At 42.3% G+C, this 71,849-nt stretch overlaps 1 protein-coding gene and 1 pseudogene across 1 annotated transcript in view; one reads left to right on the top strand and one right to left on the bottom strand.

Annotated features, from left to right (window-relative positions):
* The window catches only part of PHLPP1 (PH domain and leucine rich repeat protein phosphatase 1), a 136,770-nt gene extending 114,316 nt beyond the window's left edge, over positions 1-22,454 (top strand). Inside the window, exons 11-17 of the mRNA XM_054638764.2 lie at positions 5,346-5,546; positions 6,561-6,723; positions 11,025-11,155; positions 14,791-14,895; positions 16,181-16,375; positions 18,251-18,479; positions 20,387-22,454. Of these exons, the coding sequence (XP_054494739.1) occupies positions 5,346-5,546; positions 6,561-6,723; positions 11,025-11,155; positions 14,791-14,895; positions 16,181-16,375; positions 18,251-18,479; positions 20,387-21,508 (2,146 nt within the window). The 3' untranslated portion in view covers positions 21,509-22,454. The remainder of the gene's footprint in view (positions 1-5,345; positions 5,547-6,560; positions 6,724-11,024; positions 11,156-14,790; positions 14,896-16,180; positions 16,376-18,250; positions 18,480-20,386) is intronic.
* Positions 22,455-34,373: 11,919 nt separating this feature from the next.
* Positions 34,374-71,161, bottom strand: LOC129122789 (MARVEL domain-containing protein 3-like; annotated as a pseudogene).
* Between the last annotated feature and the right edge of the window lie 688 nt (positions 71,162-71,849).

The raw sequence follows: 71,849 nt of genomic DNA, 5'->3' as shown, positions 1-71,849 counted from the left end.
AGCTGGGCACAGTAGAAAAACAGTGGTCAGGGCAGGGTTAAAAATGGGGAAGCACAGTGGTAAGATGGGCAAGGGTTTGTCTCTTGCCTAAGCTCTTTTCCAGTTAGAATGAATGCTTTCAGTGGCAACCCTTAAAACAGCCATCAGACTTCTTAAAGCATTTGTGTGGTGAAGATTTGTAGCTGTGATGTGCACAGCTTAAACCTTGGGCTTTGTTTTGCAGTGTCTGGTAGTGGCCAGCTGTGGTGGCTAAGCCAATGTCAGCTATTCAGAGCTTGTCTAGACTCTGTCTGCAGGATTTTTGTTTTCAGCTTTGTTCAGCTGTTCCTACCTCATTAGATTTGCTATTTGTTTTGAATTTATGTTATTTGTTTTGGTGGGTTTGGCTTTTGCTGGAGTTCTGGAAGGTGACCCAGTTAAATTTTCTCTCATTTGATATTTGCCATTTCCACCACTGTGGCTGCTTCTTTGTGATGCAGGGATTCAGTCCTATCCTGAATGCAGGGGAAGTGTGAAGGAGGAAACCAAGTCAAATGAATGCCAAGTGCTGTTTGAGTGTTTGATGCACATGCTTGTGTTGCAGAAATGCTTGGCCATGTTTGTCTCTTTGATGCTGGGTTAAGGATTGCAAGCAGGTACTTTAGAAACTGGGGAAATCCCGGTTTATAAAATAGCTAAAGATAGGTTAGAAAGTAAGAGCTGATGAGGGAGAAGCAGTGAAGTGGTTTTTCTGGCAGTCCGTCAACAGGAAGGGGATTCACTTGAGTGTTTCCATCTTTTAATTTATTTTATTTATTTTTTAAAGAAGAAATACTCTCCTCTGTACAGGCTGGCAGAGCAGCTTTGATTTTTTCCCCCCTCTCTTTTCCCCCTAGACATGCTTAGCTTACAGGATTCTTCCTCACACACCTGCTACCACATTCATAAATTATTTTAGTCTTAGGCAATCAGAAATTGAGGGCATGTCTCTGCAGATGTCACTGAAGAAGAAATTTTGTATTTTGATTGCTCTGTACTGATGGAGATCTAGGGGCATAGGCCAAACTGGAGATCTTGATTTCTCTGCAAATTCTCTTTGCAACTGCAGTGTTCTTTCCAACTCTTATCAGTACTTTCAAGCTAAACACTGTGGTTTTGATTTGTTGCTGCTTCACCAAAGAATGCAGTTGTCTGTGTTCCTCTTTTTAGTGTCAAACATTCCTAGGCTTTTTGGAGAATTTACATTTTTTCAGTGATGGCTGTGTCTTGCCCAGCAAGGCAAGTTTGTCAAACTGCCTCAGAAAATGGTGGGGAATTCAGAGGTGCTGTGTTCTCCCAATTGTCTCTATTCAGCTTTTGTGTGTGCTAGAGGTAGGCATTGGTAGGCAAAGTTCAAACCTTTTGCAGCTTTATATAGAATATATTCTTCCTCTGCTTTTAGAAGTTCAAATTTAGATAGAATCTTCTGGGTATGAATAGGGAATGGATATGACTGCATATTAGGTGTTTTTAGTTGAATTAAATCCATGCCCTTGTTTCTAGCCTATTCTTTTGGGACAGTCCTTTTTCTTATTTTTGTCTTTTGGAGAAGTCCAGCAAGGGACTTAATACCCCAAAAAACCAAAGGTGACTTATTCCAGCCAGAGATCACTGTTTAAGTTATTATTCCAGATGAGAATATTCACCTTGTCAAAGCTGAAGAATTCAGACATTTCCCTGCCAGCACCTTCATTTCTTTCTTCATTTGCTGTGCTCTTTTAGTACTTGTTAATTCATGCTTTCCTGGCTGTATTGTGCTCTGGTATGTGCACAGGCTGCTGAATCCAGGTCTTCGTTGTGATGCTGTAGTTTTTTCATGAGCTTGTGGTATAGTGTGTGGGTGGAATTGGAAAGGGGAAACAATTAATTTTGGACTGAGCTTTAATACTTGACATTCTGCTTCCATCTGATAAGCAGAATGAGTGGGAAATCTTCAAGGAACATGAATCAGTTCAAGTCCATGCACAAGAGGGATGGGAACAGTTGTGCCCAAGTAAATCTCCACTCCTCTGGAGGGCATTTATAAGATGGGCCTTCTAAGGTAGCAGCTGGCACATTGCACAAGGATGAAGAAATAGGGAAGTGGAAATAACCTGGAGGAGGACTTCTGTGTTAAACCAGTGTGAGGGAAAACCTGAGGGGCAACTACAGTTTTAGGTTTTGCTGGGGTTTTTTGGTTGTTGGGTTTTTGTTCTAGGGTTTCTTTGGGTTGGTTTTTTTGGTTTTCTTTTTTGTTTGTTTTTGGGTTTTTGTTGTTTGGGGGGGGTGTTTGCTTGGGGGTTTTTTTGTTGTTGTTTTTAACATAAGATTATAGTACAGAATTGATAAATATTTGGTACTAGTAATCTGATGGTTCATTCTGTTCTCTACTCAAAGAATAGTGTCCCTATTTTATTTTATTTCATTTTTATTTTTAAATCTAGACAATATCTTGAAAGAATTATTATGTCAGAATGTTTTTTGCCATTTTAATGTAACAACTGGTCTAAAAACATGTAAGCAAGCAACACACTCATTTCCAAAAGCTGATTTAATTCTAATTATGTCATCTGGAGACAGAGATGAGTGTGTGACTATTCTGACCCTGGCTGTCTGTTGTTTATGGTCAGACACTCTGCTACCACAGGGTTCCTGTTCTAAGCTGTTGGCAAAACTCTTAGTAGTTACCTAACCTTTGTTCACAACAAGGCAGTAGGCTGTAGGTTAGGATGATGGGGATTTATTTCCAGTGTCATTGTATCACTCCCTGGAAGATTTAGCAAAAGATCAGGGTGAGGGGAATGTTATGTGTGTGCAGAGCATCAACTCTCCTCTCTCCCTTCCCCATTAGGAAATACATGCATCAAAACTTATTTCTGACAGGAACACACAGATTCCACTCACTTTTATTACCAGTGAGGGAGCAAATTGGAACATCTTGTTACATTTCACCAATGTTGAAAGTTTTTTGAAAACAGAAGAATGGTTATTTTTTTTCTTTTGAATCTAAAATGGCTGCAGTATAGTATACTGTATTTCAGCTGTATCAGAGTAATGTACCTTTTCTTAATTGAAGCTTTTAGTTGTCCTTTGGGCTAGCAGTTCTTGATCAGACTTCACAGCCATGGGCTATGATGTGGGCTATGATGCTCTCTAAATCACCTCTTGGCTGCTGGTACCTGTGAAACACTGCAGGTTATTCTCATGCAGCTCGCAAGAACAAAACTACGATACAGGTCATGCTCTTCTGAAGAAGAACCATTCTCAGGGTGTGTTTTGCTGTCACCTCTTATCCCCATCTTTCTGTGACAACTCACTTTTTCCAGCACCCTTAAACCTAATTGTTTCTTAAGCCTTTCCAGCTTGAGCTGAAGATGACCATTTTGTACTATGAATGGTACAAAAAATACTGTGACTTTAATGTTAATCAAAGTGCCTTTATCTTGTGGAGAGGGAAGACTACCATGCACATTTGATTGAAGTTGCCAAAGTAGTAACTGTCTGTACTTTAGTAATAGCTGTACTTGCTGCTGTTTAATTAAGCACAGGATCTGTTGATGCGGTAGGCTTCGGTTTAATGATCCAGCCTTGAATGAGCTTAGAATATTTTTAGTTTGTAGCTAAAGGGTGAAATTGAGCATCTTTTTAGAATAAATAAATAAATTAAAAATCCCTTTCAGCTTCTTACTTTCTTCTCTGTACTAATCCTTCCTCTCCTCCCTTCCTCCTCTGGATTTTTAGCACTCTTGTGAATAATGAATGAGCTTGAGGATTAAACTGTTTCTCTGAAGTGGGCTCCTCTGTCTGTGTAAAACAGCTAACCTGGTTTCAGTTCTGTGCAGTGCTGAGAGGCTTTTGCTTCTGATTGAAATTGTGGGGTTTTTTTAATCCTTTGGCATTCCATGTGACTCCTGTAGCATGCCTGACCCTTATTTATTGCTGAGCAAGTCTGAACCAGCTGCTACTCCTGCAAATCCACTTCATTCATTAATAGACCTTAAAGGTCAGTGTGGCCTCCTGCATGCATGGGAGCAGCCATCAATATTTTATCACTTTCTCTTAAGATTGAGGACAGCAGCGCACCTACCTTTTGTGTCCTGATCAGTGGGCTTTACAGGCTTGGGACAGCACATTTATGTGTCTTTTTTCTTGAATGCAGCCTTGCTCTCTGCAGCTGCCTGTTCCCATTTCTTTGGTAGGAGCAGGACAGCCTGGTCTGAACGCAGTCACTGCAGACTGGCAAGCCCACACTTCCTTCTGCATTGCTCCAAGGCAGTCCTTTCTGAAAACAGAAGGAAGGAAGAGAGGTCCTATATCTGTTGAAAAGGCACACTCATGCCAGAATTGGTTACTAAAGGATAAATAGTCTTATTTTTCCATTTGTTTGGAATTGCTGGTGAGAGTTGTAGCCATCAAGATACCTACGGTGCTGCTGTGATGGTCACCACACTCCCCTAACAAATCCTCTGCCCACAGAACTTTGCTGGCAGGAATGAGCAGTGCCTATGCCTCAGCAGGTCTTATTCCCATCCTGGAAAAGGCCTTTGGGGGAGAAAGAATAGCTCCATTTCTGTGCTCCTTTAGTTGTTGTCCCTTGTGGTGGGACTACAAAAACATGGGCTTCTGCTGTGTTGGGGCACAGGGGAAGGGCACTCAGAAAAGCTATGCAGAGATAAAGCTCTCTTGCTGCTCACATCAGCAAGCAAGGATGTAACTTTTAAAGTTTAATTTGCTACTAGCACAGTTTCTCTTTAAAATTAAAAGCATAAATTACTGTTTGGTCTCAGGTTTTGGTTTTTGTTGTGATTGTTGCATCTTTATTCATTCAAATATTCAAAGAGTACTTTTCATATTTTGCAATTGTTTTCAGACCTGAATGTTTGAACAAAATACTGCCTGCACCTTAGACCAATACTGAAAAATTGGCTGGCTTTTTTACCATTGACTTGTTTAGTCACTTGAAAGGCAATTCTCATGGTTCGTTGATGATGAATACAGAACTCATTTTTACATATAATGAGTATGGAAATGATGTGGTTTGTTATTGCTCTTACCTGTAGCTACAGCTGTAGTAACATTGGAGATACAGAGCTCTTGATAACATGAGAGAGGCACTTTGATGTACTCCATTTGCTGATGTTTTGTTCTTACAAATGTGGTCATTAAAAACATGATCAGAAGTTTTGCTCATGTAATGCTAGACTTTTGGTCCGTTGTGAACTTGTTGCTTTTGACCTTTACCTTATGACTATCTTAAGCTAACTCTTAAAAAGAGATTTTTATTTATATTTCTAGACAAAACCTGCAGGATGTTTGACTGAACTCCCTTATGTAACTTCTCTTTGCAGCCTGAGATTTCTTAATGCCTCTGCCAACAAACTGGAAATGCTTCCTCCAGCCACCCTTTCTGAAGAAACCCATAGCATCTTGCAGGAGTTGTATTTGACCAATAACAACCTCACAGATAAATGTGTACCCTTGTTAACAGGCCACCCACACCTGAAAATCTTGCACATGGCTTACAATCGCCTACAGAGCTTCCCTGCAAGGTAAGGAACTTGTTTCACTGTCTCTGGCCCACGGGTGGGTGGGCATCATGAAGTGTTTTCACAGTGAGAACCGAATTGCGCAGGAATGTGGTGGCAGAGGCTGCATTTTGGGTGCAGTGGTACCACAGTGGGTGGATTCCCCCCCTTATGCCCTCCTGCACACTGGTACCCTCTCTTGCAGTACAGACAAGTGAGTGATGCTTGTTACTTGGTGAGTTTTTGTGGCGCTTGAAACTCTTCTCAGCTGGACTAATTCAGCGTGGTCACTCTATGCTTTTGGAAGCCAAGCAAGGAGGTCCTCTGTTCTCCCTGGCTTGGTAACTTTGCTTACACCTGGTGAGCTTCTCCTCACAAGAGATTTGTGAGCACAGCCATCTGGAAATGTCCTCTGGAAGTGGACTAAACTCCACTAGGGAAAAATCCTCTCAACTCCAGAAGGAGATTCTGCCTTGGCAGCAATTTCTGTGCTTTCAGTTCACTCTGTTTTAATCAGAAATCTTTCAAGTGTAAGATGTACTGTAAAACTGATGGGGTACAACCTTGAAGAAGAGATGCCAATAAATAATGGAAGAGACATCTCTGTCCTTGTGTGATATTCTGAGCAGCTGGGCTTCAGCAGCAAGGAGAAAGAGATGCATTTAGGGGGAAGGGCTGAGTGGGGTGCTAGAAGCAGGAGGGGAAAATGTGAGGTAGAGAGATGTAGTGAGAAACTGGAGTTGATAGAAAGGGGGAGAAAGGAGGAAAGAGTGAAAGTGAACTGGTGAGTAGGGGGGATGTAAGCAAAATAAGTAATTTGAAAGGTAGCGTTAACAAACACTGACAGAAGAAGTACGCATTTTGTTCCACAACTGTGTTAGCATCTGACATGAGGAGAGATGACAGGCACTGCTGTGAACAAGAATCAAAGTCTGTGATTTTGTTCTCTTAAAGTAACAAAACCATTGGTCTTATCAGCACTTCAAAATAAAATATGCATCTATTAGAAGGAAAATTCTCAAATTCTTGTTTTTATAGCAAAATGGCCAAGCTGGAAGAGTTGGAGGAAATCGATATTAGTGGGAACAAACTGAAAGCCATTCCAACAACCATCATGAACTGCAGACGTATGCATACTGTAATTGCTCACTCCAACTGCATTGAAGTCTTCCCAGAAGTCATGCAGCTTTCTGAAATAAAGGTATGGAATGAATGTGTTTTGGAAGAAGCAAACGTAATGCAATTTTACCAGTTCTTTTCTGCCCTCGGGTCTCTCATTGCTATGGGATAGTATATTCTCAGAGAGTATGGGGATCTGACAGCTGCTTTCTCCTCTAAAATCATATGCAAAATATGTGCCCCTGTGCAGCCTCAGAGTGGAATGAAGAGGAGCCTCAATATCTGATTTTACGCTTACCTTGTTTGCACTGTGTTTTTTCTGGCAGATAAGTGTTAATTGTCTTCCTGTGACAGTCTGTTTTCATACGACTTAAACATTTGGCAAGAGCTGTGTGTAATTAACTCTTGCTGCCTTGGCAATTGGTTGATTCTGTAGGAATGGACTTTGTTTAGAGCACGTCTGAAAAACTGCGGAAGCTACAGGATAGACCTCAGGGACAGAGATAAATTCAAGGAGCACAAGATTTGAGTATTTAGGCAATCAACTTTCATTTTCCTAATTGCAGTCATATTTTGCACAACAGGAAGATTAGCTAATCTGTCTCCTGTCTGTGTTTCCAGAAGTAATTCTGTACTTTTTCCGATGTTTCTTTTTGAGGGGGGCGTTCTTCACTTGACCACACTATGGACGCTATTCCCTACCTTCTGTGAACTGAGTTCCTGCTTCTTGCCTGGCTCTAGTGCAGAATAATTTGCACTGTGTGCCCTTTCTGCTGGACAGAGCTGGGAGACTGTTGTCTCACAGCATACAAATCTTGTGATACAGCAAAAAAATCTGTTCTTCTCTGAGGCTGAGAACTGATTACCTATTCAGGGACTCAAAACAACTTAAGTGTCCTTCTGGCACTTTGTGAAGTCAAAAGGCTAAGTTCCCAGCCTGCTGTGTGTGCCTCAGTGTCTGGGGTCATGGAAAGCAGCAGGAGCAATAATTCTGTTGGACAAGTGAGTATATGTAAAGATGAGCTTTGTGGTTTCAGCCAGGAAATCTCAAACAAACTCAGGGGTTTGAATACTCCTCCCTCTTTGGAACAATGGTCAGAGGAAGCAGAGGGCCATTTAGAATCAATCAGAAGTAAAGCCTTTTTTCTCAGAGGAAGAATTGGGGTGGGGGAGTGAGGCTCTGCATGGTAAACATTTCTTTAAAAATGTGAGGGTGGTGTTAACACAAAAAAAAAGATAACGTAAACATACTGATAGGAAGCAGTCACCTTTTTCCTTTTGTTTGTGCGTCTTGGGGAAAACAGAATGCTTTATAGAGGTGTCATATTTAAAGTGCTGCTTGGCCACATTGAGCAGCAGAATGCTCTTGGAAGAGCTGGCAGTTTCCTCCTGCTGGTTCCCTATGGTTTAGTTCTCTTCAGCAAAAGAAAGAGACATGGACGTCACTAAGTGGTTTGGGAATGCAGGGATAACGTGTGGCTTAATCTAAGAGGGCAAAGTGTTCTTTGACTCCACCTCTGTGGAAGGAAAATGCCTGGTCAGTAGTCAAGCCTAGTTTTGACTTACGTGAGATGAGTTCATAGCAGATGGGAATGTGCCTTGTTAGACATGGGATTCTGGCCTTCGGGTGATTTCTCTAGGTCAGGGTTGGTGTTTATCAGTCTGGAGATTAAGCATGTGCTGCCTGCCTGTATCCATTTCTTGCCTGTACTCGAGCTCCTTCTTAGATATGGGGTGGCATTCAAAATATGCTGAAGTGCAGAATTTATTTCTTTAACCGTGGATTTGGTCACTTGGTGAAATAAGCTTGTTTGTAGCAAAGCACCAAGTCATCTAGTCTAATGTCACCTCTGTGATTATATCATATTTGATGATTAATTTTAACTGAAGTGACATTCACTCTAAACTCCTGGGGAAACTCTGTTACCTGAGGTAATGGCTTTTTTGCTTCTGTATTTAATTAGCCTGAGAGGCTGACGTATTATGTTTTTGGTGTCAGTGTCACTGGAACAGTTAGTAACAGCAGTTACTATGCTGTCTGAAATGATTTTAGAAGGAAGACTAGGGTAAATGATGATGCTTTTACAATTGCAATAACTCCAGGACTTCCAGACACAAGGTCATTTTAAACATATTATTGTCTCTAAGCCTTTTTTCACACTCTGGTCAGGGCTACAGAAGTTGTGTGTTGTCCTCTCTTTTAAAGACCCTAGTGGAGACCTTGGACATTATATTTTTAGTATTTTTAGGGTTTTTATTGTCTTTTATGACAGGTATTTATACTGTCAGAGTTAGGTTTGCCCTGTGCACCATGAAATGTCTTCTGTGAACGGCTGAGCAGCTGGAAGCACTCACACCTGAGTCAGTGCCCCAGCAGACTCTTCCCTGCAGCTGTTGTGTGACTTCCTTGCTTTACAAACAAACAAACAAAAAAGAAAATAAAGGAAAAAAGCCAAATAGGATAACATTGGTATGACCACCTTCAGCAACAAGTGGAAATAACCTAAGTCCCTTCCAGCCTTGAACACAACAGTTACAAATCTGTGAAAGCAGCAGCCTAAGCAGAGGCTCCCTGTTAAACCCTGTCTTCCAGCTGGCCCATCCAGTGCAAAATCCTGTGTGCAGTTGCAGTTGTTCTTCTGGCCCTGCATGGGCGGGGCAAAACCAGCTCGCATTAAAATAACACAGGAGGAAATTGGAATAAGTTAGGAAATAAACTTTCCTGCTTGCCTATGGAGTAGAACAAAGACTAAATTTAACACAGCAAGTCCCTCTTAGCCTATTCTTCAACAAGTACAAGCAACTCCTAAGAAACTCCAACCTGATAAAGCATCTTCACTAGTGCCTAGGAGCCAAGGGATGTGCTGTAGAGTGTCGCTGTCTTGGGGCACACTGCGCATTTAAGAAGAACAATGAAATTACTGGTGCTTGTACTTTTCATTCCAGCATGCTCTTCCATCAAATATGTAAAGGCATGGAGGTGTTGAACACAGCAAGGCCTGCAGGCAGCTTCCTTAATCTGCAAAGTAATTACTGGCTCTCTGGAAGCAGCAAGCAGTTGTGCAGAGAGGAGAAACTGGCTGGAATAACTGCTGCTAAGCTGTCTGCTGTTTTGTTTGCGTGACTGATTCAAACTTTGATGTCCTTATCAGGCTTAGATAACGTCAGCAGTTTGTTCTTCATAGATAATAAAGCTTCCATAATAGACAATCTCAGGATTCAAGATTTGGGTCAAATTTTTTTATTTTCATTTCACTTTTTAAATAAAATGTTTGGAGACTGTTCTTTTCCAGGATTTAGTAGGTTATCTTGTGTCTGCTTCCAGATCAGGAGCCAATGTCTTTGAATATACCTACAAAAATGAAAGTGCCTCTCTTGCGTTGATGGAAATTACAGAATGGTCAAAATGTGCAGCTTGAAAAAGTCTCCCTCTGCCCCTTTCAGCTCTTCTATTAAAGTTTCTGAAGTCTCTCACTTTTGCAACTTGAAAGTAGAAAATGGCCTTTCAGAAAGATGTAGATAGTTCTTCTGTCCTCTGTTAAATACCAATCTGCTCTGTCCTCTCAGAATTACTTTTTTTCCGTAGTTTTTGGGGCATACTACACTAGTCATACTTCTAGTAGTTTGGAGATTTGATTTTGTTCTCGTATACCCTATTTTTTCCTGTGTATTAACTTTCATTTGAATATGCATCTTTAAGCAATGTTTGGAGACTTTATCATTATAGTGCACTTGTTCTAGTTGATTTGTGCTGAGCTGGTAGACAGCCTGCAAGTTTCTTTGCTGTTTTGTATTTTTGAAATATTTATTTTTTTCACTCTTTTTATTGATTTTTTATTTAAATACAAATCCATCTAAGATGACACTAATTAAAACCATGTTTAAAACTGCTCCAATACTTTCCCCCACTACTCCTCCCTTCTGCATACATTAATAACACTGCTTTTCTTAATATCCTTCAGTAAATACTGAATTCCTGGGAGCCTGATGCCAGTGGCTTAGAAGCCCCAGCTGTACTCACCTCCATTTCCTTTGTCTATTAAGAGACTGTTTTCATTAAAAACATTTTTTTTTAATCACTGAAAATCCACTGAGTATCTCTGTGAAGAGCAGACAAAACTTCCTGGTTTTGTAACAAGATGACACCTGACTAGAGATGGAAATGGAAGGAACGTGTTTCTAGGTGTCCCAGACATCTGGCAAGATGGCTAAATGCCATGTAAGAATTTCTTTTGTAAGAACCACTTACTTAAATGAATGGTCTTAGGTCTTGATTGCAGCCTTTATTGTTCATGAAACATGCATTATCACATTTAGTCAAAATTTCTGTGATCTTGATGACAGCTGAATTCTCTTGCTTTTTTGGCTGTTTTCCTTTTGCAGTGTGTGGACCTAAGCTGCAATGAACTGAGTGAAGTCACATTGCCTGAAAACCTGCCTCCAAAACTGCAGGAGCTGGACCTGACTGGAAATCCCAGATTAGCCCTGGATCACAAAACCCTAGAGCTTCTCAAGTAAGTTACCTTACAGAGTCGGGAAGGAGCAGGGCAATTCTAGATGTGAAAAACACAATACACAGAAGTGGAATCTCTTTTAAGGGATATGATTCCCTGTTGCCAGTGGATCAGAAAGTAACAGATAGTGTGAATAGGTCTGAAATTGATGCTTCATTGAAGAGGATGACTTTACCCAATTTGGTGCAATTGCTTTCAGTTGTAACTCCTCGAGGGGTCTGCTAGTCTGATGTAAGCACCATTGGGCCAGTTGGATTGCATTTTTTTCTGACACTAAATTCAGCCAAAAGATGTATTTTATACCACTGATGAGATGTCTGCTGCTACACCACTGATGAGATATAGCTGCTTTTGTTGCATTCATCCTGCTTGGGTCTGTCTTTGCCATTGTGCTGCTTTTTACCTCTTCACATACTGTTTCTTCATATCTGTCTGCTTCTGTGCTAGAAATTATATGTTTTTTTATATTTAAACTGCTAAAGACTCACTCTGTTTGCAGAGAAACTGGTTCTTTTGCTTTGGGACCCTCAGTTTCTTTCCTGTCTACCTGTTTGTTTCCTGTGGGATTTAAGTGTCATCCATAACTGAAATTCCCTAAGTGTTTTGTCCCTTCTTCTGCAGTGTGGTGTGGAGCTGTTCCAGTAAACTAGATAATTTGTGGACAGTGGTGCTGCCTTGAACTGCACCAGCTCCAAGTTTCCTTCTAAATCTCTTTTATTCTTAAACCTCAAATGGTTCCAAGAAGGATTGATTTACTTTTTAGGGGTTGAGTAGTTACTTCGTGTTGTTTGCTTTTAAATGGTTAAGATCAGACACTGGAGCAGCAACCCTCATCTGTTGTGCAAGCAAGGGAAATTTACACTGTGAGTTTACTTTTAGCTTGAATCTGCTGATTTTCAAAATATAGGTGGAAATTTGAGTAATGATGATTTCTCAGAGATGAAAACAAGAGTCCATATTCTGCAGCAGACAGTGAAAAAAGGGGCATGCCTCTATTTTAAGAGTTGTTCTTTGCATACAGGAAATCTTCCTGAAGAAGCAGTGTGTACTATTGCTCTGGTTCATAGGGGAAAAGCTATACATGTTTTATAGAGTTAATGAATGGTGTCAAAACTTAGAAAACACCAGCTTTTCTTATGTATAACCCAGAAGACAAGATGGTCACACATTCTCTTGCCACTTAAGCATTCAAGAATCGTGCATGGTAGCATTCTTGTACAAATTTAAATTCAAAGCAGTTGAAGAGTAGTGTGGCCCAGTTAAATGCTGTATTTTCACTGGCATATGTGTGGTCTTTAATTCACAGGAAACTTTTCCCTCTTGCACGTGCATTTTCCTTGCTATTTGTTTTGGCATTGGCAGTGCGGGTGGATTTTTTGTTTGTTTGTTGTTGGGGTTTTTGGGTTTTGTTTTGTTTTTTTATTTTTTGGGGGGGAGGTTTTTGTTGTTGTTGTAGGATTTGTTGGGTTTTTTTTTTTAGTTTTGGGGTTTTTTAAAAATTATTATTCTTAAAACTACAGGTCCATTATGTTCATTTGTGTTCATTAGACACAATCAGGTGTTTCAGGCCTCCTGAGGGGTTTCTCAGTGTCTGATATGCTACCCTTACTTTTATGGTATTCTGCTATAATTGACTGTGAGGGAGGAGGTGCTTCTTTCACTTGATTTTTGTGGCAGGCACAAAAATACTTGTGCACTTGGTACTTTTTATATCCTCCTTCTGCATGTGAAAGGCAGCTCTCCATCTGTGCCCTGGCAGAATTCAAGCAGGTAGTAGGTTAATATGTATTCTCAGTGCTGGTAAGAAGAGTCCTGTCATGCATGCTTGCTTTTTTAGTATGTATGGAGATCTTAAAGGAAGCTTGCATACTTGGGAGGATGTTGCCAAGTGATTTATTGGATGTAAGAATTTTCATTAGCAATTAAAATTAAAATGAAGAAAAAAAAAAAGATCTGTTACTCTGATTTTTAAGAGCCAGCATCTAGTTCAATTGTAACAGTCATTTTAAATTAAGGGGAAAAGAAGCCAGGCTGTCCAGAAGCCTTGTCCTGTATTGCCTGCATAGGATGTTCTGCTGGGTATCATTCCCTTCAGGACACATGGTCTGTTTGTACTGATGCCCCTAAGGAGGCTGGAACCAGTGTGTTGAGGTAGCTTTTTTTTTTTTTTTTTCACCACTGCTGGGAAGCCTTGAGACAAGTCTGGGTCCTTGACCTGCCCAGGAGCCAGAGGTCAGTCAACCCAGTTAAAAAAGAAACAAAAAGAAACTTTTGTGACCCAGGTTCCTCTGCCCTGGAGATAAATGCCTTGGATGAGAAGTCTGCAATGCAAGTGTGTTTGCTCATGAGTGTCCTGCTTTAGCAGTGCAACAGAATTAAAATCTCTGCTACTTTAGAAGAGATCCAGGTTTCCAGTTTGATTTGGGGTTAGTTAACCTTTTTAATAGTCATGGCAAGATGTTTGCCTCTTCTTTGTCACACAGAGGGCTGCAAAACCAAGAACTTAAAACACATGTGGTTCCAACATTATTTATGTAATTTGTTGGCTTTTAGTCTGCCCTCACTGATGTACATCCTGGTTATTAATGTAAAAAGAAATCAAACTGGATGTGACAGTACTTTAGGTTATTTGAGGAAGGCTTTGCAATGCAGAAGACTTTCCTGTGTGTTCAGGTCAGGTGGGGATTTAGAGGAAAAAAGAATGCTCAGAGTGAACAGTTAGACCTTTCTGCTTGTGTCCTTTTATGTCTCATTTGGTTCATGAAAGGTTTGGGTGCCTTTGAAGTGTCTGCAGCATGTGGGGAGCTCGCTTTTGCTGCCTTTGGAAGAGAGCAGTAGGGAGCAGGGGGTAGGTCATCTCACCCAGCAATACAGGGCTGTGAAGAGAAGAGTATAAACAGAGAGGGCTGGGCCCTTTTAAAGTCTTTACTATGCTCCAGGAGATACTTGAAATTCAGGCTAAAGGCTATGTTGGTAGTAAATTGGAGGGTAGAGGATCAAGGGCCTGTGTGGAAAAATTGGACTGCACAAATGGGCAATGCATAAGGGCTATGCCTGCTGGTTAGGACCACAGGCTGGCTCTTGCAGGTTTGTGCAGGATCAGGATGGAGCTGATTTCTGTTTTGTGGGTGTTTTCATAAAAGGCTGTTACTACATATTGTTGTTTCTAAACAACTATTTTAAAGGGGTTTTTTCCATTTAGGGGGTCCTGTGGGTCACACAGGAGATTTCATTTGAGTCCAATGAAAAGAGCAGAGAAACTTGTTAAAATGTGTGGAGATGCATAAGTTTAAAAAGTCACTTGGCTGTACTGGCTTTCATCAAACTAGTGGCAAATTAACTCTGTATTCCTGCAGGGCCTGGTTTGAAGCAAATAGCTTAGGGGGGAAGGCAGGGAAATACAGGCCAGCTAAACAGAGTAGTGCAGCTGACACCTCACTCACAGCAGCTCAGTTATTGTTGGTTGTATACAGGCACCTAAAGGTAACCACCTTGCATGTCCTGCTTTGTTTTCTACTATTAAATGTCTTAAAGAACTGAGAGAGTAAAAAGAGTGTCCTTTTCACATTTGAAGTTGGATCATCAAGTCAACAAGTCCATCCATTGCATCTCTCCCCTTTCCTTTCTCCTTGCAGCAATATCCGGTGCTTCAAGATCGACCAGCCATCGGCGGGTGACGCGTCGGGAGCGCCGGCGGTGTGGAGCCACGGCTACACGGAGGCATCCGGCGTCAAGAACAAGTACGGCCTGGCACGGTTCTGTTTGTGAGCGCCTCTGTGCCGAGACAGAGAGATCCTTTCCTCAGTGCAAGCTTTGGGGACGTTCTAGGGTTTGCAGAGGCCAAGCCACGTCCCTCCGTTTGTGTACCGAGCTCTCCTGCCTGGCTCTCCCTTTGGGTCTTTGTTAGGGAAGTTGCTAAGATACAAGGGCAGCTGACACATTTGGTCTATGCAAGACTCTGCTACTTGCAAAAGATCTGAGTGTTTAAAAGCATTTTCCTCTTTGCAAAGCTTCTTTATCTTCAACCAAAGGATGTTTACCAAGCAAATCAGAGATACTAAAGAAGAGACAGAATGGCCAAAACTCTGAATATTCATAGTGTGTGGCGCTCCTGTGACTAAAGGCAGCACTTGACAAATAATGTACCAAGAGTCTGCTAGTCTCTGTTGCTGGCAATGTCATGAATCTTTCTTTGTTCCTCAAATACCTTTTTAGAAATCTTCTGCTACCTAGGTTTCCATAGCAAGTGCCAGCAAGCCTTTCCTGACTCTTAACTGATTTGACACACAACTTGGTTATCAGCACGCTAGATCCCAAGGATGGCTTTTGGAGCAGCAAGTGCAGTTTAAATTGGTGATGCTTCAGAGATACTTTCCCTCCCATTTTTACAATAAAAAATTCATGTGCTGAAAAGGAGGAATGTGGTGGTGTTCACAGGGGTCCCAGGACCAGGGAAGAGATGAGAATGTTGACTCCATGTTTCAGAAGGCTTGATTTATTATTTTATGATATATATTATGTTAAAACTATACTAAAAGAATAGAAGAAAGGATTTCATCAGAAGGCTAGCTAAGAATAGAAAAGAATGATAAGAAAGGCTTGTGACTGACCAAGACAGTCTGAGACAGCTGGACTGTGATTGGCCATTAATTAGAAACAACACATGAGACCAATCACAGATCCACCTCTTGCATTCCACAGCAGCAGATAATCATTGTTTACATTTTGTTCCTGAGGCCTCTCAGCTTCTCAGGAGAAAAAATCCTAAGGAAAGGATTTTTCACAAAACATGTCTGTGACAGAGGAAGAATCCTTAGGGCTTAGCTGGAACCTTCAGTGTCTCTCCATGTTTTAGCACTGTTGATGGGCCTGACTCGTCCCCCACAGCTCAGAAAGCAGTCCTGAAATACCTGTGACCAGAGGTGGTTAAAGCTCAGAGCAGGCTGCGTCTCTCTGGTCAAAATAACTTGAGAAACTAGTAGTGGGATAGAACCCCTGATGTTTTCCTGCTTTGTTTTTCCCTAGGCTGTGTGTGGCAGCACTTTCAGCCAACAACTTCTGCGACAACCGGGAGGCGCTTTATGGTGTGTTTGATGGGGACCGCAATGTGGAAGTGCCCTACCTGCTGCAGTGCACAATGAGTGACATCCTGGCAGAAGAGCTGCAGAAAACAAAGAATGAGGAAGAATACATGATCAACACGTTCATCGTTATGCAGAGGTGAGTCTTGGATCTGAAGCTTGTTTTTACCTTGTCTGTGCTGACAGTGCAGTTTCTTTGCTTTCGGGTCAGGCACCTGCTCTTGCTTGGAAGAAATGTGAGAGGGGAGGAAAAAAGTATCTGGCTACAGTGTTTCCTTTTATTGCTTGTTTTGTGAATATTGCCTCAGTTCCTTTAAGGTGCAGGGAGAAAAATCCCAACACCTCTCCAATCAAACAAAAAAATCCCAACTCACCTGCAAAGTTACTAAAATGCTCATGACTAAGTGGTGGGTGGAGGTTTATTCCTTTTTGGTATCATCTCCTGAGTATTAAGGTTTACAATTGGCCATAACCAAGTCAGTGGTATCAATGTCTTGATCATCTTTTTAAACTTCCTTGCTACAACTGCCTGCAAAGCCTGAACTCATCCTTTCTGCATACCAATTCAGGTTATTTAAGGTTATGCAAATATTTAAAACACATAGTCTGACTTCTTAGAAATCCCTTTGGCCTTTGAATATTATTTGAGCAGGACCTATCACAAGCTCCAGAGAGTTGTGTGAGTCACTGTGAGTGTAATAGTAGTTCTGTGTAGTGGTTTGGAAACCGTGTGCTGTTCTGGTCAGAAGAAATTGTGCCTAGGGAGACACTGGGTGAAGGAGGAGTATGAAGGGAATTGAACAGAGGAGAGTGAAGAGGTCAGGGAAGCAAGAGGGGAAAGCAAATAAGCAGCTTAGAGACTGAGTAAATGGATCAAACTGAAAGTAGGATTGCTTCTCGTTGAATTTCTGCACCCTTGGAAAGGAACAATACTGAAGTTGTTGTATTGGAAAAGATAGGGAAACAGTAGGGTGGCATTGACTCTTACATACATAAGGGAGAAAACACTTCCTTCCCATAATTGCTTATAACAGTGCCTCAGACTGCTAACTGAGAAGGTGGTTGCCATATACTTAGAATATTCAAAAATAATAACAAATTTGAGTACTGGAAGTACTTATTAAGTATTTATATATATATATTTATATATATATTAATATATTTATATATATATTAAGTATTTATATATATATATTTATTTTTTGTTTGCTACTAATGCAATTTACGAGGAATGCAGCATTCCTACAAAAAGCTCTTTTTTTTTTTTTTTTTTTTTTTTTTTTTTTTTTTTTTTTTTTTTTTGTCTCCAATCAAAAGTGGCTAACCATTTCTTTATTTCTTTGGAGAACCAGAAATAGTATTCATTTCATTTGCATTTTTGCATTTAGCCACTCACTGATGCTTACAGATTATATGCAGCACTCCTAGAGTTTAGAGTTTTCTATTTGTAAAACATAATGTAGAAAGCACATTGAGGCTTGGTTGCAAATTTAGTTGTCCATTCTCTCCTCAGGATTCTGATTTTTTATTTTTTTGGTCATAATTTGATAACTTTGAAGAGCATTATCCTGAAGATATCACAAAACAGTGAATCTCTGCCTTTTGCTTTTGCTCAAAAGTAGAGGGTTATTACAGACAGAATTATTATTTTTATAATAAGTTCCATAGCTTCAGAATCCAAAGCTCTATCTGACCTTTAAACAAATATCTATTAGATGAAAAGGAAAAGACAACTGTGAAACTCTTAGAAGTGCAAAGATTTTTTTTCTAAAATTGAGCTTATTTGACTAGCATATGTGAAAATAACACCCTGCCTGAGAGTTGCATGTGGGATCCCTGCAGTGCTGCTGCTGTAGTGTCACAGTCTTCTGTGGAGACTTTTGTTTCTGTCCCAATGATCAATAGAGCCAGTGCCCCGAATGCCTCTGGTTGTGGAACAGCGGCTGTTTCTCCACAGTGTTCCTAATACTTGTTTTCCAATTAAAGAACAATCACTGTTTTGTTTAAATTCCAGGAAACTTGGAACAGCTGGACAGAAACTTGGAGGCTCTGCTGTCCTTTGCCATATAAAACACGATCCCATGGACCCTGGTGGATGCTTCACGCTAACCTCAGCAAACGTGGGGAAGTGCCAAACCGTTCTCTGCCGCAATGGGAAACCTCTGCCTTTGTCCAGGTGTTACGTGATGAGCTGTGAAGAAGAGCTGAAGAGGATTAAGCAGCATAAGGCCATTATCACAGAGGTTAGAGAACAGCTGGGGAATGTTGCAACTTGCAGCTTCGTTGGAGAGCATTTGCACAGCAGTGCATGAAATTACATGTTGATATCAGTAACCTCTAGGAGGTGATGTTCATGTGTGGGTTCTTCAGTTGCACCTCTGCTTTCAGAGTTATTCATACCATGCAATCAAGTTGCTTTTCCATTCCATTGCCATGCTGGACTTCCATTAGCTTTCAAGAGTGAGCAGCTGTTAGCATGTTGCATTGAAAGAGGAAAGCAAATACTCTCCTTCTAATGGGAGAGGAATTGCTGTGTTGGAACTGTCATGGAGAGCTTTTCCAATTAAAAAGGATGAGAGGGCAGAGCACTTGGAGCAATGCCGTCCTTCCCTTAGGAGACTTCTTGCTCCTGGCAGGCTGACTTTGCTGTCTGAGCTGTGTTCCCAGAACTGCCCTTTGACAGGCTGCTCTTGAAGAGAGCACTTGCCCAAGAGGAAAACTCACCCTGTACTCAGCTGAACCATGAGAGAGGAGAAAACTGTTTGTTCCTTTCTTAGAAGCTTGAAGCCACTGCTGTCAGTTTTGCTTTGCCTTTTGTGACACATGCAGAGGAATAGATAGGTATCGAATCCTCCTAATGGTGGGGGAAAGGGCAGAAACCTCCCTGCTGTGTGCCTGAGAGCAGGGTGGGCATGTGTGTGTGGAGTAAGTCACGTGCCTGTTGATCTTGCTTGGGAAAGGTGAGAATTGGGATCTCAAATGTGACAAGTTGAAAGGGAGTTACTCCAACATAGTGTGCATCAGGGAGGCATGCTCATTCTGTGGCTCCATAGAGGAAAAGGGAAATTTCTGGTCTGAATCTTCAGATGACTCACTGATTTCATGTACACTGATGGCTTATCACTGCTGTCAGCCTTCTAATGGGAAAGTTAACAAGCTGACATGAGGGCTTTTTTTTTCCCTGAGTGATTTTAAAGAGGAAGCTTTTTTAGTCCTGGTTCACTTTTCTATGGTTATCTGCTTTATAATAACCCCTACAGTTATTAGCTGGACCCAAAGAGTGTAAATCCTCACCTTTGCTGTTCTTCTTGAATATGCAATTAGCAGGGTGCAGCTATCCGCAGCTGGCTGACAGATAGCCAGACTTGCTGTTTCAGACACTTGCTCTGCTTATTCTGGCAGCTTGGATTCTAACCAGGACAAGATTCTGGGATTTGGACGTGCATGGGATTCTTTTCTCAAATGCGTCCGTTTTTACTGATGTTATCCCTTCAGATACTACTCCTCCTCCCTTTGGAAATGTCATATCTAAGTGGAGATGTAGTAAGTAATTGGGGCGTGTAAAACATTTCACTACAACTCAGCTGACTGAGAAATGCAGACTTGCTCTCTGCTACATTTGACTTGCATGCTTAATTTAAAGGGTTTTTTAAAATGAACCTTCTAAAGTGATGAGCCAAGATAAAACCTACAATTGTTACAGCTGCAAGAGAAGACTTGTGACTGAATGAGCTGCCCCTGTATCAAGTGTGTGATGCTTTGCTCTGTCTAAAGCCAGATACCATGGGTGGAGGAGGGATAAGTCTGACTCACTGGTAAAAGACTTGTCCAGTTGGCTCTTGCAGCTGCAGGAGCAGAATAGATGGCTCTTTGTTGCAGCCTTCTGCTTTGTTGGTCTGTGTGTAGGTGGTGCTGATGACAAATCAGTCGGGTGTAGGAAGCGCAGCGCAGCATTGCAAACCAGCCCTTGCTGTGCTCTCATCCCAGCTCTGTCACCTCCTTGCAAGTCACTTTGCTTGTCTGTCTCCTTGTCTGTGAATGGCATTGTTGGGGGTACTGCAAAAACAGCCATCAGTAGAATACAAGGAGAGGCAGGTACTGTATATCCTTGTCTACCTTGTTGCCAATTTCCTGTCCTTTTTAATTTCAGGATGGCAAAGTGAATGGTGTGACAGATTCAACAAGAATCTTGGGGTACACCTTCCTTCACCCAAGTGTTGTGCCGCGTCCTCATGTCCAGTCCATCACCTTAACTCCTCAAGATGAGTTCTTCATTCTGGGGAGCAAGGGGCTGTGGGACAGCCTCTCCATGGATGAAGCGGTTGAGGCCGTCAGAAACGTGCCTGACGCGCTGGCGGCCGCCAAGAAGCTTTGCACTTTGGCCCAGAGTTACGGCTGCAACGACAGCATCAGCGCCGTGGTGGTTCAGCTCAACGTGACGGAGGACAGCTTCTGCTGCTGTGAGCTCAACGGGGTCCCGCCCCCCAGCCCAGGCATCTTCCCCCAGTCTGTCAACGTGGTCATCAAGGACAGGCCCGCAGACGCGCTCGGGATGCCGTCTTCGAGCAGCGGCATGGCCTCTGAAATCAGCAGCGAGATCTCCACCTCGGAAATGAGCAGCGAGGTGGGCTCCACAGCCTCGGACGAGCCTCCCCAGGTGGCCATGAACGAGAACAGCCCCGCGTACCCCGGGGAGCAGCGCTGCATGCTGCACCCCGTCTGCCTGTCCAACTCCTTCCAGCGGCAGCTCTCCAGCGCCACCTTCTCCAGCGCCTTCTCCGACAACGGCCTCGACAGCGACGATGAGGAGCCCATCGAGGGGGTGTTCACCAACGGCAGCCGCGTGGAGGTGGAGGTGGACATCCACTGCAGCCGAGCCAAGGAGAAGCAGCTGCTCCAAGTGCCAGTGGAAGCCAGTGACGAAGGGATCGTCATCAGTGCCAATGAAGATGAGCCCGGCCTTCCCAGGAAGGCTGAGTATTCTGCCACAGGCACAATTGGGCGGCGGCGGGGCAACGGCTCTGTGGCACCGCACGAGAGGAGCCATAACTTAATTGAAGTTGCAACGGATGCGCCGCTCAGAAAAACCGGGGGCTACTTTGCTGCTCCAGCACAACCTGATCCTGATGACCAGTTCATCATCCCTCCAGAGTTGGAGGAAGAAGTCAAGGAGATTATGAAGCAGCACCAGGAACAACAACAACAGCAGCAGCAACAGCAGAAGCAGTATCCGATGGACCACCTGGCAGACTATTATGACACACCACTATGACCCACTCTATTTACTGCTCAGAAATAAACTAACAAATAAGGAGACTTGACTGTGAGACCCAGTGGGCTTGCATTACAGCAGGGGTTTTCCTTATCCTTTTCCTTTATATACTTCCTTTTCCTTATCCTGCCACTACAGATAACTGCAGCTTTTCAGTTTGTTAGGTTTAATATTCATTGACTTTCTTCTAGAGACGCTTGACTGGTAAAGTTTAAAATAGTTAACTCTCCCTTAACATATCAAGTGTAAAAACAGGAAAACAAAACAAAAAATAATAAAAAAATAAAAAGGTTTAATATATTGCTGAGAAACAGATGATGATGTAATATTTTTTAAAATGGCTTGTTTGTTTTGTTTGAAAAGCAGGGCAGTAGCCAGTGCTAAATGATTTAAGTAATATTGTAATACTGTATTTCTTTGAGAGAAAAGGCTTTTTTTGGTCTTGAAAATGATAGACATTTGTAGAATATGGAGACTAACTCCTAGGAGTTGCTTTACTCTTTCAGGTGACTTAAGTCACTGAGATTCACTAATTTTCTCTGAGAGAACAGTTGATTGGGAAATTCCTGTAAATAGCTCAGTGTTGTATAGTGATGCTTACATGTTTTGTAGCCTTGGCATTAAGGACACAACCTGAAAAACTGACCTTTTTTCTTAAGCAACTCTTTGGGCCATTAAGCGTAATGGACTGTGTGGCTGTGTACAAGTTAGCTAGAGCCCAGGTGGTGTAGACTGTTCAAAGAAACCCACTTTTTCCTCCGATCTCTTTCTTTCCTTACTTTTACAGACACGTTTTGTTTGTGTTCCTTACTGCTGCCACAACCAGCATGATTGTATAGAGCTCATTTGCTGTAGAACATTTACATACCAAGAGTTATATTAAAGCCGAATGCACAAATGAACATGTCATAATTTTTGTTATAATAAATATGAAATTTACACCTGATGTCTGCTTTTATGTCTGACTAGCTGAGCAGCAGCTCTCAAACAGCAGTTTGCTGTGGTTCCTCAGCGTGCTGCTCAGTTAAACCAAGAAGTGTTGAACTTTTTCAGCTCGATCACATTTTTACACTAACTGCAGAAGCTCACTTGTATTTTCAGAATTCAAAGGTTGTGCAAAGTGGCCTTTAAAAGATACAAACCAACTCTCCGAGGAATTGACCTCTTCCATTTTTTTCTTTCTTGGTACTAATGCAGCACTATTGATTTGCCCTTTGCCACAGTATTGACAGTGCCAGAAGACTGAAGAGGAGCGGTGTGCTCTGCTGGCTCTGTCCCACTGGGACTGAGTGACTGAAGATAGAAATGATGAAGGGATAACAAAAGGTAGAAGGAAAGCAATGGATACTGAGAGAAGAGAGAAAATATGAGGAGAAGGCAGAAAACTGAATTTAAAACTACCTATGTAAATTTGCTCCAATGTGCTGCATGAACATGAGTTCGATGGCAATCAGACTTTGGTAGCAAAGGGGCATCTTTTTGTGATTCCTGTGGGAAAGGAGAAATGTCCTTTCTCAGCATTGCCCTCAGCCAACTGCTCCATTTTACTACTTCTCACTCTTTAAAAGCTGAAGCAGTGTGCAGTCATGACAGTGTCTTGTTCCTTTCTGTCATTTGGTTTCTATTTGGGAAGAGGACTGTGGTGACAGGCTGTTGTCCTTATTCTGTTCTAGGCTGAAATAGCCAAGTTAGAACAGGATTGCTGTTAACAGGAGATTTTTAGTTACTTTTCCTTAATAACAATAACAACAGAGGAGCAAACACTAAAATACCTGGTTTGATAAATGTTTATAGCACTGTGTACTGTAGATCTAGAAGATTGTATTTCATTGTAATTTGAGCTTCAAAATATCTCTTTCTTAAAGAAAACTCATTAAATAATGTATTTAAACAAAAAGGGTTTATGGTTTATTGGTCAGTAACTCTTAGGTGTTCTTTGGTAAACAGTTTGTATATTTCAGATTTTGCTGAAAGTGATTCATTGTCCTTGGAAAAGGTTCTCTTTTTTCCCTTCTGTTGTGATGCTGTTTGAGGCTGAAGGTGCCTAGCAAGGACACTACCTTTATTTTCCTGTTGCTGGTGGAGGAGTAACCCTGCTGCCCCTGTCTCTGTGCTAAGGTGTCTGCTGTGCTGTACATGGGGTAATTTAGAGAGAGGAGCAGAGGGCAGAACAGGGGTGGAAGGGGAACATTTCATGTGAGCTCAACTTCGGCTCAGTGCTGATGACTGAAACTCCTCTTATTTGAATAGAAGGACATGCACATAGGCTCTGTAAAGACCTTCCCTTCATTTGAAGGAGAGACTCCCAAGAACTTGCCAGCCCCTGTGGTTTCCCTCCCTATGCCCTTGCTTTGAAGCATAGATGGTCAAAACTGATAGCCCACTGAAGGCTGCCCCTTTCACCTGCTGCCTTCTGTAAAGTTAGCAGCAGCATCCTGAAGTCTGGACTTCTGTGGCAGCAGAGTGACAGGATTTTGGTGGAGGAAATGTACCTTTGGATTATTTGTCCTGCCTTGAAAATATGGCTGTGATAGTAGCCTGTCTTAGCAAGTCATAATGTGAAGGATTGATGGATTCATAGGGGTGACTCCATCCCTCTGCTGGGCTTTGTATCATGTCTGGGGCTAGATTGCTGGATTGGATGGCTTGCTGCATGTTTGTAAATAGCATTTATTTTTCAACAGGGGCAAAAGGTATTTTGTCCTGGCTTTAAACTGATTTGAATAACAAGGTGCAGTGTTTGCAATTCATTATTTTTTCTGGACGTTACTGTTCTCTTTCACAAAAGTGGGTTGGTGTGTTCCTACCTCACGAGGTCACTGATTGCATCTACATGCACTAATAGTGCACATGATTTTTGGATTATGTTCACAGTGTATTTTGCACAGTTTTGACCTATTGGGAACTGTCTGACTCAAAGAGATGTGGATTTATTTGCAGAACTTGACAGCTGTAGCAGGGATGATGGTTGGGAGCTAAAAAGAAGGCTTTCAGCCATGGAAAATGTACAACCCCATTACCTTTATAATCAAACCTTGCATGTCCTTTGAAATTTGCTGATAGTTTTATCTGAGACAAGCAGAAATGCATGAATAAGAGGAGGTAGATGACTGATGGCAGAGAAATGAACATATTTACATTCTTTTGTGGAAGATAATTTTAAACAGAAAGTTGTGGTACTATTGAGAAGTAACTGAGTGGCTTCTGTGCTTGTGAATGGGAGCCTTTTGTTAAAAGCCATAAAAGCTTTTTTCTTGCTTTCTGCCCGTAGTGCTGTAATGTAACAATTTTGCTGTGCCAGAATGGCCTGTTGGTATCCTGCCTGTGGCACCACCATCTCCGTGATGGCAACCACTATGGTGGGATCACCTTCCTCTGGCTTACTGGCCTCAGAGCGTGCTGCTGCATCCATGTGGGTTGTCTCCCTCATGGCTACAGAATGTGCTGCTGCTGTAGTGCCCCATAAGTCCTGCTTCTAGTAATCTCTTTGTAGCAAGCTTGGCATCATCACCAGCCCTTGTGTTTACTGCTCGTACAGGTAATTTTCCAGCAAATTGTACATATTCTATTTTCTTTTTAAGCATAACTTTGCTACTTAGGAAACATATCTGTGTGGGGCTGGGTGCTAATGAAATGTCACACTTGGCTCTGAAGGTAATTTCTGCATCTCTGCACCAGTCATGGATGGTGTCTCTCGGGTGCAGCCTTGCAGGTCTGAGCTTGCAAATGTGCACTTGAGTGGGTTGGGTGGGATAACCCCGTGAAGGGTGTTGCTCGTCTGGGGGGCAGGAGGGCTTGAATCAATTCAAGCAGAGCAGTAGGATTCAAAGGAGTGAACAGAGCAGTACCTTCAGCCTGATCTGCCTGATTTCCCTGGACGCTGCCAGCCCCTTGGTGGAGAGGTGTGCTTTTTCTAAGAGGAGAAGGCACTCAAGCCAAACAGTTCTCAGCAGTGCTGCTGGGTCAGGTCCCTCAGAGCTTTGGCTGCAGGAGGGAGCTACACGGCCAGAAGGTGTAAAAATATCTTTTGGGCTCGGCTGGAACCAGGACAGTCTTGGCTCTGTAAAATGACTCTGTGTTTACTTTTCTCTGTTAACCTGCTTTACTGCCCTGCTTTGTTAGTTCAATTGACTTGTTTGGGGCTAACGTGTGCGATTGTTGCAGTAATTGCTTTGTCTTACAGATTTGTTACCTGCGTGCTTGCACTGAGGGTTTCACGGGGTGCTGGTGAACCAGTCTCTTTCCTCCTGATGGCTTGCATTTTGCTGTGCCTTAGACTGATGCTGTAAGTGTTCAAATGCCCTGCCTAACAAGACTGCTGCTTGTATGGAAAGCTGAAAGTTAAAATTTGTCTGCTGCCTGAGAGCAAGTGACTCTTTGTAGCCATTTCAATCAAAAGGTTGGTGGGGGCGGAAAACCCCCAAATACTAAATAGATTAACTGCAGCCCCAGGGCAGAATCAGTATACCCTTTACCTGGGACATCAGTGTGGAAAACGTTCCTTGTTTGCTCCCAAGTCCCTGGTTTAAATGCTTGGTCCCTGCTTTTATCCAGACCATTTTATTTGTATTTCCATTCCTGTTGAGGTCAACAGTTCATTCTTTAGATCATCCTTTCTCCGGCTGACAAGTTTGGATTCACCTGCGGTTGACTTGGATACCTCGTCCTACCTTTTATCTCATGCCATGAGCTAAGCTTGCCCTCTAGGTTGAGACTGAGGCAGGATCTGAACGAGGCAGACACTATCTCATCTTTTTCCATATTTTTTTAATATTGTAAGCTAAAGGGAGACACTTGAAACTGCAAGAGCTCATCAGAAGCATGACGGCATGAGGAAACTGTTGTATAATAAGTGCAGTGTGACAGAGACCTGGGACAGGCAGGACTGGTCTGCTCCCTCATAGGGAGACCCAGGAGCCAGTGATCCCCTGAGGCTTTCTGCTGTAGGAGATTCAGAGTGCCTGATTTACAATCAGAGTGTGGATTCCTGCACGTCAGACTTTGGGGGAGAGGATGAAGTATGCAGTCCCAAGGCTGGGAAGTAGTTCCTGCTGGTGGATGAAGTTCAGTTGGCTCTTCTTGCCCTGTTGCCCATTAGGGTCTCAGTGCCAATGTCCTGCTGCTCATCACAGCCTCTGGTGCGTGTTTGGTGGTTTTGTTTGAGCATGTTCTTCCGTGTCTCTCATTAAAATTAAGGAAACAGACAGAAAAGGGATCTTTACCAATGGTTCTGTAGAATTGTCTTTGGAGGTTTGTGTAGGAGCTCCCAGTGCCAGCAGCCCTGTGATGAGAGCCTGGGCACCAGACACAATGCTCTCAGCACAGTAGGCTCTTCTCCCCTCGTCAGATTCCGCACAGCTGCACCAAGAGAAATAAATGTGTTTTAACCATAAAGTTGTCAGTATTGACTCGTGGAACAGATGGGATTGTTTTGCTAATTAAATGTATGCTGTTGAATGCTTTAAAGGAAATTGGGATGCAGAACTATGAAGAGAGACTGGTATAGCAGAAGTCTGTGACTTGTAAGATGCTTTTTCATTTTAATTCCTCTTAAGGAGAGAGACACCAGCATTTTGTGGAAAAAAAATCTTGCAGTAGGTGCACTTGCAGTTAGTACTTAGCTTGGTCCTGAAATTACAGAATATATAGTGACATATAGTGCACAGAATAGTGCATAGAATACATAGTGAAGTGCTCTGCTCAGATGTATTTAAAACTGGGTGGCAAGGAAGAGCAAAAACTGCTGTATCTTCTTAAAGTGGCCAAAGCTGTCCTCCTGAAAGGAGCAAATCTTCCTGAAAGCAAGCTTTGCCAGGTCACCTATGATAGTTTCATTTAACAAGGGGTAAAGAGATTTTTCTGTTCTCTCATTTCTGTTGGGCAAAATTTGACCACAAATTTTCAGAATTTGTTGCTTTGCTGTTCAGAATCAACTCAAGTATCAGCAGAGTCATTCCCTGACATTTTTTGAATGCTTTGGAGATAAGAACATGGGAAAGGATGTCCCCAGGCCATCCTGCACCTTCAGAAATAGGAATGTCTAGGAAAGGGGATCCATAGCAAGAGACCTTCCCCATGCCCTGTAGTCTGTGGCTTGCACGTGTTTGAACCAGGACCAATGTCCTTGTGAAGATGATCAGAGATGGCTTTCAGGCCTCCTGGTTTTTTCTGACGAGGAACTGAGCGTGTATATTTGGGGTGGGGAAAGGCGTATTCCTGGTGTCCGTATTACTTGGGAGCTGCAAGGGCTCCCCCTCGTGTTACCGCGGCACAGGACCAGCCTTGCTGCATCTCCTCCTTGGCGGCTGCCATGGAACGGCTGCGTCCCGGCTCCCAGCCCATCCTGCGAGCCGTGCAGGAGCACCAGAGGCCCGGAAAAGCCTTTGTTCCGATAAGCGAGGAAGGCAGCAACACAGACATAGCAGGAGTCTGCTTTGCACCGACTGAGGGCTCTCAGAAGCCTCCGAGTGTTACTAACACATCTGCTGTGAGTCCAAACAAGGATGTGAGGGCTGAAGGAGCCAGGGAAGCCACACCTGCTACAGCTCAGGAGAACACCTGCAGTGTTGCCAGGTAGAACAGGATCTTAGCAAGATCTCCTGTAGTCTTAGCAAACTATGTGCAATGAGATCTTGATCCCAGCATGTCTTATTTATTTGGACCAATAAACTGCCAAATCTTCACCATCAGAGCTGATTCACAAGTTTAAAAATCTGAATCCCCTTTAAGTTGCACAAGTGCTGAATCATGTCCAGAGAAAGGCAGTGGAGCTGGCGAAGGTCTGGAGCACAAGCCTGATGAGGAGCAGATGAGGGAGCTTCTTTGTTTAGGTTGTTTAGGAGAAAAGGAGGCTCAGGAGCTGTTTCCACTCTCTACAACTGCATGAAAGGAGGGTGTAGCCAGGTGGAGGTCAGTCTCTCTTCCTAAGTAACAAAATGAGAGGTAATAGCCTCAGGTTGGACCAAGGGAGGTTTAGAAAAATTTCTTCACCGTAAGGGTGTTCAGGCATTGAAACAGGCTGCCCAGGGAAGTGGTGGCATCACCGTCCCTGGAAGTTTTCAAAAGATGTGGCTGTGGGCACTTGAGGGCGTGGTTTAGAGGTGAACACAGCAGTGCTGGGTTAACAGCTGGACTTGATGATCTTAGAAGTCTTTTCCAACCTTAATGCTTCTGTGATAAAGCCACCTTGTTGGGGAATTATTCTTGCACTCTGAAGCAAGGAAAACACTCTGTTTGCACCTGTGTGCATCTGTCTCGTGAGCCTTTCTACATCCTTCTGAAAAACTAATTACCTGTAAAACACATGCAGGCATTTTCCAGACTTGAGCCCTTCAGCAGGGCCTGAGAGTTTTGGGGAGCACTGTAGCAGGTGCAGGTCTGTGTGTGAAAGGCATGCCTGGAAATCAATAGACCATTTGTAGTAATGAAGGGCATCCTGTGACTTGCCTGTTTTGCACTGTCACACGCCTGAACCAATTACATCAAACCCCTTGACAACTGGTGGACCTTGCAGGGGTCTCATGTTTTATTTATGACGGGTGATGCTGAGCATCTGTGACAGTTTTTATGCTGTGCTGGCGTTAAGCTGCTGCAATACCCTGAGCGCCACCGTTTCTGGGAGATGGATGATTTGAAGGAGAAGAGTAACGACGAATGTCACAGCTGTCATAAACACTGCTCTTCAGTAGTGCCCTTCAGTAACTTACCTGAGTCTTGAAAAAGAACAGGAGGCGTTCAAGTTCGGCAAATGGAATTGAGGGATCTGAGTTACTGAAGGTCTGATGTGTATCTGTAGCTTTGCTCAACTCTATGGTGAATGTAAGTTGTGGTGGAAAACTACCAGAAGAGAGAGTAACTTTAATGAAGCTGAGTCTGCACTAGGAGTAAAATACATGGATTATGAAAGAAAAATTCCATTCAAACTGTTCTTTAGTGCTCTAATCCTTGTATGTATTCTCATCAATTTAAAGCAGTTTCCCATGTAAACTGAGATGCCAGCTTTTCCTAATGCTAAGCCTTGAATTCAGTTTCTGCTGTTGCACAACTGGTTTGTGTCCCTAGTTGCCTCTGGACATGGGATACACTCAAACTCTTCTCTGGAGTCTGGAGGACTCATGGAGAAAGCTTAAATTGGGATAAAATCTATTATAGTCTGGGAAAGTTTTCTTTTCATTTTCATTTGTCATTAAGAAAATAGGAGAGCTTCTTGTTTCTGGTTACCTGAAAATTTCCTTTCTGTGGATGGGTACAAAGGTCCTTCCCCCTTACAGCTGCTCTGCAGCAGGATGACAATGCCCTAATACATGCAGATCTTCCAGCTGCACCAGATTTCCAATTCCAGATACATTAATTATTTGGAAAATGTAAAGGTTCTATTAAGCTTATTTGGAAGAGTAAACATCCTCTCTCCTCTTTGTCCTCCACCCCCCTAGTTTTGCCTTTCACATTGAAACAAGAGACCCGTGTCCTTGGATGTTGATTTGCTCTCTTTTGGACAAGATTTACCCCGGACTAAACAGTTTTATCAATTTGTTTGAATAAAGGACACATCTAGGAAAATGGGTACTCAAAGGTGCACAGCCCAGCATGATGGAATTTTCATGGCAGTCTACTCAGTGTTGGGATGCAGGATCAGGGGAGAGGATTCCCTCCCCTCCTTCCTCCTCTCTACTTTATCTTTCTGTCCTTCTCAGCATAAATATCTTATGTCCTTTGTTTCCTCCTCAAGATTAGGGCACGGAGATGCATTTTTTTCAGACAGATTGTTTTTCTCTGAGAATCTTCTGTGGGGAGAGGTCCCTCTGTGGATAGCTAATGCTGGGGGGCTCAGCTGCAGGCTTTTCTCTCTGACTGACTAAAGCTGTTTGCTCACACATTGAAGCAGAGTGGTGCAAATTGATGGTTTAAATCCAAAGGGGCTGGCCAGGAGTCTCACAGGTAACTCTGAGATGAATGAGGTACTCAGCCCAGTTCCCTTCACTAGTGACCTATCATTTGCAGTGGGGCTTTTCTCCTGCCAGGCAGCTCCAGTTCACCCTGCACCCTGCATCCATTTCCTTGTGTCTTCCAGGGATGGTGGCCATTTTAATCCTCTCTGTGAAGGTTCAGAAAAGGCTTGGTGTGCCAGAAGGCTTCGTGCTGTACCCAAGGCTTTGAGGTTGAGACATGCTGTGCTGATGTCTCCCCAGGACAGCCTCTTGGAGAAGGGCAGGTTTGGCCTTTGCTATCCCTGTTTCCTTCACAGCAGGTGAGGAGCTGTGGTAGTCACAGAGGGCAGGCTGGATGCAGCCTGAGGATGCCCCTCTTTGGACTGAGGGTGTTGGCTGTGGGAATTTCTTTGGCTGCAGGTGGATTAGGCTGTCAGGGGCTGTGCCAGAGAAACAGCTGAGCTGTTTTCAGTGCTGCCCTTGAAAGCTGCACAAAGGCAATGAAGACAAATGTGTGCACAGGGCCAGCAGGGAAAGCTCAAAGGAATGGTAGGGCTGACAGGAGCCATTTGCCCTGCCTTTGTTTACTGGTCCAAATGTGGATTATTGTCCCATACTAACTGGCAGTTGCTGCTCAGAGGTAATGGTCAGGCACAGCCATCTCCAGCAGAAAGTGGGAAGGCTAATCTGCCCTGGAAGAAGGACCACCTGCAATGGCAGCTGGGGACAGCAGCCTGTTGTGGCCTTAGTCACATGTGTCTGCTAGAAAACTCTGCTCTTGTATTACACCTTCCCAGCTCACACAGTTGGGACTTTCATGACTTCTAGAGGATATCAAGCATGGTGTTCTAGTTGGAAAGCAAGGTGATTTGGATTGTTCTGATGGCATTTGGCTTCTCCTTCACCCCAACAGATAAGAAAGCTGCTTCTTTCCTGCCTTAGTCCTCTGAGAAGTATTTTTGGGATTTTCCCCTCTCCTCTCCACTTCCTTCAGTGAAGGTGAATGGAGGAAATGGCACTGTTTATCACCTCTTCACAATTATTTCCTAACAATCTTTCTTCATGGTGTCAAGGAAACAAATTCAAGGCACAAAACTTTCAGGAAACTCAATCACTGGGTTGTGGCTTTCTTTGGGGTCCCTTTGCTTGCAGTGTTTCAGGACCTCAGTGTGTTTGTTGATGACATTAGGCTGACAGCTGGAATGCTTGAGGGAAGAGATGCCATCCACAGCCACCTGTCAGGGTCTCCAGGCCTAAGGAATGGGCCAATGTGAACCTCACAAAGTTCAAACAAAGCCAAGTGCAAGGTGCTGCACCTGGTTTGGGACAATCACCAGGATCAGTACAGACTGGGTGCTGAAGGGATCAAGAGCAGCCCTGTGGAGAAGGACAGGGGGGCTAAAAAATGGTGCATAAAAAATTGGATTTGAACTGGCAGTGTGCTCTTGCAGCCTGGAAAACAAATCGTATCTTTTGGCTGCACCAAAAGCAGCATGGCCAGCAGGGTGAAGGTGGGGGGATTCTGTCCCTGGGCTCTGCTCTGGTGACACCCCATCCAGAGTGCTGCATCCAGCTTGGGGGTCACCAGCACAGAAAGGACATGAACCTTTGGGGAGAGTCCATAGGAGGGCCAGGACAATGATCACAGGGCAGGCTATGAAGACAGACAGAGAGAGTTGGGGTTGTTCAGCCTGAAGGAAAGAAGGCTCTGGGAAGACCCTTTTGTCTTTCAATACATAAAAGAGAGCTGAAAAATGTGGAGAGAGACTTTTTACTAGAGCCTGTACTGACAGGGCAAGAGGGAACCATTTTAGATTAAAAGAGAGTAGAATTAGTTCTGTTATAAGGAATAAACTTGAGGCTGTAGAAGTTAGAAACAAGAGGGGATGATGAGGGTCCCTTCACCCAGGGAAGCAACTGGGTGAGGAGCTGAGAGGATGTGATTGGGACTGACCTGTATTCAGCACCTACTTTTTGACTCTCCATGTAAAACACATTAAAGCTGCTCCTGCTAACAGGAAAGGGACCCAAAATGTTTGGACTGTGAGGGACTCAGGTGTCCAAGGGAGGAACACCACAGCAATAGTCCACAGTGGAGCTCTGTGCACCATTTTCCAAAGACTGAAATACCTTGCAGCAAGTGAGGCCTTTACCACAGACACTAGGAATAAAAAGACAAGCAAAAAAAAAAAAAAAAGAAACCGATGCTCCCAAGAAGATTATTGCTTTTACACAGTGATGGCAGGCAAGCATCTCAAAATGAATGGGACAGAGTAAGAAGCCCTGAGATTAAAATTCATATTGTGCATGTATTTAAGGACCAATTTAAATTCATGCATTCTTACCTGCAACATTTCCTAAGCTTTTGAATTTGTCACTTGAAGGTGCTGCTTTTGTGTTGTTTGTGTAAGTTAATAACAGTGTGTCATTGTGTAACCAAGGCTGCTTTCAAACTCTGCAAGATTTATAGGTAGCACAGAAGAGGAGTGCAGGCAGAGATGCCCAACAAGTGGTCAGCTGCAGCTTTAGCTGCATGCCAGACATCCCTGGAACAGACTTTGTAGCTGATTACAGCATACCAGAGAAGGTCTGGGCTTTGGCAAAGAGCTAGAAATCAAAGTCCTAATTTCCTGACTCTGTGATGACTGTGAGTCATAGCCAATTTGGAAAAACTCTATTCCTGTCTCTCCATAAGCATAATAATGCTATGGAGCTTTTTGGTGTTCAAAGTGTTAAAGAGATCTTTAAGGAATTATATAAATGATACTTGTTGTAAAGGTTCATGTAATCACTTCTAATCAGAACCATAACACTTTCTTGTGTTTGAGGCTTGTTTGGCCTCAAACACAATCCTTTGAGATCTGTGTGTGTGTGTATACATATGTGTATGTATGAAGTATGCAGCAAACAAGCTCTACTATGGTTCAAAAAAGCCTGGGCATTGACTGTGAGACAGACAAAACTGAAAAGAATGAAAATGGCCAGAGCTTTCCCTCCTCTCAAGCTGACAGATCCTATGCACTTGAAGAACAGCCTTCTCTTTCTCCTGCTCCCTCATCTTTGAAGACCAGTGATCTGTTTCATCTGCCTCAAACAAAGGACTCTTGAAAGATGTTCTCTTAAATTTATTTTCTCAACCCTGGGGCATACAATTACTGCTGTTCACTCATGCTTTGCCTGTTTAGATATTGGAAGGATACATGTACTTTCTGTCATTGTTACAGCATTCCCAGGACAGGCAGCATGTTCCCGATTCAGGCTCTGCCCGCCACTGGCTGTGGAGTCAGCAAGCAAAACCTTGTTTAGGTGCTTACAGAAACAAATGGTATCTTTACTAAGCTGATACCTGACCAGTGTGATGCCTCTCAGGTTCTGATCTGTGCTCAGTGAGATGGGAAAACCTCGTAGGAAACTGGATAAGGACCCTGAATGCTGCCTTTGACACTGCAGCTAGTTCCCCCAGCGGCATTCCTCAGGGAGCACATGATCGGCATGTGTAAACCCCCGTGACTCAAAAGATAAAACGCTTCACTAGCCCAGGCAAAAAAGGTTACAAATGTAACTTCGGACAGGATTCAGAGAAGCACTCGGGTGTTCTTTGCTTTGTAAGCACTGTAGGATAAAGGAACATGACACACAGCAGACACAGGATCTGTTGAAAGCTGCCCATTCTAGCTGTGTGTTCAATTCCCTATGTCATGGGAGAGGGAAAGAAGTGGTTGTTAGCTCAAGTTTGGCAGCGACGCAGTTGTAACCTGTTAAAAGCCCACTGCTGTTTGGATTTGCTCTGTGCAGGATGAAAACATTACAATGAAACACATTTTAAATGCAGGAGTCCAGCTTGAGAGACCGGTGCACAAATCCTTGTTAAAACAGTCACTCAATGTCGATTTTATTACATCATGTTGTAGCAGTATGGTTACAATTGGTGATTCAATACACACTTCAGCACCTTGTAGGAAAATATACTGTGGGCTGGCTGCCTGTTTGTGAGTGTCCATCCTTCCTCAGCTCTCTGGCACAGTCCCAGAGCTGATTTCACACTAACGTGGCAAGAGCCTGGACGCTTCCAGAGGTCCTGTGCACGGCGTGGTGGTTTCTGACGCTTCTGTCTCTAAGGCTGCCATTGGGGCTGTGCTGAGCCTTGGCTGTGTGGCTCTGGAAGGCCCGCACGGTGCGGATAGCGAGGATGCAGAGCACAAAGCTGGCAAAGTACAGGCAGGAAGCCACGACCCCGAAGAGGCCGACGGCTGCGTCGCCACCCTGCACGTCGCAGTTCATGGAGGTGTAGCCACGGCGCGCGTAGAGCCGCTCGCGCCGCCTGCACACCTCGGTGGCGTTCACCTGCCTGACAAAGTGCAGGTAGAGCCCCACGGCCGCCAGGTACGCCAGGCCAGCCAGCAGGCTGAAGGCACATTCGCCTACCAGCAGCCTCATCCGGAGCTGATGGATGGGTTTTGCCCCCACGACAAGGAAGACGAGGGTGAGCGTGGCCGCTGTCAAGCTGAAGGCCACCCCGCCGTACACGCAAGGGGCTCTCATCTGGGTGAACTGCATGTCCAGGTCCCTCACCTCCCGCAGCTCCGTGCCCTCAAAGGGGCTGTAGGCTGAATTCAGGTTAAAGGATCCAAAGCCTCCGAGGGATGTGAAGCCTGCAACAGAGGCTTGGGAAGCGCCCACACAAATCAGCACCAGGAGGTTAACCGTGATTTCCACGAACTTCAAAATGCCTGGAAGGAGCACAACAATGCAAATAGATGTCAAAACCACATCTTGTGCAAACGGTGGGTGACAGAAGTACACCAAAACCATAGGCAGAGAGTACTAATACTGAGATATTCCTCTTGGCTACAGCTACAGAAAAGTACTTGGGAAAAAAAAAAAAAGAGAAGCTTGAACTCTCGCGGGTACATTTTGGAGGCTGGGCAAATTACTTTTTTTAATTTGTCAGTGTGCTTGATAGATGGATCTTCATGCAGTGAAAAAAAATCCATAAAAATTTTACAGTGCTTGTGTTACTGCCAAGGCAAGCGCACAGCGATTATATTTTGGCCTGTAACTACTTGGCATAAACACACTGAGCAAGAAATATCCAGTATGAACAAAATGCTGAGGTTGATGCTGACAAAAACCTAGAAGCTTCTAACAGCTTAAAAAATCATGCAAGTTACTTCAGTCCTTCAAAACATGTTTACTGCTTTAACTTACACCTTTTTTTTTTTCTGTGAAGGTATTTGTTAATTTAAACTTACTATCTAACCAGATGCAACTTGCACTTTATCTCCTTCAGAGACAAAAATCACTCGTAACTCTGAAGAAGGAGTTTCTGATTGCACAAAAAGAAAAAAACCCAAAAAAGAAGGAGGGTAAGGAAGCAAAACCCACCTTGTATGCAGAAATAAATTAAGTGAATTTGATACTAGGTCATATGCACTCTTTCATACCCTGACCTTCAGAAGAAAGCCTTACAACTTCTGAGTTGGCTCTTCACTTTTTCTTATGTTAGGCTACTAGTAATAGTAACCAAGTATCTTTAAGGGAAAAAATACAGACAAAACCCAGAACTGAAAAGGGCAGAAATTACTTATTTTTGTGGTAGCAGCCTCTCAGGAAGCTGCCTCATGTTTGATAAATCTGATTATTCTGTGACAGCTCACTAGGGGTCAGACTAAGATTAGTAAACATGACGGATGGTGAAACGTAGCACAGCTAGAGTTGCCTATTGGGGAAATGAAAACCCTTAGCGTGTCAGGCATATTGCTCCAAAGTTCTGAAGTTAATTACAGAATTGTAAATCTTATTATTCCATTGCTGTCTGACAGCCAAAAATGTAAGATGCTTTGTCCTATATTTGTCTTTAAAGTGGAGCAGGATCTGTGGTTTGCACACAGACTTTCATTTTATGCTACTAGTGCTGATCCACATGGCATTTCCCTCTTGAGCAATGGCTCAGTTGTTGTCAAGGCTGTATGGGCTTGAAAAGGAAGGGCTGAAGCAGTAACACAAGGGAATTAAACAAATTCGTCTCTTGTGTTGCCAGACCCTTCTAACCAAAGAAAGCCAGTGACAGCCACAGTGAAGGATTATCAGATATTCTCATTCTGTCCCTTCTTACTCCCTCCACAGAGGGCTAAGGTAATGAGTCCTTTCCTGCTGCCACTTGCTCTGCACAGGAAGGTAGTGTTAGAGCACACAAAAATTTTTCCCTTGTTCAAGAGGAACCAAGTGAGCAGTTCTGTGTATGTGTTCTTCAGAGGTGATGCTGATTTCTGCATGGCAGCGTGCCTTTTCTTTGACCCTTCTGCACAACCATTTCTGTGAAGCAGGGCAATAACTGTGCTGGTTACCAAATCTCTTCAGGAGGCTTCAAGTACTTCAAAGGAGGTATTTGTGGAGCTAAACACAATTAGAGAGAAATTTAACTTTTGGCCCCAGAGTTATGATTGGGAACTTCTTGTGCCAAAGTCAAATAATGCAGCCAAAAGACTTGTCATTTTTAATAGGTAAAGAGTCATCACTTTACTAGGATTGTTCACAGTATTTTGAAAGAGTAGTAGCTGTGCAGAACATTAATTCGAACTCAGTCAGGTGGGGTTTTTTTTTGTCTACTCAGTTGAGTTGTACATTATGCCTTCCAAATACAGGGAGTCAGCTTAGATCCTCAGGGCCCTTAGAAAGTGTGACAGTGTTGGATGCAGGAGGGCACTTCGCTTTTTAAAGGCTGAGATGACAAGTGATTTCATAGATGCTCCAGCAGGAAACAGTTCTTACAAGTCTACATGGAGGAAAGACCATTTGATTAAGGGAAACATAAATTTTAAGTATGTTTGGCTACTTGGTAGTTGGGAACTCATGATCAGTCAGCTGCTGACTTCAGAATTTCCTTTTCATCTGTGTGTACTGAGGCCCCCTGACCTGCCAAGCATCAACTTTTCCTCTACCTCACCTTGCTGAGCTTTGGAAAAGGCAATTTTCTGTTCTCAAAGTAGTCACTGCCTGCTGCTAACCTCCCCACATTTATAACTGACCCCAATCCTCACTGATGCTGCTCCAAAATTTTCTGTGTGTTCACACACATTCTATATGCCACCCCTTAACTTTGCTGAGCTGACTGATAACGGGATGACAAATGTGATCAGTGCAGGTCTACTGTATTTTTAACCACAGCAATAGATGCTTTAAAGGCATTCCTGAAAAATTTCCTTAGGCAGGGCATTCAGGCTGGACAGGTTTTGTAAGTACCTGCACAATTGTGACATACACCTGCTGTAGAATTGATTAGAGTGACTAAACAATGGAGAGAGGTTCAGCAGCAGCTACTTCACCAATCACTTGTATCATTTGCATTAACTTGGGTTTTTTAAAAGAAAGTGCAAGAACAAAGCCTCCTGTACTAAAGACAATTTAAAAATGATAAGCAGTATGTAGAATGAATTACAGGTCTATGATGACAGCCAGCTGGGTTTATAAACATAGCAGACAATTAGTGGAAATGCCTAAGACGTTGTATAATCATCAGGGCTTTGATGGAAATATTAATCCTTACAGTATGTTCCAACCCTGTAACCCTAAAAGCCTTTTGCAGCCCTGATCTGTGATAGTTCCAAGCTGATACAAAAACCTACTAGTATAACAGGATAGAGACAGATTTGAGAAGTAAGGAATAAAAAGACACATAAGTTTTGAATTTTAGCTCTGCCAAGGTATGGTCACACACATCCTAGCAGTGACCTGTGTCAAGCAGTGTGCTGCTGGTGGAAAGGACTGAGTTACAAGCCAGGCTTCCGAGTCTGCCCTGCCATTTCTGCTTTCACAGGCCACTTAGCCATGTCATCTTGAAGTTATATCTGCAGAAACCAAAAGATCTTCCTATAGGGAAGTTGCTTATCTTTACAGTAATTCCCTAATCCCATGCAACAATGAATGCATTGCAAGATTTAAGTGTAAAATAACCAAAGGTCTGAACAGCTCAGAATTCTATTGGTTTACTTATTTTTTTCCCTTTCTCAGGTTCAACATCTTTGGATTTACTTAAAATGTTACTCATTTGTATTAAAATCAGCACATTTGTATTAAGATCAGCACAGTCAACAGTTGGCTTTAGGAACTAACCCTCTCCTTACTGAATAAGTTACAGGAGTCCTGTCAGGGCTCCTGGATTGCTATTTCCTTTCCTATGCCTCTTTCCTGCACTGCTTTTCAGCACTGAAGGTGAGGAGAAGGGCTGCAATCTAGAAGTGGGTGCTCCAGAGATTTCCAGAGAATTGTTTCATTAGTTCCATGAAATCTAAATCTGCAGTGGACAGTAACTTCAAAGTATCCTAGTTGTTAATTTTGCTTGATTGCAGTTGTCTTTTGCTGTTAGTACGCTTCCTGCTATAACCAATGATATAGCCTTCCAATTTATACTATTTATGTACTATTCACTTTTTCTTCCCCTTTCTGGGATATTTCCATGGCATCAACCCATTGAACAATGGTTTTATCTTCTATCAAATGTGGGCCTGACCATCCAGCAAAGCTGACAGGTGGGCTGGTTAAGGGTACAGACCCACAGGCAGCTGCCTTTAACAGCTCCCACTCTTGGCTGGGCAGTCACTACTTTTCTCTCTTACCTCCACATTAGGCCCTTCTAAGAGCTGTTCAAATAAATTAAAATAGCAGGAAACTATTTAACTCTTTTCTTGGTTTTGTTCTGCAACTTTATCCTCTTGAGGTGACTCACAGCATATCTGATGAGCAATCGTGTTGGCATGAGTTTAGCAAGGGCAGTAACAGCCAGGACCAGAGAAGGACCAGAAACTCCCCTTCTCAGGTGAGGTGAGCTGTTAAATCCACATGCTCTGCCTCATAAGACCACACTGTGGCTGAATATGTGGTACCCAGCAACTCAGCTGTGTGCTCACGTCTCATGTCAGAAGTCCTAAAGAGGCATTTCCATCCACTCTGGCAGGACAGCTCTGATGTTCAGGTGTGGGGGTCATGGTGTGTGTATACACATGTACATAAAGTAGAATGGTCAATTCTTGCTTGTACCTCTGTTTCTGCAGCCGCCATAAATGAATTTGCAGGACAGACAGTTCTGACTCTTTCAATTGAACTCCCCTGATTCCATGAGGGCCATACTAATGGAAAAGGCCTTCAAAGTGTCTCCCTCCACTGTATCTGGGACAGAAGTCACCTTCTTCCTCTGCTGAATGCACATGGACTCCTCCTCCTGTCTCTTTTTGTATCATTCCCTCCTCTTCAGTGAACATCACTGTGTACTTCCAGAATATTCTATGTCTACCATTCTCCATTTTGGCTTGCCTTCTCCCTCTGCTTCCTGTGCAGACCACATACCACAGGGACCAGCAGGACCCAGGGGCAGCCCTAGGGATGTGTGGCTGCCACCCTTGGACACCTGGATCTCAGTGGCAGGGCTGGTGACACACAGGTCAGTGGTACCCATGTCACATCCCATTAGGGGTCGCTCCAGGAGAAGGGAAGAGAGGAGTTAGAAGCTACAACACACATGAAAAATCTTTCTTCAAGCCTTTTTCACTGCAAGCTGTATTTTGTTTCTTTCCCCCCACCCCCTGTTTGGGTAAAAGCTTTCTGCTTTTCAGAGGTAATCTTTATGATTTTTCTTTTACCCCTCAAAAAGGAGAAGACAAGTATTTTGAACATATATAGCGACTTACAAAAGCAGCAGTCAGTCCTGAAAAGGATCTCAAAGGGAGAACATCTCTTGCAAGTGCAGGTTTGGCATTCCCCAGAGACTGAAGGCACAGCTCAATGCAGCTTCGGTCACCCCTCTGCTAAACTGAGTTGGTAGCAGGAGGAAAAAGATAAGGAGAAGGGGAGAAAATTTCTAAGTAAAGCAGGGTTTGGCTCTGCTTTTGGAAGGGGACAAAATGTGACAGAAATGGGGAGAAACCAAAACAGAGGAGGAGAACTGAACAAGGAAAAAGAAATGAAGACAACAGTTGCAAGAGATCAAAGATATAAAATCTGGATGCAAAGATGTTTAATACCTTTCTAACAGTATTATTTCTTTTATGTAAAAAATAAGATCTTACTGAAACCAGTTACAAGAATTCAACCAGTTTCACTAAAGCAGAATAGGGCAACACACAGCTTTTTCATAAACAAAGAAATGCCCCCCAAGCCCCCATACCACTATTCTTTTTGCAGGTCTCTCTGTTCTTCAGCCAGTGGTGGGACTTAGCTTTCATTTAGTCATGCTAAAATCAAAGGCAAAAAAAAACAACCCAACCCTAAAACACAAGAATTAGGCAATGTAACACCAACAAAATCTTGGCTTTTCAGAGGACCCAAGGGATGTGCATACTCAGAGCCAAATGCATTTAAATTGCATGGATGTGCCCAACACACTTATGCTCATTTGAGATAGCCATCTTACTGGAAATCACTGAAAAAATAGTTTAAAACTGGGAAAATTAAATTATTTATGTGCTCTAGAAAAACTTTATTATTACCTTTTAATAATTTGTGTCTCTTTAGTCAAGATAATCACTCTGTTAGGAAATCTCAAAGGATGACCAGCCTTGGTTTTAATGACTCAGAGAAGTCTTGCATTCACAGAGTGCTCAGATCCAAATGTATTATCCTGTTTTTTCTGTGTATCCTCTTCCCTTAAAGAACAACTATCCCACCTGCTCTATTCTTTCTGCTGAATAACTTCCCATCCTCTAAAAAGTGCTGTCCAATTTTCACAGGAAAGGGTGGACTTAAATTGTAGAATTACTGCATCATCCTCTATCCCCATATTTTCCCACCACTGTAAGACAGTTTCAATACAACCCAGCCCTTGCCTGGGAACAACAGCTATGGTTTACTTGTACCCAGTAGTTCTTTAAAGCATCACTTCTAGAATGGCCTTGATTTCTCTCCTGCTAATTGAGCATGAGTCATCTCTCCTAATTTTGGAGAGGGTGGGAAGCAAAAGATCTTGCTTTAAACTGTAGTATTTGACAGTACTGCTCAAATATAACAACTGTAAAAGGCTGTATTCTATTTGTAGCACTGGTAGGTCTCTGTATGGTCACCTCCCATTTAACATTTCAGGAAAGGGCCTTTTTTATCCCTTTTTTTGTAATGTGCCAATAGTTCTTTCAAGTAGTAAACAAGTGTCTTGGTATTGAAACCAGCTTGCAGGAGTTTTTTTAAAAGGAGTTCAGAAAACAATGAAACACTCTTGTTCCGTAAGCCAACTTTCCATGGCCACTCCCTCTGTTTGAACTGAAACTGAGCCACCTTTAGAAAGTACAAAGATTGGGGTGTTATTGCTCTTTAAGTAATCATAGCCTGGCTGAAGGTGGGTCAGGTTGGAGGCACCTGTGAACCCGAGCTTCTCATTCACTTCCCTAATTGTACGTTGTCACACTTGGTGAGCAACATTCCTGTCTGGGTGGATTTTTCTCCTTTAAGAGAGCTAGGATCACTTGCTCAAGAAATAGAGCTACATTCAATAGATAGTCTGTCTGCTGTATCAATTGGCTTTGTGAGCCACTTTTTAAAGACAAGAGTTTCCCTTTGTTCCCATAATTTGGGTCAGATGTAGGGAAGACAAACCTGGTTCTCTCACAGGAAAGATGGTGTAACTCTTCTTCTGTAATGGCAGCGAGCAAACCTAACTAAGATTTGCTAGTATGGGAAGCATGGACTGGAGTCTAACACACACCTAACAGCTAACAGCAACTTTGCCAGTATCTTCCCCTGCCAACTTTAGTGAGTCCTCTCAGTTGCAGCTCTCTCTTCTCTGAAAACAATTGTGTACATGTTAGCACAATGCCAAAAGGTGGATAAAAATAATTTCATATGAAAACGTGGGCAGAGTGAAGTCCCGAGTGTTGGCAAGGCAACAGTTTGCTAAAGGTAGGATTTGGCATCTGCAAGTAGTGTAGCTCTCCTGAGTGTTTTTATAGAGCCAACTGCTCAAGGCTGTTTGCATTTCACAGTAAAGAGGACTGAGCTCCAAATGAAATACTTTAACATCAGAACAGGAAGGAAGGTTACCTGCAGCTCTGCTGCTGTATCTTGTTACTCCGCTGCTTTAATTAAGCATTTTGAATAACTGGGATTATTTTAATCTGCACAGCTCCATCCAATTCCCACTATTAATATCATCTGTCTTCACAATTACAAGATTAAAAAACTTGATGGCAACTTCAGCCTGTTAGTCACGCTGTATTTAAAATATACTTTGTAAAAGATAGAAGGGAAAGCTGTCTAATTACAATGAGATTATAGGGGACCTTAGTGCTCCCTTCTTAGGCAGAAATATATGGAAATTAACTGCGACAGGAACAGTGTACAGCAGCTTTGGGCACAATTTAAAGGAACTAAGCACAGCACACTGTGGGGGCAAAATGTGAAGATGGTGACTACAAAACACAACAGTTTCTAATCCTGTTGGGCGCTCTCACAGGAATATAGGTGTCCTGCATTGCCAAAAAGATGCAACATGCTGCAGAATGTACTTGTCAAATGCTTGTTTTCACACACAGAGTTACCTGCACTATGCACATTTAATGACCCTTCAGTGTTTTCAGATGTGCATCCCTGAAGCTACAGGATATTTCTTTACTTCAGTCCAATGCCTCTTGCAGACCACTATTCTCCCCCAACATCTCCACAGCACTGAAAGTGATACCAATCCTCCACAAAATGTTTTCCCCCTCCTGCTCCCATGTCTGACTCCAAGAGGAACATTATCACAACACAAGAAACAACAGCAGCATTATGGCTGAGAACAATGGCATAACTCAAAGCAAGTTTTTATTAGTGTGAACCCTGCGTCTTGGCTAGCTTTTCATCTCAGTATTTTTTCCTAGTCTATGAGTATTTCCCAGCATGCATAGCTATAGGGGAAAAAAACCTGACTGTGTTTTGTAAAAACAAAAGCTTATAGATGTTTACATTTGAATTAATGCCGGCTTGTTAGTGCATGAATGTATCCTGGAGAAAGTCATTGTTACTCCTTAATTCTATTTCCTCCTCCAAAGAAATTCAGTTTGATATTTCCTCCTGGCTATGCTTGAAATTGGAGACTTTTCATGTTGTTACAAACCATAATGCTGTCTTTTTCTGAGAGGAAATTGGTCTGAAGGTTTTAACAATTGTGGATGTTAGAATGTAGGCTAAAGGCATGATTGTTTGGAAGTGCCTACAATATGCTTAAGAAATCTAACACTATTCAAGGAGCAAAGCTGTATTCATAGCAGTAAAGAACAGGGATTCAATTATACTTGCTCCCTCACAAACTGTTTCGTAACCTTTTCAGTGTTGTCTCCCTTAAAGGCCAAATGGGTTGAAAAATTAAAAAAAAAAAAAGTTATTTGCTCAGGAATCATGACCAGCACAGTACAATTCTATAGAAAGCAAAAGCACAAGTAATTTTCTGAGTCACATACTGACCAAAGATAGCAGAAACTTAATTTTATGTTCTCTGTTTAAGCAAAACTACAGGAGTCATTATCCAAGAATTGCATTGCTCCACTTCTTTCACACCAATAGAATAAATATAATAAAAAGAAAATTAAAAGTTTTGAAGGTTAAGTGACCAAACATCTGAGACCAATTTATTATCAGCAATTCACTCCTGGGTTCAACTCAGATTTTCCTCTCACTGAGGTGAAGGATGGCAGCCAACCTTGAACACTTTTTTCATTCTATCTGCTAAACAAAAGCACTGAATCTGGTTATATTTTAAATATATCTAGGGGAGTTATTTGAAAGGCAAAATGATTACTAATTTAGGTTTTCTATATATAAGAGAGAACTACATAAATTTTACTTGCACTGTGAAAAGCAAATTGAATGCTTCCTTCTGACAGAATTTCAGCCTTAAGGATCCCCAGGTCAAAAAACTCTTGTTGTTTTCAACATGTGCTGCTTTCAATGGCATATGTAATATATTGTGTGTAAGCATTAAGAAATAGCTATTGCAAGCAGCAGTTCCTTAGTTAATGAAAGGTTTGTCTTTATCACAGTTTATTTCAATTCCCCATAAATTATATAGTGCATCTAGGCAGTTTGATAAGTCCATAAGCTGTCCCCTCAATCTCTTCACTACTGCAGAAACAGAAGGTGGCACACTTCTGTTTCCACAGCCTTTTGATCTGTAATCTGCAGGCCCACAAGTGTAGCTTTCCTATGTAAAATTACCCAACATATAGAAATTAGACATAAAGACAGCACAGCAGGGAATAGTCAAGAGTTTTATAGGGAAGTCACTTAAAAGAATCAGCAGATATATGAAGAAATGACACAAGCTTAAATGACCCAAGCTCCTGTGAGATAAACAATCATTTCACTGGTTAGCAGTGGTTAAAGGATAATAAAAAGGAAACAGCCAGTTTTCAGGCAACTAGAGTTAAGGGAGTAATCTCTGGTTTGTGCTGCCTCTCACCAGTGTGCCCATGTTGGCAGTGCAGTGGGACGGGATTTGCAGAGTTGCAAATCTTGTTGAAGACACAGGGACTACAGGACAGGCATTTTCTGGGGAGAGAGAAGTACCTCATTTTGGCTCTAGTTTGTTCCAAAGGACAGAGTGCCTGCTAGTAGTTACAGCTCACCCTTTCATTTAGTTTTATCCAAAGAAAATACAGTTTGTGCACCCTGGATCTGCTCTGCAATATGGCCCAAAGACCTGCAAGTGGAGGTTCCAAGCATGTTCAGCTCAAAACTACATACCAAAATACCATGGTGGATGCACAGACTAATGAACTGAAAAGATTGAAAACTGAGATGGTGAAGTCTGCTTTAATAAAAATAATCATAAAAATTTCTTCATGCTTGCCAACACTAAAATTGGTAGGCTGCTAAGAGCTCAAGCTTTGAATGAGCAATTAATGAAATCAGTGTTTAATAAGCAACCTCCACCTCATGGTTGTACAGAAATACCCACAAACAACCACTGCCCCTGTGGACAGAGTAGGCAGATGGGTTCTAAACAAAGCATTTCCATTTCAGGTAGCTTCCTTTGAAGACATCAGCTCAGTGTTCACTGATAGTCAAACACCACACAAAAGGTAGGAAGCATTAGAATAGGATTACAGAACCAGAGCCTTTAGGCAGATGTCTGATTCTTTCTGGAATTTATAGGGAATTTTTACTGCATTTCTGGTCAGCCTATCTCAAAAAGATGTGATAGACCAGGAAAAGGTATAAGACTGGAAAACTGACCAAAGCTGGCTATTGTTCAATCTGTGAAGAAGCAATAGGGGCACAGGGAAAAAGGGAAGACTTCGTTCTAAAGCCATAAATCTCATAGAGAAGCTGAATATATGAGATTATCACAACATATTTAGAATACCATCAGAATCAGAAACACCTTCTTTTAAACATTTTAAGGAATGAAACAGTAGTACTTCAAGTGAAACTCTGGAACTCCTTATCTTAAGGTAATGTGAAGGTCAAACATTTAAAAAAGCGATTCAGCAGAGAATTAAACCAATTTCATAGGCCTGTAAAGAGGTATTAAACACAACAGATGTGAGTGCAGTCTTCCAATTCAGGAAATTCCACCAATCCAAAGTCTGGAGTCTATTCCAGAAGACAACTTACTCTCTACTGGTCCAAACTTTGATGGTCCTCCTAAGTTTGTACTTTAGTCCATTTTTGGGGGGGAATAGTGATGAAGTGCCTTGTATGATCCAGCACTGCTATACCTGTGATACCACTTGAATGGCTTTGAATAGGTATCCCTCACAGAACGTTTTAACAGACTTTTTTTCCCCTTCTGTTTTCAAGATGAAAGGATTAAAAAAGAGCAGAATGTTCTGAAGTTTCTTAGATGGTATCAAATGTTCCTATCAGCAAAAGGGGTCAGTATCAGTTTTTTCTTCCACTATATTTGGGCTGGGTTTATTGTCCAAATGTGGTTGTGGGGGGAAAAAAAGGGCAGGGAATAGGGAGGGATGGGGGTAATAACAAAGACAGGAGAATGAGGTTCAAAAGCATTCTAAGGTCCTAAGCTGATTAAAGGATCCCTAAAAAAATCCAGCTGCTTATTTCTCAAATTCAGCTTGTGTTTTTTGGGATATAGCTGGTAAAAACATGGATGAAGGAGGAACTATCCGGGTGAAGCAAATACTATTCAGAGCTCTGGTTGTATAGAATTCCTCTCTAGTTTGCTAAACTACTCAAAATGCATAAAGAACATAACCTAGGTGTGCTAGGCAAAAGATAAAAGCCCCAAAGCTCAACTACTTGGTGCACAGTCAGAAACTAAGGTTCACATTTCAGTTGTTGCTTTGGGAAAGATTGTGTTTCATCACTTGATTTCCCAGCCTTGTTTGAGTCTAGTTTATTTTAAAATTATGGTGATTGGGAAGGGGAAATTTCACCAGAGTGCTGATAAATCATTGGCAAAAGAAGGAGATGGTTAATAAGTATTTACAGGAATTTTTCATGCTCTAAAGTGTTGCAGCTCCCATGTACTGACTTCTTAGTAAACAATCCATGTTGTTCATTTACAGCATCTACCATAACTGCAGGGAATACACAGTTCTGCAAAACAATTCTAGTAAAGTCTGCTAAATCTTGGTACTTCCAAAAAGTAAACAGGGTAGTAAGATTCTCATAATCTTATCAACCTTCAATATATTTTCATTTTTTGAAATAAGATTGATAATAAAAAGGTTTATTTTCTGCATGATCTCTTTTCCCTCCTCCACTGCAAGCTCAGACATGAAATTTTTGGAAAACACTGAGCAATACTTGGGGGAGGGGTGGGAGTAAAATCATCATTGTCAACTGATGTATCCAAAACTAGGACATTCAAAAAATCTTAATTATGTTTAATGCACTGAAGTAATGAAAAGCAAATGCAGGGGGAAAAACCCCCAGATATTCACATTAAGCTATCCATAAGTCCAAGCAATCAGTGAAACTGGAAACTAAAACTAACTTGCCACTCCATTTTTCTAAAGCTGTGATAAAATAGGGCATGGAGTTTTATGCAGCTTTTCAGACAAGTTAAAATAATTCAGTTTGTTTAAAGAAAAAACTGATGATACAATTTTATCATGGATAAAATATCAGTATGGCTCCATGTCATTAAACCTTTACTAATGTTTGCAGTTACATCTGAAGATGAAAAACAAACTGAATACTAATACACATAACATATTTTTAAGACAAAATAGTTCATCTCACTCTTAAAATTGTTCACATATCCACATACAGAGAAATATTAAATTGATTGTGCTACTTAACTTTCCTACATGGAGTGAAGAAATAATCTAACATTATGTGCTTTAATTTACTTCCAACAGCTAATCTCTTCACTTTTCTCTACTGGAGGACACTGAAAGTCTATTTATAGACATCAGCCAAAGATTTTGCACCTAGCTGCAAATTCAACTCAGACTGCAGTGGAGCTTTCCTACAGACAAGGTGAGAATGATCAGTGCCCTGAAAGAGGGAAAACTTTCAAGGGTAATGAATATTTTAATGACTTCTTTTTTTCAGTTTACAGGAATGAGTTTACTAAGGCTGATTTCCTCCCACATTAAGGCTCATTTCTGTCCTTGTTGCAGTTGCTTTCTTCCTAAGAAAAACCCAAATTATTTCTCCAAAACTGTTTAATTGGATTCATGTCCAGAAAAAAATTTTGTCTCCTGCAATGATGCTTTATAAAGATGTATGAGTGATAACTGGAGTAAATCCAGAATTGATAAAAAGTGTGAGAAGAATGATTGGGAAACAAATTATCATCAAACCTTCAACAGCCATCTCTAAACTGCTCACAGATGTAAATGTCTATTTTATTCCTAAATCCCAAAGGCTAACTCTTGTTGCACAGACTGGCTGATTACACACATGACCTACTCTGGTGCTCTGGATGCATATCCCAGAGATGTATTTTCAAGTATCTAAATATCTGTATAAATATTGCCTTTAGGTGTCTAAAATGGCATAACCCTCAGTTATGCCATTCATTAACTCTCTCAGTCCTTGTGGCCTTTTTTTTTTTGTAGGTTTTTTTTTTCCATTTGTTTTATTATAATATTCCTCTAGTTCTACTTTGGTGTGCTTCTAAACACAGAAACCAAATCCAAGAGAAGTCCTTGGAAGGAGAGGGGTGGATGGCAGGCAAAAAGAGTCTCACATACCTCTTGTTGTGCATACCTTTGAACACTTCATTGAGAAGCTTTCCTTGGGAGGATAAAACTCTGGTGGTGGGCCAAAATACTCCTGTGCTGCTCCTGAGGTCTTAGAGTAAGGGTCTGAGCAAACAGGAGAAGTCCTTGAGTGCTGGCCACCTCGGATGTCTCTACAATGGAGTAAACAACTGATGGTTATACATTAGGTCATGGTCTCACCTGAACATGAGAAATGAATGTTCTAATGTCCTCCTGAACATTAGAGCATGAGAAATTATCAGATGCTCCTCTCAGTGGAAGCAACTAGTTTGCTTCACAGCATCTGATCTTTTTTTGCTTGCCTGTTTTGAAAGCAAATATCCCCAAAACTTGCATAAATCCATGTTCACAAGGATATTTGCATTCAATGGTCCTATTTTGGAAAACAGGGTACTCACTGGGTAGGCTGGCTGAACTATTTAGCTTACTGGCAAAAGGTAAAAAGAGGAAATAACAGCTTTTTCATGAAAACCAAACAATTTAGCTAGTCCATAGCAGGCCAGATAATAGAAATGAGAGAGATTTTGGCATAATAAATGCACAAAGTAGCACAACTATTTAATGGGTGTTTGTACTTCCAACTAAAGTCTCTCACAAAAATATCTTTTAAAAGAATAAAAGCTATAAAACAGATAAAGATTTTAAACTAGGGAAAAAATAGCCTATTCAAATTTTTGAGGTCCTCGAAGATAATTGAAGAATCTAAAATCAACCCTCCTCCCCAAAAAGATCCATTTCTCCTGTCTCCAGTTAGTCTCTTCATTGATACAATGGTCCAGTTTTCTGCAATGACATAAGCTCCATATCTGAAGCCTGATGATTTTTAAAGTTGGTGAGATTTAGGTTATTTTATAGGAAAAGTGCAATTTTCCCTTCAAGTGAGCTAACACTCAAGTTAAAAGAAACATTGGCTGCAAATTTTTTGTGTGGTCTAACAGGAATTTTCTCCCTCATTTGAAGAAGAATTGGAGCTTGCCTTTTTCAAGGTACAGCTGGATGAGTTTGTTATTAAAGGGTATTTTAAGTGTCATTCAGCATTATTATTTTTAAAAGTCTTCTTTGTATTCCTTTTTATCTTGAATTTCTTATCCACAGATCAGCATTTTCAACTGTAGTTTTGTTTCCTAGTATTGTTGCACTTCACTAAGGTTTATCTTCATCCAATTCCAGACTCAATACTATCTCGTTCATCCACATTAAATCATGTTCTTTGTAGTTCTTACATTTTAATTAAGACAATCAATAACAAGACCAATGCTAATGTCTCCATGTTTAGCTGCCAACAGCTCTATTTGGCTGAAACATTTCTGCTTTTTCTGACCTCTGTCCTGTGTCTTGTGCAACTACCAAAGCATCCTGTGCAGCTGTGTCACATAAATTAAATAAGCTGTGTGATTTATAAGACTTCCAGTAACTTGAAAGCAATCCCTTTGGTACTTCTGATGCAGCTGCTTCTCTCTATTGTTTCCTGTTACTTGCCAGAAAACAAAACAAGACAAAAAAATCAAACCAACCCCCCCTCCTGCCTCAATGTTCAGCAGCAGAGTATGTTTAGGGGGAAAAAAAATCCTTTTTTTAGATGCCTTGTTTTCTCACTATGGCCTTTTCTGGCCACCTTTACTGCTGTTTTCCTTGAGGATTTTACCATTCTAGGTAATTCTCCTCAGCACTGGGAGGAAGGTTGCTGTAGGAGTTTCAGACAGAAATGCATTTGGAAAGAGAAATACTCTGGCTAGAAAGTCTAGTTCATCAGGGATGAAAGTATTAGGCACCCAAAGTACAGCTTCCACAAAATTCTTCCCATGTATTTCATTACAGGGTCTTCTGGTCTTCTGATCAATCAGCCAAAGTTTTCACCAAAACCCATGAGAACTCCATGAGAACCAAGCAGAGGAAATGCTGTTAGGTTAAGCCAAACTCCTTCAAAACAACTGACAGAAAAGTTTTTCAATCAGTTTTAGTGGGGTCTGATGGCCCCCAGATGCTTGACTTGACTCTAAGAATTATCTTCACGGCTGTTACAGATTTGCAACTGTAGCTTCCCTTCCTCTAATCCCTGGTGGATACAGGGATGTCTGTGAACCTTTACAGTCCATCCATCAATTTTCGATCTACGAGTCCAAACATATAAAACTAACAGCAAAACCAAGAAATCCAGAGAAGTGCTTTAATAAAAAGTGGTGGTTTAATTTATTGCTAGGATCCTTTCACACATTGCTTTTATTATGCTACACATGAAAGAAAAAAAAAAAGCCCACATCAAATCTCCATCCCTTTTGTTTTTTTTCTTTTTCTCTCCCTTGTGCTATTAATGTGTTACTGGCATTAGCTGCTCTCACTTCTAATATGTTCAAGATAATTTAACTATATTGCCTGCCAAGCTCTGCTTTTGCTAAGGACAGGCATTCAGCTTCTGAGGATGATTCTTAGGCTGGTTATTTTTCCAATTTCTCTCAAATTTTTCATAATTTAAGAGAGACAGGAAAAAAATTCATTAGCTACTTTCACAATGCAATAGTTTTAGTGCTATCCAAGTGTTTTATACATAGCCATAAGTATTACTTGTAGTCCGCACAGTGCTCTCCTCTGCTCCTTTTATTGTCATCCTGTTTTCCTTACTAAAATGCATATTATCAGGGAGTACTTCAGTATTTCAGATTTTCAATAATCTCCATTATATTTATCTCCTCTCTCTGTTTGCCTTTATTCTTAAATTCCCCTGCAATCATGTCCCCAGAGACTAAATGGCAGAGATGAACACTCTGCTGCTATGGCAAACTTGCCAGTGGTGTTTGGATCTACAGACCTCTCTCCTACAGTGCAGCCACGCACTGGCATGACCTAAAAGGAAAGCAGCCTAAGCTCACGTCTAGCGTGCTGCAGCCAGGCCAGGCTGGAAGGAGAAGTGCAATATCCTAAGAGTTTATTTGGCACTGGAAACCCATTAGTTGATCTGCTCATTGTGCTGGTAGGGGCTGACCCACCCTCAAGTGCTGCCAACAGCCTTAGACACTTCAACAAGCACTCATCTATTGACAGCGACTACTGAAAGTAATTTTATTTCAGATTAACAGGAACATGTTCACAGCAACTTGAGAGTTCACAAAGTCTCCCTGTGCTGGTCTCAGTCATGTAACATTCTTATTTAAGCAGTGCATATTTGGCAAACCACAGTTTGCTGTCACCTGCTGACCAGTGTCTTCAGGAACTGTACTAAGACTCATAGCCACATTTCACCTACTTGTCACCCAACCTGATTGAGATCATCCCAGGAAATTCACATCTCTGCCTGTGTTACTCAGCCTTTCTGTCCTGTCTCCAGCTCAAAACAAAGAAAAAAGGTTAAATTTCTAAGTGTAAAATAGCTCCCTTCCAAGTGCAGTATGCTCACGCTTTCACAGCTGAGTAAAAGCTTTCTTTACTATTGTAAATTAAGCCTATTTAAAAGCAGAGAGAAGGCAGACATTATAGACCTGCTATGATCTATTTCTCTGAGAAAAAAGACGTACCTTGCATTGTGTGGGTATGGTTTTCTTGCTCTTCTGTCTTCCTTGTATCTATCAGATCTATGGTTCTCATGGCGCCGGTATTGCTTATCTTGGTATCGACTCCCAGCTTGAGACATCTTGTTTCTCAGATGTATTCTCTCCTTCTAAAATAACTTCCTGAGCCAGAGAAATAAAACCAGTTCATTTTATTGCTCCACTTAAAAGTTATTCATTGACCAGCACTCACTTCCATTAAATGCTGATTCAAAATTGGTACAGACTTCTTTAAGTGAAGGAAGTAAAACCCTTTAAACTACAAAGTAACTTCATTAAAGCAGGAAATTTTTCTTTACCTTTTCCTTTTCATCAAGTAAGTGCAATGTTTCTGTACCTGACATTTACTGCACTTAGCTTATTTACTAGGTCTGCTCTGATTCTCCTGCCTTTCTGCCAGGGCAAGAGATCGTGTTCACCAAGAACTGAGTCTTGTCTTCTGCAATGTTGTGTCTCAGGAAAAGCATTAAGCCCAGCAAGTGCCAGTGCACTGCACGAGTGTGCACACAGCTGCCACTGGCACAGGGAAGTCTGGAAGAGCAGGCTGTGACCTTTGTCCTGGGAGTTTCTAAGAGGAGGGCACCCGTGGGTGTAAGCAGAGTCACCACCACACGTTGCCTATGATTTACATAAACATCAGGTACAGGCAAAGCTGTGCTGGGCTGAAAGTAAGCTGGCAAGAAGCTATACCCTGATAATTCCGTATTAAATACCACCAGTTTGTTATTTGCTGAAAGTGTCTTTATCTTTCCAAGTGTGATACGATTAAGCCCAAACCTGTAAAATAGGGAAACAGACTTCAAACACCTGAGCAATCTTTAGGCTCATTTGCCTTCATCACAGCCCTTCATCATCCCTGCAGAAGTGTCTGCAGTCGGTTTAATTTGCACTGATCAAGGCCTGATAGCCTTCCTCCATCTCCTTTGGGCGCTATAAAGTCAACAAATATAAACATATAAAAATATGGAATAAGTTAGGATAAACATACAAAAATAAATGAATAAATTAATTTCTGTTTACATCTAAGAAGGAAAGAGACAGCGCCTTCCCCCGAGGGCAGGAGCCATTCCTCAGGGAAAGGTTCCGAGACCCCCGTGGCGCCCCGGGGGTGGCCCTGGCGTGGGCGCTACCCCGGGACACATCGGAACACACCGGGCACCTCCCGCCAGGCACCTTCGCTCCCCCGGGGCCAAGGCCCGCGACCGCCGGCCCTCACCTGAGGGAGCGCCGAGCTCCGTCCCGCCCGCAGCAGCTCCCGGCGCCGCCGGCACCGCCCTCCCGGCCCGGCCGCCTCCCGCCTGCCCTGCCCGGGCCGGCCCTGCCCGCTCCTGCCTCGGCAGCCGGGAAAGTGAGCAGAGTTACAAAATCACAGGGTCAGTTTGGTTGGAAATGACCCAGAGATCTCTGCGATCATCAAGTCCAGTCTGCGATCCAACACCGCCATGTGAACCAGACCATGGCACTGAGTGCCGCGTCCAGGCTTTCCTTAAATACCGCCAGGGATGGTGAGGCTGCCATCTCCCCGGGCAGCTCATTCAGATGTCTAATCACTCTTCATGTGAAGAAATTCTTCCTGATGTCCTGAACCTCACCTGGCACAGCCTGAGGCTGTGTCCTTTTGTTCCGTCGCTGGTTCCGTGGGAGAAGAGGCCATCCCCCACCTGGCTACAGACCCTCCTTCCAGGCAGCTGTAGAGTGTGATAAGGTCACCCCTCTTCTCCAGGCCAAACACCCCCAGCTCCCTCAAGCGCTCCTCATGGCATGTGCACTCCAAACCTTTCACCAGCTTCCTTGCCCTTTCCTCCTCCCCAGGGAATAGGAACGAGGGCTTGTGGGGATGGGCTGGTGTCTGGGAGCACACGACAACCCAGGCTTTCTTTAATTTAGTAAAATAATGTCCCTGTGCCCTACAGTGCTGAGGAAGAATTTGGTCACCAAGGATATAAAACCTGAGGGTTAGTAAAGTTAAAATTCAATGTCCCCACAGGTTGCCTTGTTGTTCTTCTAAAGCCACTTCCATTGACTGGCAGCGTTCAGGGCAGAAAGCCCCACAGAATGGGGGGGTTCGTGGGGGTGAAGGGAAGGAGGTAAAAGATAAAGGGTGAAACTTGTGCCCAGGAGCAGGTGTGTGGGAATGGCCTGTGTTGCACTAGACAGGTTGCACAGGGAGGTAAGCAGATAAACTCTCCTCTGGTGCAGAGCCATGTTTTGGATAAACAGCCATTTGAATGCATGCAGTCTCCTTCCCTGGTCTCTGCTGAAAGCCCTCCCTGTGGTGTATCGGCAGGGGCTGTGTCGCCCTGCTGCCAGCCTGTGATGTTTCTCTTATAGAGGAACAATGCGCTGGTCTCCTCAGGATGCCTTCTGTTGGTGTTTATAATCTCTTTTTGGAGAGAGTCGGGACAGGCTCTTGAACCGGAATCACAGCAAATGGCTTGTTGGTTGTGCAGTCCTGTACACAAAAGCAGCCTGTGCCTGGGAAACAGGATGATGGTGTTAACACGACACCGTGCCCAGCTAATACTGAGCTTTGGAAAGCTTCCCTATGTTGTGGCACTGTCCTGCACAAAAGCTGGGAGCAGGAAATCCCTTTCCTTCCAAGGGCTTTCACAGCAGCAAGCTCGGGGTACCAGTGATTTGTGAGTTTGGTCTAAGATATGTAGCCTTTAGTGCAGTCCCATGGCAGAGGTAAATCAAAAATCCCCTGTAAGTAACACGCAGGTAACAGAGGAGCTGCTGTCCCTGAAATGAGGAGATAGCTACAGGAACTAAATGCTCAAAGTACATGTTTTGAAGTGTGGCAGGAGTGTGATTCCCTGCTCTGGCTGAGCTGTGTTAACAGCTTATTTTGCTGTTTACTGTTTTCACCTTGCCTAGACCTCTTCTGCTTTTCCTGCTTTTAGCTATACACTTCATCTTCTTCTTGCTGTCTTGCACCAACTCTACTGCTTGCTTGATCACATAATAATCCAGTTCTGCTTGCTTTCCAGCCAAAACCAATTTACTTTCTGCTGTTTTAGTGAGTTGAATTGGCTTTGTGCTGCAATCAAATGTGCACTGGAGCAAAGACTTGGCAGAAGCACATGTCCCACAGGGAAGAAACTGGGGGAGGGATGGGGGAAGAGGGCTACCTCTCTTGGCAGCAGTGAGTGGTGACTGTAACTGAAGCCCTGATGAGAAGTTGCAGTTTGAGACACCAGTACCATCAGTTGCTATGCCTTCTCAGTTTGGGGCTGTCATCTGGCTAGCAAAGGCAGCCTAACAGCAGGAGTGTTTTACTGTTTCATAGCTTTGTTTGTTTCTAATTCCTACTGTTTCTATTTAAAAGTTGTTTAAGCTAGTTTGGCAGATTTTACCCCAAAGATTAGGGTGCCTGCATGAACTCTGTTCTCCTGTCTAGATAAGAAATATTTGGGAAATCGATTCACCATTTGCATCCAGCAGAGGATATCTACTCTTGATGGAGAGTATGAGGAATTACATCTCTCTTCTGGTGGCCAGGTTTCACACAAAGTTGAAAAATCACAAGGAGTCATGGCTGGAAATAGATTTTTTTGTAGGGGCTGAAATATAAGAGTATCCTTGACAGCCACTGTTTGCAGTATAACTAGTAGTTCTGTTAAAGCATTTCTCCTTCTGGGCTGAAAGGGTTCAGGTGTGGCCCATTTTGGTTTGGAAGACTGGGTAGAACTGAAGGGATGCTATTATGGACTGGGTAGAATTCAGTGAAGCTGGTGGGCAAAGTAAGTATTTAGAAGAGCCTAAAGTCATTATGGAACCAGGTAGTTGAAATAACAGGGTCACAACCAACACAGAATTACAAGGTGAGATCTACACTAAAAAAACCCTTAACTCTATGACATAAGGGTTTTTCCCTGGAGACTCATAAAGAAAATACAAGATAGGTAGGTAGTGACTGCTGGAGTTGCCTATATATGACATAAGAACCAGTGAAACAAGCCAGAGAAAACCATGCTGACTAGGGAGAAGCATCCAAATGTAGGAGTAGGACTGTGTTTCTAAGGAGAAAATCGTGAAGGGATTAGATATTGTACTGGCTAAATTTAAATGACAACCACCAAGGAAAAAGATCAGATCATTTGTTTTTACATTATTGCAGGTGAAAGGATGCTGTGTTGTATGTAAGCAGATGGGTTTGTATCAAAGATGCACTCAATTCTGTCATCAGTTTCTCTTTGTAATAGAAATAACCTTTGGGACTGAATTTTGGCTAGCTGATGAAGTCCAGAGGGACTGATGCGCAGAAAATGAAGTGTGAACTGTTTTGATATTTTTTTTTCCCCTGGTAATTTACTCGAGTAGGTCACATCTGTGTCCTGGATCAATGTAGTCCTGGATACATGCTCCCGCCTAACAAAACAAAACAAAACACAATGAAACAAAACAAAACAAAAAACCTAAAACCTAATCTAGGTACAGGGTACAAGGTGCTAAAAATAGATCTCCAGGGACAGATTTCTCCAGCCAGGCAGGCAGGGCACCACTGGAGTTTGTTCAGTCTGACAGGAACACTAAGCTCCTGAGATCAGCAGGACTAAAATTAGCTTTGGAACACTATTTTCTACCCTTATGCTGCTGCTTTTATATGAAATCTGTTGTTTATTGTTATAAACAACAAGAAAAGAATTTGGATTGAAGGCTTTTTTTTTCCCCCTTTCTTAAGGAGATTTTGAAATCCCTGGTCTTTGGAATGGGAGGTAAATTCAGTTTGGGAACGAAGTAATTGGTTATGTGTGCTCAAATTTTTTCTGTGCTAATGACAAAAAAAATCACAACACAAAAAATTTCTTCAGCAAAAGAAATGTAAACAGTCATGACTGATTTAATATTATATCCTTGGTGTGTGCTGTTACAAATACTTAATTTTAAAAGCAGTGAAACCATGAGCTTCTTTTATTTTTGTTTTTGGAAATGTGTGAATTGTTTGGTCGGTAGCTGTTTCTCTTACAAGGCTGAGTACTTCCCAGCACCTTCTGAGTAATTGTCTAGCTCTGATTTAGAGATCTTAAAACGTGGCTTTCTGAAGAGAGGGATTTTGTCTCACTGACTCTAGACCCTGACTGGGGAATAACCAGTTTCTGGGACACATCCAAAACAGGCTGGAGGTATTGAGGACGTTTCTATTGAAGCCTTGAATCCTAAAAGGCTGTTATCTGTGGGCCCCTTCATATTTACATCAGCTTGAAGTACAGAGCTGTAACACCAGCTCTGTGTAATGCTCTGCTGTCAGTTTCATGCTGGCTTTCCTCAAGTTCTTCTGTTGCTGGCCACCCAAGATGTATCTGAAACCTTATCATTCATTTTCTTTTTCTCTGTTCCTAAATGGAGATGTAGTAGGCTAAGGCCATTTTTTCCCTTCTAAAATGTTGAGCAAAACCTAAATGGCTTTTGAAATTTGAGAAACTGTGAGCATTAAAATTTCTCCCTAATTCTTAACAACCCATTCTCACAAATTCCATCTGTGTTGTGCTGAACTTGGGGGAACCCTTGTCTGTGTAAATCTTGGAGACTGTCTGCAACCCCATACTTAGTTTTCTGTAATAATTTACCACTTCAATGTGAAAATACATCAGGACTGAAATTTGCTTTCAGAGGATTTTTAGACCTTGCGTAGATGTCTGCAATCTGGACTGCTGTAAAATTCACACTGGTGGACCTTTGTGCCATGCTTTTGTCTTGACCATCCCAGAGGTCTCCGTAGTCCTGGGCTTCTGATTCTGTGTGCCAGTTTGCAAATTGCACAAAATTGCAGCAAGAGCAGCTATCTGGGAGCTCAGGCCACTTCCCCGTCTCTTGGCATGAACACATTGCATTCCATTTTATATTAGTAAAATATTTATGAAGTTTTATTAACATGGTAGGGGCTCTTGCTCTTTCACAAGAGGTAGCAATTACGAGCAGCCTGCCTTCTTTCTGATTTAATCTACTCTCCCATCTAGTGTTTTTCTTTTCTCATCTGGACACAGATAAAATCCAATAACAGGGTATTTATTTTGTGGACAAAACGATCAGAGTTTGAGTCAACACTTGGGGCAGTCGTTGGAAAGATTTCTTGTGCATAGAAATTTATGAAGGTACAGAGGTGCTGGGTTTGGTAATCGAGCCTTAAAAGGAATTTAAACATTTGCTCCTGAAGAAAACACTTATTCCTTTGCAGCTCTGAGCTATTTACAACTGGAAGGTCTGTCTGGGGCTCTAAACATCAGCAATTGTATGTGTTAAGAAGGAAAAGAGGTATTAAATTTAGGTGTCCTCTTCATGCAAACAATTTGTCATTCTTTCTTTCGACCTCCTGAAAAAGAAATGCAACAGTGGCATCCTGTGGCCCGAGCAGTTCATGGCAGGTGGGTTTGGTTTAGGGCAGAATCTGCCACCAAAATCTTCCTTCACTGAGCAGCAAATGGATTGAGTTGTTTCTAAGTTAGCTTTCAGAAGAAGCCCACAATATTTCAACACAGTGCACATTTAAAACCTGAAGTAAAAAGCTGCTATATGCTTTTCAACCAGGATTTTCCACCACTTTATCTTATTCTGCTTATTTTTCTAGCAAACACCTTGATGTTTGGGACAGAGAGGATGATTTCAGTTACTCACCGAGGAGACAGGACTTCTGCATTGCTGTCTTTCTGCTGATGAACATTTCCTCCAAAAATAGGAATAGAGGAGACACTCCTGTTTCTAATTAAGCCACAGTTTAGTGCAGCATACTGGGTGTAAAAATGAATGCTTCAGGGAAGCCCAATGAAAAGAAGGTAAATAAGAGTTGTTTTCCCTTGCACCTACATCATACCCAAGTGCTCACTCCCGCACAGCTTATGTGAGTCACTTGAGTTTTTTTGGAAGTCCTGGCTTTAACTTGTTTAACTTGGACAATCTGTGATTTGCTTACCTCCTCACCAGAAGATATTGGCAGCCGTGGCCACCATGCTCTCTCCAAAAGCCTTCAGGCATTGCAGAAGGCATCTTAATGAAGAACGTACAGACTCACCTGCAGTCATGTGCGCAATTGGCCAGCAAGCTGCTGATAGCCTCACTTTTGCTTCTTCTCCCCCTGGTTTTATGGTGGCTTCTCTTCTGTAAGAAAGGAGGTGTTAAGGTGGTTTCTTTTAAAGCCTCTTCCTTCCTACTTCTTACCTTTGCACACAGAGGTGTAAGTGCTCTTGAAGGCTCAGAATCAGGAAGGAGTGGGGGGAAAATGAAACAACTTTCTTTGGTTTAGTTTTTCATTTTCTTGTAAATAGGAGGCTCTGCAAGTTTTGAGTCGTATATCTTGAGAGCTGGAAAAGCAGAGTAGGGGCAGCTGTCCTCTACTGCCCGTGCATGGAAAAACCTGTGGACATTCAGTTTTCTGTTGTGCGGGAAGGTCACCATGTGATGGCTGAAGCAGGAGGCAAGGGAACAAAACCAGCAGCAGGCAGGGGCTCAATTGTTGCCTTTAATGACGAGTAAGTACTCTGAAGATTTTTGTGGAATTGCCTAACTGAGCTTGCACCACACTTTTTGGACGGTATTAATCCCCGGGCTGCCTCTTAAAACACGGACGTGCATGAAAACAAACAAATGTTGAGACTGGCAGTGGCTCCAGAGATGTTAACCCTGCTCCTTTTTGTCAGTTAAACTGACAAGCCAGATAAGAAGAGCCGGTGTTGGTATCGTCTCTTGCATAACAAACCGCTCTCGACAAAAGAAGCAGCCTCCTGTCAAACGAATTTCCTTTACAACTGCCGAGGGGACTATTTTTAGTTTCATCTGCCATTCTTTACTCCTTAATCATCGGCTTCACTTTTTCTCAGTTTTTCTCCCTTTTCCCCCTGCACAGCTAGCTCCGGTACCAGGTGCTGCTGGTAATTGGCAGAGGAGGAGGGCACTGGGCTCTCGGCTGTTCCCTGTTAATGTGTGTCTGTATGGGATGCTTCTGACCTTGCCATGTGGAGCTCAGCTCTGGGCTTTGTGTTTCCACCTTCAGAGAAAGGCAAATAGACCACTCGGAACCTAAATGAGGGATGTCAAAGACCAGCAAGTGAATGGGATCAATTCCAGCCGGGAAAGGGTTTTTTAGCTAAGGCTATGTTCAGAAAACCTGTTTTTAGTTGCAGAAGTAGAGCTACAAATGTCCAGTGTTGATGTGCCATCACAGACACACTGCATCAGGCAGCAAATTCTTCGTATACCATTGGCAAAGCAAAGCAGTGCCTGGCTTTTCCACTGGAGAGAAAATTCAAGAGCTTTGGGAATGATGGTGTTTGTTTCGTTGGTCTTTACTCTGTGGTACTGGCTGCTTTTCCTATTGATCTGCTTGAGCCACTGCATGTTTGTAACCTTTTGAGTAGCAGAGTAATTCCTGTCTTCTGGCTGAGATATAAAACAGCAGTCCTGCTTATCTGTAACCCATTAGAGATTTTGTAGTGCTGTTTGCAAGCTTAAGAGCATCTTAAGGCTTTAGTTATTCAGGAAGCAACATTGCTGTGCTCAGTTGAGCATACTAATTCAGTCAGGTCCATCATCCTCCCAGCATCTTTCTAAAGCCTAATTCAAGTGGGTTTTTATGTATTCCATACCTTCTTCCTCCACAGTATGCAAAAGCTTCAAGTAATGAGTGGTTTCATGGTGTGGTGATTCTGTAGAGTACAAGTTTTATACCCATTTTATAGATGGATTTGAGAAACACAAAGGCAAAGTGAATAGTCCAAAGTCAAGAGGGAAGTCTCTGGCAGCAGAGGAAATTATGGTTGTGTCACCTGAGGGAACTTAACAGTACTGAAGTTAGTGTACTAGCTAAAGTTTTCCAGGGAAGTGCCACAATTCTCATAAACAAGGAATCACTAGAAATGGTCAAAAGTTTTTATCACTGCTATTTTCTTAACAAATATGAGTTTTAAAATGATACAAGATGTTTGCAGAAAATGTACTTATTTTGAGAAAGTGAAGTAAAATTTATTGGATTAGAACAAAAATGAGTTAAGTTTATAAGGTTTATAATGTAAATGTTCCAACTGGTCTTTTTTCCTAGTGTAAACAAAACTAAAAAACTCCAACAAACCAAAACCAACAACAAAAACCCAACCAAAACCAAAACAAAAACAAACAAACAAACAAACAAAAAAAGCTGGAAAGAAAGTGAAAGAGAGACCTGGTTTCTCCAATGAAATTAGAATGCTAATGTATTGTTTATGGAAAAATAAAACTACATCTTTTTTCAGGCTTCCCTCTCTTTATTCTTAGTCTTCTCTTTTTGTCCTTTAACTGACTAGTGCAAGTGTGAGCAATCTCCTTAACCCTAATAAACATGCACCAGCACTTTGAACAACACTCATTAGCCAAGGAAAATGAGAGGAAGAGAGCTGGGAGGAGGTCTTATGGCTGATGACAGTGGCTCCTTGTGACTTTGCTGGCTTTACTGTCCAGTAGAACAGGGATCTCCTTAGCAATTCTTGCTGGCTCACCTCCTTCCATGGCCTGGCTTCTCATTATGCAGTAGCCCGCAGATTCATGCACCTGTGCTGGGATCCACCTGGTATAATCCATGTATAGCAGAATTATCTGTGGGCTGCTCAAAGGCTGGTTATCCCTGGCTGTGGCATACACCACTGTGCAGCCTACAGTCAGACATAAAACTGTTCCTGCTTTTCTTTTCCCAATATACCAATTATTTGCTGTTGCAAATAATTGGTATATTAATTATATTGCTATTATATTTATATATATAATACAATATATTTGCTTTTGACATTGTGACTCTAGTTTCAGCTTTCTTTATTGGGACATTTGTGAAAATCTGTTTCTGATTCTGTTCTTTTGAAATCTCTGAATTCAATTTTGGTTTAGGAGCTGGAAGTAGGAAAAACATTAAAAGCAAGATTAGTTTTGTATTTTTGAAGATGCTTGAAAGACTGCCAGAGAGCTGTCAGGTTAGTGATGACTTGTGACATATAAAAGCAGAAAAGCAAAGGTTCATAATAATTCAAGATCTGTTAAAAACCATATTGAAATATGGCTAGCAGTGAGGGGTTTTTTAAGAGAAAATTTTCATTGTGCATATTCAGACTCAGAAGTGTATTTCAGCCCTTACTGGGAGAGAAAACTTGTGACTTTAGCTTTATGGGCATCCTTTGGATTTTGCCTCTCTTGCTCAGATTTTCAGTGTTTTCATCCCAGTTCATCTGTCACATCTCTTACCTGGCTTCCTGCCAGGGATACTACCTTTAAGTGTCTCCACACGTGGAGTCCCCATTTCCCTGCTGCCTGGGTATGTGAAGCCACTTGTTCAGTAGTTCACTTCCCTGCCTCTCTAGGCTTTTGTTGCTCTACAAAAAGGAGCAGTTAGCTGAAACTTCTCCTGGATCAGTGGTGTGAGAAGTAGCAAGAAACTTCTTGATGAAGAGCCTAGAAAAAAATCTTTTCGGTTCCACTGGGTGAAGAGGGCCTGACCTTCAAAATTTCCCACAGCATGTTAAGAGGATTTGGGCAAAGATCTGAGGGAAAAATGAGAACTGCTTTCAGAATGGCCATGAAATGAGAAAGACAAATTGAAAACCAAATTTTCCTCTCACACTGTGTAAAGGGCTCTCTGCTGAACAATCACCAGCTGAATTCATATAAGAAGCCGCCAGCAATCATTAAGCTCAATTAATCATATTCTTGTGCCCATGATACATCTGTAGATTATTTAAACAAAGTGATGGTGGGCAAGGAGGAGAGGAAAATTGAAGAAAAGAGGTTCTGCTGTGAACACTTGTACCATGATCACCCAAGCAATGCTGTAACACAGAAACTGGGTCAGAGACACCCTTCCCCCTCCATGCTGCTGTCAAAGTTATTTGAGTGTCTATTGAAACCCTCACAATAGAAGAGTTTGGCTCCTGTATTTGCTGAGCAAAACTGATTTGTATTTCTTCGTTCAGAAAAAACTGCTGGGTAATTTTCTGAGCAAGTACAATGTGGCGGTTCAGTAGATCCCTGAAAGCTGATTTCTTGGTGATTTGTTTTTTGTTTAATAAGACACCAATGCTTTTATCTAGCATTTCAGAATTGACATGCTGAATCTGTGTTTAGGAGCCATAAACCTCTCTCTTGCCTCTGTTAGTTTTAGGACTGGCACTGGTAGTCTTCCTCCAAAGTCCAAAGGATTGTGGAAAGTCTCTTGAGAGGTTATCTTACTGATGATTTAAATCTAAGTTAATTTCTTTATTTCCTTCTAGGATGATTGAAGTAAAAGATATCCGTTTGGAAATGTGGCTCGGCTATATTTAAACACAGTTCTCTTCTGGACTCTTCCCACTCCCCTTTTTAATCCTGAATTTGAGTCTTTCATCCTTGTTTACAGCTGTCCCATTAGCAGTCTCAGCCTTCCAGTGCACTCTGTCTGCTCTGGGATTTTTCTGTCTTGTTTTTCTGGCTTCTATCAAGGAGTCCCAGTGGCTCTACCTTGTCCTGAAAAGAAACTAAACTACATTTCATGCTCATAAGGACAGTGTGCACAGATTGTCAACAAGCACAGAACTTGGGTGTTTGGCTATAAGTAGTGACATTGTTTGGCAGTGGTTGTTAGCCCTTATTCCAAAGGAGACATGACTGAAGTAAAATAGCAAGGTCCAGAGTCTGAACCTGTTTTCTGAGTTAATAAATTCTCTAATTTCTCTTCCCCTCCCTGCTGCCCTCAACATGCAGGTAGGAGTGAGCACATATGCCCTCTCACACATTTTTTCCCTTATACACAATGCCATTTCTTTCCTGAAAATTGCCCAACTTGATGGACACTCTGGAGCTGGCTGGGGTACTTAATTGGCCATGGAGCCCCAAAAGCTGTTTGGGCCATGGCTAATGGGAGTTGCATACCCTAAGTAGTTACATTGTGTGTTAAGGAGTGTGTTTGGGAGTGACAAAGGAGGAGGAGATGGAGCATCATTTCCTTGTCTTCTCTGTACCTCAGTCTACTCTCTGAACAAGGTATTTAACTGTTATCAAGCAAAAGTGAGAACCTTTGTGCCCATTCATATCTAGCTTATTTCTGATTCTTCATCTTATTGTGTGTTTAAAATAAAAAGGAAAGTAAAGGAAACAATACCCCGGGTTGGCTGTTTGCTTCAACAGCGAGCATCTCTTGAGCTACCTTTCTTAACAGGCACATAGTTACCTATGTCAGCATCTCTTCCTTGCATCCTAAGTACCAAGAGGAAGAAATTGAAATTCTTGCCATTCCACCCAATTGCCCAAATTTTGGGAGAAACTCAAGAAAAGAAGCTGTTTGCACCCTGAGGTCTGATGGCAAAATGACTTCTCTTTTTATCAAGGCTAATCACTTTCCAGCCCTGTCTCTGGCAAATCCTCTATCTGTAATAATCAAGTCAGTATATATGACATAGTTTTTTGACAGAACGATATTTCTTAATAATTTAGTAGCATTGTACACACACAAAAACAGAGTTATAATTAACTCTCATCCCTAAAGTTGGAAGAGCTTTTCAGTTCGTTGGAGGCTGCTGGCCAATTCTCTTATCTAATTGGATGAAGTTCCTACTTTCTCCCATTTGTATAATGTCTGCTTTTACACAAACTCATTAAGTGCAGCTGTACTCCAAGTTTCTAACAACAGCCCCAGTGAAGACTAGGCAGAAGTTTAATAGCTGTTCTGTTCTCTCTTTTTCATCTGATCTTAATCCATTTTGGTGGTGATGTGTGCCCAAACATCTTTCCCTAGCACCTAATTCTACCCCCTCCGGCTTTTTATTATGAATTATAGTAATAATTAGAAACCAGACAAATTGCATAAGATTGATCTGTTTTAAAACTGGAGACTTTGCAGCTTGCTTTCAAGGAAGATGGATTTAAAGCAATTATTTGTTTCTGTGAGGCATACAGAAGTGATTTTTCCCCTTCATTTTGAAGCTAGCATTAAGATGAAATCACATAATCACTACACTATTCTTTAAATCTTCAGAGACATTAAACTGATTATACAGGTAGAATAGCAGCATCATAGTTAACACATTAAGGTTTTTCATTTAGATGGATTTTTTTTGCAAAATGAATACATTTTAAACCAAACAACACACTCCCACACACACTTTTGTCAGTCTGACTTCTCTTTTTCTCATGTTGCTGTGTGTAATTTTGAATTTCTACTTAACTGAGTATACAGAGTAGTAGAAAGTCTTCATTTGCCAGAATTGAAATTTGTCTTACAGTACTGCCGACATACATTCAAATCACATTTACAAAGAAATGTTTACCACACACTTCCAGCAATACAGATATGTCATTAGTATATGATTGGTATTAGAGTGATTTTATAACTCCTATGGATGTTTTTTTCCCACCGAAGAACTATTCCAAGGTTTACTGGGGAACTTCCAGCTGTATAATTTCCTTTCCTTATTGCGTTCCATTTTCCCACCAAACAAGGGAGGCTGTAGGAGAGAGGGAAACTCAGAGAAGAAGGTTTCTCACAGCGTTGATTGTTTCATGAGGACACATATCTGTGATGATAAATGCTCTTGCTCAGATAGCTGGTGATAGGGAGACATGGGTGACAATAAGGATGACATTCTTTGGCACTGGGGTCTGAAGTTACAGCTGTGTATGTGCACATGTCTGCAGTGCAAAAGATGGAAGACAGCAAAGAAGCACAGTGAGACATCAGTGGAGGGACTCCCTCCTAAGCCCAAATTGAATAAGAAGGGAAATTTCCCTCTGTTGGTGCTCCAGCTCCTAGCACCGATATTCCCTTCAGGCATAGTGCTCTCCTGGCTCTGAAGGTCACCAAAGGCTTGACCCTTACAAGGTTCACAACACCCTTAGCTCTGTCTAGCATTTAAAGATGCAAACATCTGGCAAAATTCAAAGGCCAGTATGAATAGGGAGGACCTGCTGAACCCTGCTTCCTCTACCTTAGAGTCTTCCCTCAGTTCAAGTCCTCATAAAGAGGTACCAGAGTTGAACATTTTGTTTCTATTCCTGTGAGTGCATGAAGACTGAGCAGTGTTGTAACCAAGTCCTAGTCAAAAGACCTTTACGTCAAAGTTGGCAAAATTCAGGAGTGCAGGTTGAATATCAGTCTTCTCAATAATGACACCAAGAAGTAGTTTAATTCTTTGACATAATATAAAACTTATCTTAGCATGAGTCACGAGTAGTTTTTTGACTGATGTCTCTAATCAAAAACTAAAATCTGTGAACATCTCTGGTTTTCAGATAACTGGCTCCATCTGTAGACATGTTCCATCCTAGTCTCAATCCCTGTGTAGGATTGGGGCATGGGCATTCTTGTTTAGAGTCCCATTTGTTGTCTCCACTGGGCCTCCTACCCTACACATACGTAAGATAAGCTTGTCTGACATTCAAAAGTGAGAACATTTAGGTCTTTTCTACCCAATACAGACAATGTCTTTTAAGTGTGCAAGCTTATTTTTAGAGGAAATATTTATATATTAAAAGGGCTCTTATAATGCTGGAACATTTGTTTTGTTAGCTACAGTCATCATAGGTACATCATTAAATTTACAACAGTAGCTGCTCTCTGCTAATTTTGTAATGTTTTGACAGAACTTAACACATGAATGTATATTTGTGCTACTAGTCATCGGTGAATCATACCACTTAATTGGATGGCTCAAGAAGATAAATAGATGTGGTCTCTGGAAATGAAAATGGCTTCTTTAATTTGTGACTGAGTTTGTTTGTATACTGCTTTTGTTGGAAGTAGCAATTTTTGATGGGTTTTATGGAAAAAGCGGTGACTTATTTTCCTAACACTTGAGTGAGTGGTGATAGTTATTGGAGGATGTGATGACAGAAGAAAAGCGGGTTTTAATTTTGGTTTTGAAGTGGGTGGGGGTGGGCAAGTGGATACTCAAGACACATTAATGAAGTTATGTTGACAACTGCTAAGTGTGAAGTCTGTCATGTATTTCATTGCAATGAATGTGTCTTTATAAGCAAACTGCATTGGAGACATCTGTGCAATTGTCAGCTGTAATTAAAGGATGATTCAGCAGTGGACATACAGTTGAAAATGAAGGACAGAATGATTTTTTTTTATGTGGGTGTGTATACTTCTGTTTGCCAAAAGTGACATATCTTTTTGACTAGCTAATTCTTTCCAAGTATCTACTAAAACAAAAAAAAATTATTTTACTTATTTTTTTAAGTACAATTTCTACAGTAGGAGAGAACTTGAATATTTTAAGGCAAGCAAATTGATGCTTTTTGGTCATATGCTTGTTGGTGGCATTCTGGAGATACATAGAGAAATTACTTCCAGAAAGACTTGGGAAAGCATGAGGTAAAACATCACTTGTCAAGCATGCTAAATAAGCAAAGCAAAGGACAGTGCTTAGTCCAGACCACATCTCTGCTTGCATGTGCCATGCTCACTTGTTACACATGCTGCAGCTGTGTGTCATGGTCCATTTTCCTAATACCTTTCTGACTGTACTATGGATTTTGATGTTACTTTCAAAGGAGCTTGCAAGGGACAGCTGGGGTTTCTCCTCATAAGGGATGAGCAATATTCAGTATGGCTGTCTGATTTTTTTCCCCTGCCACATAGCTTCCCATCACAATCAACCTGAACTTCAGAAAAGTAAAAGTATTTGAGGAAGGATCCAGGCTTTTCTCAGGGAGCTGAATAGCCTTGTGTAGCACTTAAAGCTGTTCTGCAGCTATCAGTACTCCACTTCCAGTGCAAGCACTAAAATTTCTCTTCCTAGCTCCAGTTAGTATCAATGGGAGTTTCCCAGTAGATGATGATTGGAGTAGTTCTCAAGTGGGTAGCATGCTTTGAAAAGCGTGTGATGTGAAGAGGAGGTTAAGCCTATCTGAGCCTTGGATGCTGTCTCATCTCGGAGGTAGCTGTATAAATTTTTCTTTTTATACTTCTTGAATATCTTTTATGACCTCTTGACTGCCCTGCCTTTCCCCCTCCATCTTGGCAGAAAGCAAGAAAGCAGCTACAAAGTAACAGCACTGAGGTCTAATTCCAGAACTGGAAGTTGTTTTTTGGATGTAACTGGAAGCATTGCTATTTGTCCTTGGTTAAAGATTGATTTCATGTCCCTAATGAAAACACAGGGATAAGGAATCATGCTGATTTAGGTGGTAGGCAGCTGGAATGAAGGGCTTATTAGGTACCTAGTCTGTGAGGTGAAGGAGTGAGGAGGAGCTGAAAATGAGCATCTTTGTTTAAAATACATATGTTTCTTTTCCATGGCCACATTTTTAACGTGCAAAAGGTATCAGCTTCTTTTAGAGTTGCGAGTTGGAGGAAGCTGTGCCTGCCACTAGCAGTAAATGAGTTACTTAATGGGAAGAATGTTTGCAAAGCCTGGAGAGAAATAACAGCTGCCTTTTTAAGTTGAAAAAAAAAAAAACCCAAACCAAAACAAAACAAAAACAAAAAAAACACCCCAAAACCAAAAAAAACCCACCAAAACCCCAAAACTCCAACCCTATAACATTTCAAAACTGTAGCATGATCAGGAATTTTTTTTTTAAAGGCCTGGATGAAAGGAAATTAGTAATGTGTAGGGGGTGCTGAATGGCCCAGGCACCTCACCTGTTTTATTCCTAGCTGCAGAGGGAATTCAAAGTTTGACACCAGATGTAAAGCAAACCCAGAGCCACATGAACTACTAGCCAGCTTCCTTCAGCAACATTAATTTACAGTCTCATGAGAGAGCACTTTGGCTTGCTGCCAGTTTTGACTTCAAGCAGCGTTGTCGGAGGACAGAGCAGTGCAGGCAGTGGTCCCTTTCAGACCACGGCATCTGGGCACTGGAGCAGACAGCCCAGGCTCCTGGCCGGGCTGTGGTGCAAACGTTACAGAGCACGTCTGTGCCCCAGCTCCCCGCTGAAAGGCAGCATTAATTATCCTGCATTAATGATCCTGCAGGCTGGGGCTCTGCGCTGCCTGCCCCGTGCATTACAGGCTGCTGGCATCCTTACGCCGCGGAAGTGGGCTTGCCAAAACTCCTTTCTCAGGTTGGCTGATGTGTTTGGCACTGCTGGGCCCTGCCAGTGGGTTCCTCCACTGTTTGCAGGGAAGAGGGCAGTGGAGGCCAGGAAGAGGAGCTGTTTAGCCAAAATCTCTTTGTTTTGCCATTGGCAGTGCTGTGGGATGACACAGCAAAGGTAGGGAGGTGTGATGCCTCTCAGCTTTTTCCAGTGATCCTGTCTTTAAGGAAGTACATTTCCAAAGTTCCTTGATGCCTGCTAGGGTGTTTTATGTGACTCATGGATTCACTTTCCAATCTTTTGCTGTTTTTGTTTGCTTTCTTTTCAAACTATCCATCCTATATGGATATCCCATCCCTGGAAGTGTTTGAGGCCAGAGTCTATGTGAAATCTCATCTAGTGAATGGTGTCCCTGCCCGTGACAGGGGGGTGGACTAGATGATCTTTGAAGGTCCCTCCCTAGCCAAATCATTCTGTGATTCTGTGAAAGGCTGTGCAGTTTGAATGCTAAGCATTCATGCTCGGGCAACTGGAGGTGTGTGTTGTCACTCTAGTGACTGGAGGGTTGAACCCAGTGAGAGCAAGAGGCTTTTTGACAAGTGACTTGTTTTGAGGGGTTTTTTGAGTAAAATTTAAGTAAATCAGGGGTGATTACTTCCACTGCAGCAGTACTGTACAGTCTATTTTTTTTGTCTGTTTTTTTTCTGAACACAGCATTTTCTCCTTTCACAATTTCTGATGTAGTTGCCCCAACAAAGACAAAGGGTGGGTGTATCAAAGTTGTTGCCACGCTAATATGAAGACTGCATTCATTGACTTTTTAAGTGTTTGCATCTGATATGCTCATCAGTTCATAAGATTATTGTGGGTCAGTGGAACAATAAATCCAATTTTGGGATTCGTGATAATTGATTAAAAGCGTGTTTTTTGAAAGACTATGTAGTAGTTCTGTGGCATGCATTTATGTAATTTCATTACATAAAGTGCTTCTCCAGTGTAAGCTTTCCCCTGCAGGGTCAAGTTGACTAAACACTTTCTCCACTACTGTAACTAAACTTTCTGCAACAGGGCTTTTTGGGGAATGGATATGGTGGATTGACCCTGGCTGGATGCCAGGTGCCCACCAAAGCCAATCTACCACTCTCCTCAGCTAGGCAGCAGAGAGAAAATATCATGAAAGGTTCCTGGCTCGAGATTAAGGGCAGGTAGAGATCACTTACCAATTGCCATCATGCAAAACAGACCTGACTTGGGGAAATTAGTTTAATTTATTGCCAATCAACTAACGTTAGTATAATGAGTCATAAAACCAAACCTTAAAAACATTTTCCCCCCAGTCCCTCCCTTCTTCCTGGGCTCAACTTCATTCCTGATTTTCTCTACCTTCTTCTCCCTGAGCAGTGTAAAGGAACTGCTGTTAGGAGTTGTAGTCAATTCATCACGTGTTGTCTCTTTTACTTGTTCCTCCTCAGGATGAGCAGTCCTCACACTCTTCCCCTGCTCCAGTGTGGGGTCCCTCCAACAGGAGACAGTCCTCCACAAACTTCTGCAATGTGGGTCCTTCCCAAGGGCTGGAGTTTTCCACAAACTTCCATGGGGTGCGGTCCTTCAGGAACAGGCTGCTGTAGCATGAGTTCCCCCGGGGGGTCACAAGTCTTTCTAACAAATCTCATGGGCTCCTCTCTCCATGAGTCTGCAGGTTCTTCTGCCAGTAGCCTGCTCCAGCACAGGTTTCCCATGGGCTCACAGACTCCTTTGTGCACCCATCTGCTCTGATGGTCTGTGGGTGGATCTCTCCTCCACCATGGACCTCCATGGGCTGCAGGGGCACATCTGCTTCACCATGGTGTGCACCATGGGCTGCAGGGATGCCTGGAGCAGCCCCTTCCCTTCCTTCTTCATAGACCTTGGTGTCTACAGGGCTGTTTATCTCACATATTCTCACTCCCCTCTCCAGCTGCAATTGTGTGTTTTCCTCCCTCACCTTCTTAAATAAGCTATCCCAGAGGTGGTGCCATCGTTGCTGATGGGCTCAGCCTTGGCCAGCAGTGGGTCCATCCCGGAGCCAGTGGACATTGGCTGTAATGGACATGGGGGAAGTTTCTGGCACCTGTGTAGCCCCACAGCTACCAAAACCTTGCCATGCAAACATGATACAATGGGATAAAGTTGTGCTATTCTAACTAGATGGTGCTGGATCAGGTGTCATTCATCCCCCCCACTGCCCCTTAGCATGGTCTGTGGCTGCTTTGACAGAAATGTGCCTCTCCATGCTGGTGGGCTACCAGTGCAGAGACCTCCATGGTGCTGATGCTCACGGTAGCGCAGCCTGAAACATGCACTTTGGACATTATTATTAATCCATGAGCAGTGTCATCCACATGTATTGCACCCTACCTCCCAAAGGGTGTTTGTGTTATTAGAGGGGTAAGAAGACTAATAATCTAGAAGTCACAGGCAGGAAAGGGAAAAGTTTACTTACCGGATATATTAAGGATCAGCAGAGTTTTTGGAGTGGGAGTGTACATGTGGGGAGAAATTTAAACAGGCACAAAACTCAAGGGTATGATTAACTAGGGCATTGGACAGCATCTCTGACCACATAGGCAGAGAAGTGCCTGCAGCTTATCAGGTGGACAAAGAAAAGGAAGGAGGCTCTTTTTCCATCTCATCCCCAAATAAATAGGTTGCCTGACTTCTGTCTCTGTCACCTGTGGCTTTATAAAGGTTTGCATCAGTACTGTCT

Source organism: Agelaius phoeniceus, chromosome 1 (genome assembly GCF_051311805.1).
Source record: "Agelaius phoeniceus isolate bAgePho1 chromosome 1, bAgePho1.hap1, whole genome shotgun sequence".
In the NCBI taxonomy this organism is placed as follows: domain Eukaryota; kingdom Metazoa; phylum Chordata; class Aves; order Passeriformes; family Icteridae; genus Agelaius; species Agelaius phoeniceus.
Note: the sequence above shows the minus strand (reverse complement) of the source record. Positions and strands in the feature narration are given on the sequence as shown.